This window comes from Homalodisca vitripennis, chromosome 1 (assembly GCF_021130785.1).
Source record: "Homalodisca vitripennis isolate AUS2020 chromosome 1, UT_GWSS_2.1, whole genome shotgun sequence".
NCBI lineage: Eukaryota > Metazoa > Arthropoda > Insecta > Hemiptera > Cicadellidae > Homalodisca > Homalodisca vitripennis.
In genome coordinates this window covers 162,946,145-163,018,233 of record NC_060207.1, presented here as the reverse complement: position 1 = coordinate 163,018,233, position 72,089 = coordinate 162,946,145, and positions in this window count along the sequence as shown.

Below are 72,089 nucleotides of genomic sequence, written 5' to 3'. Positions count from 1 at the left end.
CCGTTTTCAGTCAGGTTCTGATTCAGGTTCTGAGAGTTCCCGGCTTAAGGCTGCTTCCCCCTCTTGTTTCTAGGGTTTAATAATAACTGTATAAAAAATAGAGCTAAAAGTGGAATTGTAAACATTTTGAGTTCTTTGTGACATTTTCTGAACATATGCGGTGAAATGATTTAATTCAGTAACAGTTAAACTGAGGTGAAATATTCTCTTTATCATTCGCTAATACTATTTTACTGTACTGTATATGCACACTACATATTATTTCCTCCAGAATTATAGAAATATATTAGGTATAATTTAAGAATAAACTTATATTTAAATTCTAAAGTGTTTCTGTCCAGATTAATGTTGTTGTTAGATACACGCATAAGGAAGTTCCTTTATATATTCTTCAATCAGAATTTAACATACTTTTGTCGCTACATTGAATTATTAAGCATTCTTTGGGAACCTTTGTATGCGCCATTTTCCATTTAAATTTTATTACCAATTAGTTACCCATGACTTTATAACTGGTTACTAACATAAACATTATAACAAATACCAGGAATGCACAGTATAAGGAAGTGTTTATAAAACTGAAGTAATTTAGCACATATTATCTATGACATTGTGTAAAACAAGCAATAAAAGTAAATTCGTTCAGCAATAAAATCATTGTCATAAAAAAATAGTGATTAAACTGACTAGGCAGTTCCATATTTTATATATTTAATTTGTATGATATAACTCGAATGATATAAATAAATTTATGAAGTGAATATTTATGTACTTATTATTTTATACTACGCAGAATGTGTATGGGTACTAGTTATAGTGAATTAATGTATAATGTAGTTGTATAATGTTGACTAATCAACTAATGTAGTTGATATTCGTAATTCTGCTGAATACGAAATAATTCTGCTCCTAGCTTAATCTGAATATTGGAATACTTTAATGTTAACAAGATTAATATTTATTAACTTAAGATGGATATTGGTAGGCAATAATATCAAAATTTATAATTGGATTAGATATAACTATATCTAACCTTGAAGGGAACAGTAAAACGTAGGAATAATCATAAACAAAACTCAAATTCTAAATAGTAAAAAACATTGAAAGATCTTATCAAAAGCATTAACAGTTATTGTGCTTAGAATTTATTTTATAAAATAGTGAAATATTCAAAATCTTCAAAAGCATTATTTTAAAATTGATCAATTTTATCTAACTATTTAATTTCTTCAGTTATACTTCGGTATTTTATTTCTATTCGGTCTTTTAGAATCTAATGGCCTTGGGACTGCGGATGGTCGAGCGGTCTAAGACGTCTAATTTTAGTTCTGAGTTAGTTTGGCTCATGTTGAAGTCCTGTCTGTAACCGTAGCACTGTATATCAGTACCATCCACCTTGTACTGTATCGGCTCTCCCTCTTATTCTGTTTGTTAAGATGCTCGCACAGGATAGTAGTCAATGAGGACGGACAGAATAAGGCTTAAATAGTGATCAGCCTTTTTTATGAAAAAAGGAAATCAATTTTATAAACCTTTTTAAAAGTTCAGTGTTGCTTTACATTTCAGTAGTTTTATAATAAGAAATTAGTAGTTAGCACACCCATAACATACGGTAGTTTAATAACTATTAATAAATTGTCGTAGGTACCAATAAGTGTGTCAATTTCGTATTAAATTCCATATTATTTATCTTTGTTATTGTATGAGAACAAGCAAAGCCTATGACTCAAGGGGCTGACAAATTTATCTCTCAAGGCGTTATCGAGTTTTTTTACATTTTTCACAAGGATGACCATGATGGCATCGAGAAAGTTGCAGAATAAATACAAGTGTTAACAAACTGAGTATATGACTTCTGAACATGTGGCATTGTATCGCAATATGAAGGCAAAATACTATTAGCTATAGAAGTTTTTTTAACAACATAAGCTAAGCCTATTATATGACACGTGGTATGGCCTACCCCTACCATGTAATAGTTAAACATATTTTTGTATTATAAGACAATCTTAGGAAAAACAATTATTACAAATAATAATAACGTGGTAAGGTTACTGATGAAACTGAATCTGTAAATTGCTGACATTTCTATACTAATTATAAGCTCAGTATGATATTTTAACGTTAGGGCATTATTAGTTTTGAGTGAAAGAGAGTACAGTCCACATTGCTATTTATACATGTCCGTAACATAGCGTGTGTAGTATAACTTAAACTGAAAATTTGGGATTTGAGAATAAGACTGAATTTATTATTTCTGACGTAGTATACGAGTAATCATAACATAGAATTATAGTACCTACCTTTACCGTAATCCTACACAGATTCATACAATTTTGTTTAGAAGAATCCAAGAATTTTAAACATTTGTCAAATATCTAGTATAGATAAAAATGCATATTATTTAAATTTTGATAAAGAATATTAAAGCTGCACTTATTTGAACATAATGGACCAAAAATTAAAAACATGTATACAATTATGCTTTGAATAGCTGTTAAATTAAATTAAGTTAAACCTTATCAATTTGCCTTACTTACTATTACAATTTATTTAGAGTAGTCGAATCTGATTCAAAATTGAATAGCTGGTTGAGAATCAGCTTCTTTCTCTATTTTAATGTATATTTGATGGGAATTTTCACTATGTAAGCAACATTGTACTAACATTTGCGATTGAAATGTTTTCACATTAGCATCCATCGTTTTATTTATCACATATATTTTAAGACTTATCTATCGGTAAAACAGTACATGTTTAAGTGATTTATGTGTTGGATTTTACGCTGCTCTCTAGTGTGTTATTGTTGTGTAGTAGTGAGTAAGTTATAATTCAAAAATTTAATTTTACAGGGAGTAAATGGTCGTTAGGTAAGGTTTTACACAAGCTAAACTTCGCTGGAGGAAATCAGTTAATAAAAAATTATGGTTGCCTGTGAAGTCGGTTTTACGGGCGAAGATTTTACGTGAAAACGTCTTTTTCTCGGTAGAATATTTATTGATATGAATATTATTAAATTGCACAATAGGAACAAGGAATTGAATGAAAATAAGAATTGCACAAATTGTAACTATAGAAATATATTATGTTTACTAAAACATTGTACATAATTTGAAATTAATTAAAATTTGTTATTGTAAATGGTAAAGTTGAATAAAACATTTACTAAAATTGGAATTTGAAATTCTTGCTAAACACAGTTAAATTCTAATTCCGCGCGTGGTGATTGGTCGGTTTAGTTCGTTTGTTTGGTCGCACTGTTATGACAGGTTATAGGTTATAATTTGTTATTTTAAATGTTTGACTAGCAATACGCGCTGTTTCTTCTCAATCGACTGAATTACGATTGATTGCAGAGTGATTTAAACTAATAATTTACTTAACACTATCAACATTTGTCAATACGTAGTATGACATAATCTATAAACTCAGTTTCTCAACTTTTGTGTCAATCTAACAATTAATCATAGTTTACGATAATGAAATATCAGTGTACAATTATTTACCTTTATTGTTGTAGTTGTTGTAAATGACGAATCTAAGCACTCCACATTTTCACGAATAAACATAGTTATCTGATTTATCCCGTGCGGCGGACCCACAGTTATCTGCTTTATCCCGTGCGGATCCCGTGCGGCGGACCCACTGGACGGGCATCGTAACGTTACCGGGCGTTACACTTTTTCATGAGTGACTCCGAGCCGCAACCTAATTTAAGACGTTGTCACGTCAAAAAATACCAACAGCCCATTAACCATCGTAAAATATCATCACTGCACCCCTATAATGCCATTATTTGTGTAAATATTTACATAAAAAGGGACAAAATCAATCTTTTTTAAATTTCTATTATAATCTTAAAAATAGAAAGACTATCATACATAAAAGTATTTTTTTTACGTTCACCTGCCGAAATAAGATATGTGTCATCGTCCTTGTCAATAGGTTTCAATGACGATAAGTTAAATTTCATGGTTGGACGTGTACTAACTATCATACAACCGCAATTTTTCGTCTGAAAAATGAAGTTTCATGCAAATTTCAAATTACACACATCCAATCTTTCTCGAAATATCTTGCAACAGAATGCATTTACGTTATATTCATTAATATGTGTTACGTAGTCTTGTAAAAACAAGTTCCGGTAAGCTACGCTGCGCAGTACTACGTCGAAATGCGCTGAAATCAAATCTTGTAAACAACACTTAATTTAACATTCCACTACAACATTTTCTTTTTTTAGTGCAGTAATAAGGTACATGTCAAAATTTTACTTGTTACAAAATCGTTTGATTGAACTTAACCTGTTTTAAAATATTTTTAAGACGCTATTTTCTCGTCGTCATCATGGTAACCCATAAAACCAATGTAGAAATATTTGCTAACATTTAGTCAAATTCTACGTAATAACATGCACCATTATCACACTCACTATTACCTATATAACGATGAGGATACAATAAAAACGTTTAAATTAAAAAAGTCCATAGTTCAGTTCATAGAGATATCGTGTGGACAGACACATTAATACAGTAATAGGCAAAAATGAAACTTGTCAGCCCCTTGAATGACTGATTAGTAAATTATTTAGATAAATACAAATTATTTAATATACTTTTAAGTTTTTTAAACAGTAATAACATTTTTTTTATTTACTGACCACTTGTTTTAATGAGGTAACCTAGATTTTAAATTAATAAATTTGTAGTAAAATTTCTTTCTCCATATATTGCATACACATGTGGAATTTAAATCAGTAACATCTACTTAGTTGTCATTTCAAGTCAATCAGAAATATTCTAAATTTTCATTACTTATTAATTAATATTATAGTATAATTGAAGAAAATGGCAAGTAGTTTTCAATTTTTAAGTAAGTATAAGTCATGACAATATTTTTGGATACCTCAAATATGAAAGAGTCATAGAATAATATAACTATCATATAAAGTTTATTATCAAATCCATATAATATTTGTTTTAAGACTCTTACTTTTTATATGTAATTTTTAATATTTAGTTTACAGTGTATATGAATACATTAACCAGTTATCATACTGAGATTTGATTTGTAACAAATTTGTCTGATAGCAATAATATCCATGCAATTCAAAACCCTTTAATAATAATTTAGTAGGTTAACCTCTTACATTTTCAGGTAATTAGAAATCGTAACACCCAAATGGTGATTACACTATTTGCATGACAAAATAAAAAACTCAGTAAACGTGTTTCGTAGAAATGTTAAGTAAAGCTACCATATGGTCCAATAAACAATGACTGATTGGATTAAATATCAGAGAAAACTCAATTGGCAAAACGAACCTGTTTATATTTGTTTTGAGAAATAATGATCCCATTTGAGTGCATAATAATACATTCTGTGACAAAGCTAGCTGCAATGGTCACGTCACGTTAGCCAGAATTAATTAGTGGTGAATGGTTTAGATCCATTTGATGATATCATAAAACATGGAACTAAAGGTTTAGAATTTAAAGAATTATGGTTTAAAACTTAGTGACATAGTGACAATAGTATTAACACAGATCTTAGACAGTACACTTCTTAAATAATTTTTTCTTGTTTAAATATACCTTTCGTAGTATTTTAATACGCATATACGTATATTATTTCTTTTTGGTCTAAGAAAGGTGATAATTATACATACAATGACAACACTTTAACATATTTTTTTTTCATCAAGGCGCATTTAATATTGAAATGTGATAATTTTTAAGCTCAGTAAAATAAAACCATATTATTTATACAGCTCCGAATATGGTTAATTAATGCTATTATTGGGTATTTGTGTTTAACATTCCTTTTTGAAGTTACAATTTATAAACTATAAATAGTAAACTTTATATCGCATCTCGTTGTAGCATCTGTCCATAAAATAATTATAAATTAGCTTCAGTAATTGACTTTAGATACAAACTAAACAGCTCATCAAGTAACCACAGATACGATAAAAAGTGGAAGTAATGGCATTTCTGATTAATAATTTATTACATCATTGAAATCGTGAAACTTTTGATGTTTTTTTGTATAATCAGCTGAGTTTGTTAATATTCATTAGATTACCCTAGTTTTCTATATCTTCCCAATGAAACCCTCAAATTTTGGGTACACAATTCATTAAAAGGGCCGAATATATTACAACATAATTTTTAGAGATAAAACCATATAATGCTGGGTATAATAATAAGATTGATTTTTACCTGTGGATTAATGTTTTATTTCTGATTAAAAATATAAATTATTTTGTTGTTAACCCCACCTAAATATTTTGCTACTAAGGCTTAACTAAAAGAACCTGTTGTTATCTAATCACATCAGTGAAAATAATCAAGGAGATAATTTCATCTTTTTTTCAATTGCAGTTTTGGAACAACGCTATACCTAGGCGTTATAAAAAACTCTTGTATATGAAAACAACCATAAAATTACAAATAGCCATGTACAGCCAATAATGACCACATTTTTTGCGTAACATGGTTTCTTTTATTGAAAGTTTCACATTTGCCATTTCAGCTAAGTTAACACTCTACACAAAAGAATACAGAATTTTCACTCTCTTCCCTTCCTTAGTATGCTAATTTCCCTAGCTGTAATTGCATGAAAAGTACAAGTTGACTAAGTTTTGTATGTTAAAACCACATTTTAACTTTTCTTTTTCCAATACTTTAATCTTAATGGTCGCGTTTTTACCTAAATTTTGCCAGGAAAATATCATTTTAGCAGATGTTAGCGTCAAAGATTAAATAACTTAATTTTGGTTACCTCTTAAACTTAAACTTTATATTCATACTTTTTTGTATTCTTGGTGAAGTATTCTGTTATTCTACTAACTAAAATTATACTTACATTAAGAGTTTTAGCTTTATGTACATAAAGTCATTCGGTGTATATGTTTAGTCATATTTATTGTGATACATAATTTATTCCTTTATACCGATTTATTTCCCAGCCCAAGCAATTATTAAAACTGACTTTTCATCAGGTAAACACATTGTGGGCCATATGTTTCAAATAGGCAGACATTTAAAGCCTAACAGAAAAAACCTACATGGTAATTAAACCTACAAAAAAATTAAATATATATATTTATTTATCAATTTATTACATCAAATCTACCTCAACTTGAAGGCCTTTATATTCATAGATATAAGCTACAATACTTATAATATACTAGTAGGTAAAATACTTACAATAATAGTGTATATATATATATATATATATTATGCTCTATAATTTTTTATACTTTACATGTGTAATACATTAGGGCAAAACATATTTTATTGTATTCATAACATTCTTACATGTACTGCAATTTCTGCCTATTGTATATCTTTTGAAAGAAAGTAAAAGCTTTGATATTTATGAGTTGTTTTTAACTCTGGAATCACTTAATCTAAGAAAGAAATACTGATACTAAGAAATTCAAAATAATTATACGTAATTTTAAATGCTAACGGAGCTTTAAATTTAAATGCTTAACATACGGTCTTATGGCTTATAGTTTAGTTGCGACTTAATTAGCAAAGATATATTTGAGAGTGTTTTCTTTACTACTGGCTGTAACATGAACTAATTTTTATACAATGATTTTTTATATAAATATTTCTCTTCTTGTATAAAAATTTCAACGATAGACTACATAAATTATGAAGAATTGTTACTATACTATGTGCCGCTATTTTATTTTAACATTATTAGTTATTATTAAATGTTAAATATAACCATTATTTAAATAATATTCAAGGAATGCTTGCAAGGAATAAACACTTGATTTAGACTATGATATTCCTAAATAATACTCGATCATATCAAGTGACGCAGAAGGTAGTCTTCATGTACAAATGGCCTGGAGGTGGTGTTCAACGAAACACTTCGCTACAGCTCACTGACCCAGCCAGGCTTGACCTCCCTGATTTCTACTCTATAAGGCAAACAACTTAAGGGGTAATTGTGTGTTAAAAGATCCTGAGTTCGTTTACAAGAGGAACATCAAACGAAAATTACTTAATAGCAGCAATATTTCACAGCCAAACTTTTATAACATACAATGTTTTATGGTTTACAAAGAAATCATTTAAAGTATGAAACTACTATTTGTATGGTTAGGATTATCATTTGCTATACTATAACAATTTGAAAATGTAAAGGAATATAATTATTTATTTCTGGTAGTAAATACATTTTATACTTTTCATAAAATAAAATATTAATTGAATTTCTTATCGTTTAAAAAATAATTTTGTTATATAATCGATATTAAACAGAGAAACTGAATTTACTTATTCATAACATAATTGCTTTCAATTTTACTATCTGGAATAAAATATTTATTTTATATTTTTATTTTAGTTTTTGAAAGTTTTTAAAATTTTTATTGTTAAACCACTAAGATATTTACCTTCGTTTATCCATTAATAAAATTTTTATTCAGCGTTTTGGTCACTATATAAAAATCCGAATATTTAAAATAGTTATTGCAATAGGACACAAATATTCCTCAAATAGCAAAATTATATATAGTCTCAATCAATGTCGTTAATATTAATAAACATTAAATTAAGGATTCAAATAAGACACGTGTGTTTAGACTTTATTATATTAAGGTACATTATCTCCTAAACAATTGTAAGACGTTTTCCTATTTTTTTAAGTAGTTTAAAATGTTCCTAATAGTTTGTTTTTAGTTTGATCATTATCTCTACTATTTTCAAATATTTTTTAATTTGTCATTTTTGAGGCCAAGAATATTTTGGAATTGAATTTAAATGTTTTGCACTATCTATCTTTATTTTTAATAAAAACATATGTGTTAACTTTTGGCGAATAAAACCATTTTTTTATGCTTTGAAGTCATTCCAGTGAAATGATAATGTTCATTTACACTTTATTTGGTGAACTTATCCACTCTTTTCATTGCCTGTAATGCTTATATGCCCGTGCATCTACTGTAAAACTATATTTTTATTTCATATCAAAAGCTATTTGATAGTACAATACTCTGATTTGCTAGACCTTAATAAATATTCGCATTAGCTATTAATGCTGCTTGAGAGTCTGCATAAATAGTAAAAATTAGTATAATTGTCATAATTCAGTACAACTTAAATTAAATTAATTCAACATGCTCTTACAATATTAGGTTAAAATATTGTGTTGATGAACATATTAGGGATCACAATCCCTGTTTTTTCATTTAGAGCCGACTGTATAAACATGTGTACAAAATGTGTATGTTTACTCGTATGTTTATGTTTTCCCTTTTTTGATACCTCAAAACTATGGCATTCCTTATATATTTTCATTATCACCTATACTTGAATTACCAATAGGTTTTATCTTTGTCACTGATAAGGAGCAGGGGTTCTTTAAGTCACATTGATTTTCGTGTTCAGAGCTTTCAGCAATGCTAGGGCTCATCTGGGTCATACTTTTAAAGGCCTCTAGAAATAAAGGTTTATTTCTAATTTTCCAATATTGCATATTACATATTGCGTTTATATTGTACCAAATATATTTTTATACTAACAAAATTAGTTGTTGAATATGGTTAACTAATTTAGAATTTTCTTAAACTTCTAGACTATTTTTCGTTTTAATTATACAAACTTAATACATCTATACTTAAATACCTAGTTTTTTTATCGTTTTCCGAGCATTCATTGTGTTTTAACTCAAAATATTCTTTTTTCTGACATTCTGGCCACCCATACTACAGTCTACATATGTATAAAAGCATTTAATTTTGTTTTACAAATAATGAAAATAATATACTCTGTTAATAAGTTTAGAAACTGGTGATTTGTGTGAAGTACTCTTAGTGGCGGAACCAACTGACTAGATATTTGCGTTATTGGGTGGCATTGCGTTAGTAACGAAATATGAAAATAATGATTTATTCCTAACTTTTTATTCAAGCAAGGTACATGTAATAATTTCTTAGAAATTAAAACTGCCACGTTATCAAGTTATGTGGCAACTATTTAGAAAAAAATGTAATAAAAAATGCACAAAAACAAAATAGATAAATAGTCAATAGAGTTGTTGACAAACTGAGAGTCCAGTAGCATAATAACTAAACTATTTAGCTCAGTGGCGTCAGATACAAATTTAACAAATATACACTAGTATTAAGAAGGATAAATACAAATACAGATAGTAAAACATAGCGTAGTATTGGGACAATGTTATAATTAATGATTGTAATAATAACCAGACTATATTTAAAAAATATCAAAACTGATTGATTAGACATTTACGCTATCGCAACATTTCCTTAAGAAATTCCAAAGCTCAAGTAGCTAGATTTTAAGCTTTTTGCAAACCTTTGCCAAGTAATAATTTTAAGTTACTGGAGCAATTTATTAAAACACTTGAGTCCAGCATACTGGAAGCAATGCATGAAAATGGATTTATTAACCTTGCGTAATCTAAAAATTCCGTTGTCAAGAATTTCCAATGTTATGAGGAATATTTATGTTCCCCTATTGCCACTTCTTAAATAAAAACCGCAGTACTTTGTAAACGTGCAAATGTTGTGTGTAATGAACGCAAAACGTGGTATTATAAACATTCATGGAGAATTTAAATTTGGCGAGGCAATAATTCATCAAGTGATTGCATTTTTCTTACTATCTGAGAAATAGTTTTTAAGTAGTTTTTTCCGTATTTGCCTACGTATAACAAACAGTACAGAAGACCAGCTCTGATACATACAAGAAATTCTGAGAGAGGCAAAGTCACGTCCAGCGCAAAAATGTTGCACTTTACACATGCTACATTAGGGTCAAAAACAACTGTGAGATCATACTTATGTGAGATACATTTTCCTGTTTTGTTATCCATTCAGTTTAGGAGACATTTAATTATATTTAGTATATGTTAGAGTTTTCAAAAAGTTTAATAATAATACAAAAGTATGGGCATTATATTATGTTAGATTAAAATTAAACTTCTGTACTATATCATAAATTGCCAGTAGGATTTTAGTGACTCGAAGTATTAACTAATATTAAACTCAATCATATTTTCTAAATATCTCTCTAATAACGAGGAGGAGTTTATTTAATCTATGTCGCCTTTTTGTAACATATAAATAAATAAATCTAATAAATAAATAATCTATACGTAAATCTAATTTGATTGAAAAACGAAATTAACATTTAGCTTAGCGCGATGTGATATGAAATAATAGGAACGGTATGTTTATAACTTTAGTCAATACACTAAATTATGTAAAATTAGGAAACATATAACTTAAATTACGCCTACCTCCTAATCATAAAAATATCAACTAGGTAGGTTTCATAAACATTCATGGTATATCGAAGCCGTAAAAAGTATTAAAAAAATATACACATAAAATCTTCTATACTGACCAAACATTAAAACAATTCCGTTTATAGTTAAAATATAACATGATAAATATAATTGAATTTGTAATGTTTTTATATTTTTAAGCGCAGGGTTCTAAAAAAATATACATGATTTCTTACTAAATATCATGAATAATAAAAAATTTCGTTTTGAGGAAATCTCAATACTAAAATTAGGCTATGATAATGACCTTACTGTGAGTTATAAGCTACCTTGTATGATGAACTGAAAAGGGATGTTGAAACGCAAGAGGCAATTTCTCCAATATGGTGCAAAATATCACGAGAAATTGCTTCTTTTGTTCCAAGAGGACATATCTTCACAAAATAGTTCACTTTGGCTGATATTAATTCACCTCGAGTCCAATAATAGAGACCTAACTTCAATTCTACCAATTATATACAAGGTTATATTTTTGGCCGTCGTTTATTCTTATATAGTGTGACAAAGGGCCCAAAAACCTACATCCTGGGAACTTCTGAAATAAGGGCTACCACATGAGGGTTACATAGTTAGTTTCGATTATTGAGGTATTCGCATATCCACTCCTCAACTTTCGCCTTTGATCATTATGATTATGTCATACATCCAATAAAAAACTAATGCAATCACTAGGTTAATTTCTTACGCTCTATTTATATCACATTTTACCTGTGTAAAATTAAGAGTTTATACATATATTTATACTATATTCTATAAAAATATCCTAACTCTTTGATTTTACGACGAGCAATGTTAAACAATATTAGACTTTGCCAGTAGTACCTTTCTTCGTATAGTCTTTATGTATCCACCTGAGGAAGGCGATAGATTTTAGTCTTCGAAACGTTGTGTTATACCTTTTGTAACGTGTAACGATGGCGTATGTACCAAATCCTGTTATCTTTACAAACCTTAAATCGTCAATTACAAACATTATTCTCTATTATGGTTTCATAAAATGGTTTCTCAATTGCTTTACAACTGATTGAAATATAGCTTGAATAAAGCACAGTTTGTCGGACGTGACTGTTCTTCTAGCAAGTACATTTTTTTGAAAGTTTGTAGTTGACGATGAAAGGTTTGGCCTACCAATATACCGCGAGGACTATTTTTTTTCAAACGGAAGCTTATTGAGGCTTCATACATAAATTAGCAGACCAACCGATAAGTCAAACTTTGCTTGAGATTAGACCACATTCGGTAACAATAATAATAAAATAACCAACTACAACGCCTAAAAATATTATAACAACTAAACAAACCTCAACCATAAAAATTCGTACACACACACCATGACACTGCGTTATATTAACGAATCCCGTTTTTTGAATGCCAGTAATAACTTGAACAGGAACTACAAACACAAGAGATAAATCGTTTTTATAGCAGATATTAAAACATCTTGGAACGTCCAAGATTTTACTCAGGAAAAAACATTACTATAAATCCTACGTGTCGGTAGATTTTACCTGAGCCAAGTATATTAAATGTCGCCTTTTCCTCAATTTCATCGCCCACTTTAACTTTATGACCTTTTCATCCCTCCCATTGAATTTAACTACTGGAGTGAGCAAAAACATACATATTTTATATGCCGCCTTCTCCATGGATAATTTTATCTTTTATAAGAACCAGTATAATCTTGCTTTACCGATCTTCCTGCTTTTTCATGTTTACGTCTTGCTACTTAACGTAACTTAAATGTACACAAGCGAAAGAAGTACAAGCAGGGCAAGCATCTGGTTTTCTTATTAAATGTACAACAATATCATAGTTTTTTTCGTTAATATTGTATTATTAAAATATGATTTACTAGTAACCTCTCATGGATCTCCTGGTGGCTAATTGCTCTTGTGTTATGTTGATTGATTCATACTTTTCCATTACTTAACTATATTATTGTAATAATTCTAATTATATGACAATGAGTAAATATTCTAATGACGATGTTTTCTATCAGTTCAAATTATCATAATATATGATTGAAGCCTAAATTCATTAAATAAGTAATAAATTTACTGTAATACTTAAAGTCTAATTATAGTTATTTATTTGTGTTCTCATTACTTTTACTCAACAACTAAGTGTATTTAATTTTAAGGAGTATTCATAAAACTATCTTCTCTTGTTCTGAAATTTCAGTTTATTCTTTCGTTTGGCTAAGCAGATATAGTTTTTTTATAAAATTTATAGTTTTAAAAAAGTGTTCAAATCATGAAAAACTCTTTTATATTTACGGTATGTTAATAATATACACTAAAATACATGTTAAATATTATATATATATATATATAAATATATATATATATATATATATATATATATATATATATATATATACATACACTGTTCCTAAGTAAATATTATATTGCAAGTAAAATAGCCCCTCTTAGCCGGTTTCGGCGTTAAGAAAAACTGTTATGTTAATACCCTCTCGCATGGCCTTTGTATCGTAATAGTGGTAAAGGAACAGGCACAGCTCCCCCGAGTCTATGTGAAGCTCTCTTTGGTATTCACTGCTAATCTACACTGGAACTAAACACGTTTGTAAAATCCATTTTAAAAGCCCCGTAATGTCTATGTGGACTTAAAAACAAAGTTTAAAATGCAGTTTACTTATAACACGTCGATACCAAGTTTTGTAATTATACTTGTAAAATGTCAGCTGTAATTGTAATAGTACGACATGAATATAAAACCGTTTACACGTTACACATTGTAATTGGTATCCTAACTTAAGATAAATGATCTGTATAAAATACCGTTAGAAATTTATATTCATATAATACTTAAAACATTTAAATCGAGCTTGTGGCAAAACATATTGTACTGTTTCTGTCAGTGAAGGCAAATTAAAGTCTGATATTAATTAGATCATATACATACGAGTTGGGGTAATTATTACCTACCGGATTAATAAAAACAATGAGTCCATACAATAAAGTCGATTTAACTCATTTAATAAACGGCAACGTAAAAGACATATGCATTTAAAACCTTGTAAAATCCAGTTACTACCAAATAAACACCAATCTACCAAATGTACAAAATTGCTCTCAGCACGTTTCAATACTTATAATTCATGTCTTAAAACTACTAGCCTTATATTTAACATTTTGCTACCTTTTAACTAAAAATTATGATACTCTTTAGGAGTGTTAATATAATTCAATACATTTTTGTACAGTTTTCCAATATTATTTTAGCATTACAAAAAAATAAAATGTTTTACGTTGTAATACGAAAAATAACACATACACTTTTTTAATATTCTGTCTCAAGTTTTGTATTTATTTTTTACTTAACTTCATCTTCCAGAAAAAATGAGAATCCAACTCAATATTCTAGATTGAAGATTACAACAACCGGACGCTGTCAGAGAAAGGGTTTAGAGAACCAATCTTAATCTTTTAAATGTTAAAACTTTTAGCGTATCAGGTAATGTCCAAAATTCTTTGTAAATGTGTAAGGCATATCAATAATAAGAGTTTATTTTGAATATGAAATATTCCTAATAACTTTAAAAAAATAACAATTAGAGTAAAAAAATTATATTAATAAGAAATAAGCAAATCAAAAGACAATGGAGAATCAGCAATATATTGTGTGAGGAGGGTCAATAGTATTAGCTGGGTTAAAACCTGGATCAGTTAACAGCATCTGCACAAAGCTCTCAGGTCAGAGCGACCAGCGGCCATGGGGCTAAGTTATATTTTCCCTTTGTTGACGTTGTTGAAGTCCTTTGTCGTAGAAAATAGGGCTTTCAACTTCTCGCTCATTCCCAGCTGTTATTACAAACTTTCTAGTAGCAACAGCTAGTTAAGCGCCTTATAATTATTTTACTCAGGTGGTTCTCTTATTTTTATTTATTGCTTATTATTTATTTATTGGTTTTTAAAAAGTATTACCTTGAATTTCATTTTGTTTTGCTATAGTACAATTACGATTCACTAAAAGAGATTGTTTTTATAATTAGTACTTATATACTTACTTGATCAATACAAATATTTTTCAATTCAATGCAATAAGAGAAATTATATCTTGATTACTGAAATTAACCTGTGAACACTTAATTTTATAATTTAATTTAAAAACTATTTAAATGCTATATACATACAAGTAAAAAGTTTCGGCTGGTAGGCATTGAACGTGAAGAAAATTTGTTTTTTAATATAAGAAATTTTGATGATATTTTGAAAGTCAATTAGAATGAATGATTTTCCATAACATTCTATCAATAGCTTTCAGATTTGATTTACTTTATTATTAGACTTGGTTCACTACAATAATTGTCGCTGGGTTTGAACTTGCATTTCATTATACCTGTAGAGAAGTGATATGAAAAAGAAGTTAAATAAGACATGTATCATTTAAAGACAGCACGTTTCAATGAATCAATTACAGTTAGTGTATACAGAGCATTAGATTTCCTTTTAAGCAATCTAAGCACTAGAAAGCTAGGCGCGATTGACATCATATTTGAAAACGACTTTCTTGGAATTGTTGTTGAAACTGGTGTTGAGTTTGTAACGAGCTAGCATAAATTCCTCCTCATCACAATGTTTCGCAGTTACTGTTGCTACAGCCAGATGATAACAGGATTATCAGTATTGTATTAAATAAACGTCGCTACGTTGAAACTGTGAAATTATTTGTAAAGTATTTGTTCACAAACTAATAACTTATAAACTTTAAAAATAATTGAAACTTATAAATCCATTTTTGTTTGTTACAAATCATAACACTGGAATTTTAATCATTGTACGAGCAAGCAATCAAATTATTGGTTTAACCGTAACAAACTACTTCTAAAGGTTGTAAGATTTGTGCAAGAAAAATGTATTTTAAGTTTTTAAATTTGATATGTAAAAGTATGAATATATTAATAACCAAAAATGTTTAACGGAAATATGTACTTTAATTTTATTACAATAGATATTTATTAGCTTTTTAGTGTGTTAAAAATATTGTGTTTGCATTTGTAATTGCAGCTCCTTACCTTTGTATCTTTGTGATTTGTAGTGGTATAATAGTTTACAAATAACTAAACAGCTTTTAATGGTACATTTATATCAAATATAACCTAATACGAATTAATTCCACAGTTATAATTTTCTTAACACTTTATTTTAATGTAATACCTGTGACAGAGTTCCGTTGTGAAAATTTAAAATTGTCTTTAAAATCCATAAATGCCTCCATGGATGTACCTGTAGCTCGTATTTACTTTTTCAGTGAGAGAGAAAAATAAAAATGTGTACATGGTGGCGAAGTGTTTTATCAAGTTTATAACAGTAGCAAAGATCAGTTTGATTGTGTTTATAAATAAAGTAAAGTATTAACATCATTTTATACAAAATGCCTGTCTTAAACTAAGAATTAAATTTTGTATTGAAATCCTCACCATCAAAAAATAAAACCAAAAAACCGGAATAAACTTCATTTGGCAAAATTTTAAGATGATTTTAAAAATCATGTTCCTATTTTATGTTCATATGTCGGATCCTATAAGTAATATTTTGTCTATTAAAATAGATTAGTAGCAGAAATCGTTAAAATTTGTTTGAAAAATTAAATTATATTTTATTTTACATTTCTAAATCTTAACCTAAGTACCAACGCTTATACCTAATTTTCAAACCACCACCAATGCCCTGACTGGTGGGATGCTAGCAAGGACTTGAATTTTGTTGAAGAGAAGATTATATGTTTAAAATATCTATTAATTTTTAGTTTGACATGAAAACAATATATTTTAGCGGTATCATATATTAATATTTTTTGGAAAACAATTTTCGGCTATTACAATAGGTATTTACCACTTACAATACAAATAAGTGATGTTTTACTTTATTTATTAATTTTACATGGGAATATTCCATGACTCATTCGTTTCTCTTCTTAGGGATTATTACACTCCAGAGAATCAGCGAGCTGTTGAGCAGTAAGGTCATAAATAAGATATGCAGACACAAAAACATATCAGGACATCCAGTATGCATGAAGAGTCATTCCTTCATATCTTTCTAGTGGAAGCTGTAAGAAGCACACATAATTTACAACCAAATGGGAAATTTATACAGCTGATTGTTCAACTGGTGAGCTTATCACAACTCTGTGGTTCTCTGTCTTACTTGTTCCTTGGACATGTGTGACAAAATATACGTAAATTATTTTAAAGACCAGCAAGACATCACATCGTAGTAGATATTAAAACATCATATACTTATACTGTAATTATGGAGACAAAATTAATATTAGCATAATTAAATCGATTCTTGGAATAAATAAATGCAATACACGTGAAAGCCAAATATTTGGATATATTCCAAAATGGGAAAAACAGTTAGTATTACAACAGATTATGCACAGTTCTATTTTTTATTCAAAAATATAGTATATCTTAAAATTTGCATTTATATACATAGTCTATTAAGAAGGCTAAGATGGATGGATTTACGTAATCCTGTAAAAACGTTTGGCTTTTTGTTGGTAATCTGAATCACATTACAGAATCACAATAATCAAATAACTTAGAACGGGCAAAGTTACTTTTGAACAATGAGTATGTACATCTCGGTAGATTGTATACTCAATGTTCTGGAGTGAGATCGATTAAGTACTTAGAAACAATAGAAACACTTTATGATAAAGCCACTGTCTGTATTGTTCATATTAAGTGTAGGTCTTACATAATCAATACTTTATTTTGGTCCCGCCTTGTGACCAATTTCTTCATTCATACTACCAGTGTTTAGTTTGGACAGTTGGCAAAAACTATTTAAGAGCTGCTGGTGCAATATCAATAACTGTACTTATAAACGTTTTTTACCTAAAATATCAGATGCAATGGAAATTGTATTAGATAACACAAGAACTGAAAACATTTTTAGGTAACCATGACACAAATAAAAATAATCACTAACGTAAACATTCCATGACTAATTACATCTTTAAAGACGAAACAAGGAGTTATCTTCATCGTATTCAAGTTATTGTGTAAATACTATTGTTTATTTAAAACTTAGTGTGAAGCCTTACGCAACAAAAAAATATGTCTTAGCTGTTAGTAAAGATTGTTACTAATATTCTGTTTTTCATCCATCCCAAACAATTGATTGAGTTTTGCCTGATTCTTTTGATTCACTAAGGAGTTTTATTAATCAAATAAGTATTGATTAATAGAATATGACAGATTAAGGTAACGAAAATAATGTTTAATTAAATATTTTTTGAGAGTAATGTAGTATTTGTACATAGTTTATGCCGTAGCTCGAATCATTCGAAAATTTTGTTTAACAAATGCTTCAAAATAAAATTATTTGTCCGTTTGAATTGAGTATTTCATAATCTGAAGCAAAGTACAGATATCGTAATGTTCTGTCATGTGTATACGTTATTATATCATTTATATCATGTTATATTTAAATAAAACATTAAAATATCATGTACTTGTATGATTATATACGAGGAGAGGAAGTTTGAATAGAAGGGATCTACAGATATTTGAAAATTAGTATACGTTAAAAGGGAAGTAACTAATATTATGTTCACATAAAATATATTAAGAGAAAAAAGTCCAAATTAGAAATATTGTACCTATTTAAATTATTTATTTTAATTTTATTTATTTATTTTTTCAGTAATCAAGACAAAATAGGAAGGTTTGTAAAATGGTGTTTAAAATAAAAGTACAAATTAAACAGCATTTATTATGACGCCAATCTACTCATATGCAAACTGTGATATGTCGAACCAGTCAATTTGAGATTTATCACTGCAGTGCAGCATATATATAGAAAAAGTTTTCACCTTCACGTTACTTCTCTTTCAAAGATATTTTCGCATCGTTCAATTGCTTTTTACCTAGTGAGGACCTTTCTGCTCTTGTAAACTTAGTTTAAAAACTTGTTTCTCAATGGAATGTGTAGTAATATACAGAACAATATATATATATATATATATATATATATATATATATATATATATATATATACATATCTTCAATAAGATAGAAAAAATAGAAGAAAAAGAACATAAAAATTCTCTATATTTCGTCGTAAGACATTTTTCAATAGATATACAGTAGGTAAATAAGTAAATATATCAACAAAAAATAATAAACAAAAGAAAACGTTCATATGTTAATAAAACTAATTTTGAATTACGTACAAAGAGTAAATAATTTTGCGTAATACAAAGAATATAAAGTTAAATAAATTTGTAGTTAAATGTGTAATGTTATAAATTAAAATTGTAACGTGTAAATTTATACATATTGCTATCCGTACCTTAAATTTAGACCATCCGGATGTTTAGTTTGTAGCACCCTCTGATGAGCTAATTTTTAAATAATTTATTTTAAGTTTATGGGGGTTCTGAATTTTTGTTAATACTTTTTTAGACAAAAGCATTCATCGAATCTTTTGTTATGCTCCATTGCATGGGCCGAAATAGGATTTGATTTAATTTTAAGATTTGTATCGCTGCGATTTTTGTTCATTCTAATGTGCAATGGAGTTATGGTCTGACCAATGTAATCCTTCGGACAGTCTTTACATGACAATTTGGTAAATGACATTGCTGGATTCACAAGTCATTTTACCAACTATCGGATAATTTCTTTCGTTGTGCTGCTACAGAAATGTTTTGAACTTATTTATTAAATTACATGTTTTGCAGCGAGGCTTAAAACAGGGTTCACAGCCAAAAAGGTTTGTTTACAATTTTGAGTTAGCTCATCAGAAGGTAGTTTTGGTCTTTACTAATATGTTTTTCAAATTTTGAGGCTTTTTAAAAATTACTTTTAGGTGGATTAGTAAATACATTTTTGGTTACATTCATTCATACTACCAGTGTTTAGTTTGGACAGTTGGCAAAAACTATTTAAGAGCTGCTGGTGCAATATCCATAACTGTACTTATAAACGTTTTTACCTAAAATATCAGATGCAATGGAAATTGTATTAGATAACACAAGAACTGAAATATTTTTAGGAAACCATGTTACAAATAAAAATAATCACTATCGTAAACATTCCATGACTAATTACATCTTTAAAGACGAAACAAGGAGTTATCTTCTATATCGTATTCAAGTTATTGTGTAAATACTATTGCTTATTTAAAACTTAGTGTGAAGCCTTACGCACCAAAAAAAATACGTCTTAGTTGTTAGTAAAAATTGTTACTAATATTCTGTTTTTCATCCATCCCAAACAATTGATTGAGTTTTGCCCGATTCTTTTAATTCACTACGGAGTTTTATTAATCAAATAAGTATTGATTAATAGAATATGACAGATTAGGTTACGAAACTAATGTTGTATTAAACATGTTTTGAGAGTAATGAAGTATTTGTACATAGTTATGCCGTTGCTCGAATCATTCGAAAAATTTTGTTTAACAAATGCTTCTAAATAAAATTATTTGTCCGTTTGAATTGAATATTTCATAATCTGAAGCAAAGTATAGATATCGTAATGTGCTGTCATGTGTATACATTAATATATCATGTTATATTTAAATAAACATTAAATTATCATGTACTTGTATGATTATATACGAGGAGAGTAAACAATGAAGTTTGAATAGAAGGGATCTACAGATACTTGAAAATTAGTATACGTTAAGAGGGAAGTAACTAATATTATGTTCACATAAAATATATTAAGAGAAAAAAGTCCAAATTAGATATATTGTACCATTTTAAATTATTTATTTTAATTTTATTTATTTTTTCAGTAATGAAGACAAAATAGGAAGGTTTGTAAAATGGTGTTTACAAAAAAGTACAAATTAAACAGCATATTATTATGACGCCAATCTACTCATATGCAAACTGTGATATATCGAACCAGTCATTTTGAGATTTATCACTGCAGTGCAGCATAATATAGAAAAAGTTTTCACCTTCACGTGACTTCTCTTTCAAAGATATTTTCGCATCGTTCAATTGCTTTTTACCTAGTGAGGACCTGTCTGCTCTTGTAAACTTAGTTTAAACTTGTTTCTCAATGGAATGTGTAGTAATATACAGAACAATATATATATATATATATAAATATACGGTTTGTTGCTCCCTCCCCTTCTCCCTCTCCCACCCTTCTCTCTCTCTCTCTCTCTCTCTCTCTCTCTCTCTCTCTCTCTCTCTCTCTCTCTTCTCTCTCTCTCTCCCTCCCCCCCTCTCTCTCCCCCTCCCTCCCTCACTCTCTCTCCCTCCCTCCCTCCCTCCCTCTCTCTCTCTCTCTCTCTCTCTCTCTCTCTCTCTCTCTCTCTCTCTCTCTCTCTGGAATCTCTGAATATTGTTCATTAGTTAGCTTATTAGGGCATAACTGCTCTGATATACTATAGCAGCCATTTTGGCAGAAGTTTATTAATTGAATCATTACAGATTGATGTCTACCAGGTTAAGTATTCTTATCTCTCGGGGATCTTTTAGCACTGTTTAATTGCTTGTGACCTAATGAGCACATGAATGCTCTTAGGTGAGGACTCTAAATTAGTCATGTCTGCAGAGGTTTATCAATGGAATGTACAGTACTACATGTAACGTCGACTATATGGTTGCATTGACTTTCTCTGTTAGGAATTTCTTAATACCGTTTACTTGCTTTTTACCTGACAGGATATTACTGTATGCTGTAGCAGTCATTTCGGCAGAGATTGATCAGTGGAATGTTTAGTATAGATTAATGCCTACAATACAGAACAATGCCTTTCAGGTTGATATTTCCTATCACTCGGGAATCTCTTAGCATATTTTAATTGCTTGTTAGCTGATAAGGACATTACAGCTATTATCTATTGTACTAGTAAATTGAACAGAGATTTATCAATTGATTGTAACCGCACTATACAGAACACAGCATATCAGGTTGAAATTGCATGAAATTATACGTCACAATTCAAAATTGTACCAGTGAACATAAATATCTAAGTAATGTATTTATTTTAATTAAAGTGGAATTCAACAGACATATTATATGATTATGGCTGGCCATTGTTCTTCAGATCCCATGATAACCAGTAAGAGGTTACGCTATCTACACATTATTGCATTTTTTTATAACCATCACAGTTTCTCAAAGGACTTGTTTCATTATTATTAAGTGTTATTGATAAGTTTTATTTAATTTATTTTAAATATATTTCTAAATAATTATTCTCTGGTATGTCAAAACTTACACTAAACCTAAACTAAACATTTTGAATTTTCAAACACATAAAGACAAACTGGTATTCAAGTAAGGTAGCGCTTTGAAGACTTAGTTGAAGATCCCTAGATTCAGGCTATAGTGCAATGAGTTTGAATACTCGCATCGTTGCAGAGGTATTCTCTGATCATAACATTCCATTCATGCTAAGCATAGAAACATGCCTATAATATTTTGTTACTATAACTGGAAATACTAAATACCTATACTCTCCAGGATGTTTTTTACGTCTACTGAAAAAGAGAACAGGAAATGAAGTCTCATAAATAATCTTTGTATACGAAATTTTAATGACATAATGAACGTATTTTCTCACGTTCTTTTATCCTTTTCTGTTCAGGATTTAACATGAATTATATATGTTGTAGATGGAGCTTATATTGGTTACTGATAACTTACTAACATTAAAACATAAAACCAATATTTAATACTTTAATTTTTTTGTGAGGCCTTTCGATATCAAGGATATCTTCTTCAGACACATCAAAAAAGTCACAAAACTTTTGTATGTTTTAAGCTTTGATTTGAACTTTCCTGCTAAATGTTTGAAATTATGAATCATTAGTGCTACCTACACAAATTACCTTTCACATATTGCGAGAGTGAAACCATCCATACGTGACTCCTGTGATGCATACCTGAGTGTGTAATAAGCGTATCTCTCACGTACGAAACTCACGTTGAATTCAAAATTCTAGTAACACGTATAATATAGAAACATCTTCATGAATATATACTACGTCCGTTCAATACAGTATTTTATGCCTCTATTACATTTTCACATTTTTGCATTTAATTTTATGTACTGGGTTAAACAAAAGGCACACAAGTTCCTTATAATTAGTTATAACATAAATATGTTTGATATATTAGGAAAACAACAAAACGGAGTGTAACAAATACTTTCGTGTAGATTTTTGGTAATTATTGGAAACACGTATCCACATTAATTTTGTATTTTACCATCCTATAACAGGTCTTGCAGGGTGTGATATAATTAATATAAATGTAATAAAAATTAATTAATAACATTTTTCTAGAATAGATATATGATGGATTTATTTTATTTGACGTAATCATTAATCAAGCAATTTTCTCATATACTTGTCTGTTTAGTGTAATACACAAATTGTATAGTATATTGTAATAATTTTCATCCATTTTCTGCATTACGCAATATTTTTTGTGCTTTGATTTCAGTTTTCCTGTTAAATGTTTGAAATTATGAATCATTAGTGCTACCTACACAAATTACCTTTCACATATTGCGAGAGTGAAACCATCCATACGTGACTCCTGTGATGCATACCTGAGTGTGTAATAAGCGTATCTCTCACGTACGAAACTCACGTTAAATTCAAAATTCTAGTAACACGTATAATATAGAAACACCTTCATGAATATATATTACGTTCGTTCAATACAGTATTTTATGCCTCTATTACATATTCACCTTTTTGTATTTAATTTGATGTACTGGGTTGTAAAAATGGTGGTACGTAAGTTTACTATGATTATTTATTATATTTCTATATTTTAATAATAGAATATAATATCTTAAACATATTTGTTATATACGATTATTTAGTAGTGTGAATTCAAAATTACTCCATACCTTTTTACTACAACGTCGCCTGATACATCAAAATCCTTTTAACGTACATACACCTACATCAACCTCTATTTTGCCAGTGTGGGAATGAATGTATGCCATTCGTTAGGTATCGTAAGGTTACGTCACTAACGCTCAGCCAAAACTGTTGGATTGGCGTAACTATTGCATTACGATAAGTAACTTCTCTTACTTATCGTCAACATAATCTGTTTAAAAAAACATGAAAATGAAATTATTTAGGTACAAAATTGTTTCTTTATAGGTTAACTTCCTTACAGATGGAGTATTTTTTACATAGTGAATGACTTCCAGTCTCCATAAAACTTTTTAAGATGGCATAATTCACATTTAGGGAATATTTTATCTCGAGTATTTCGTAAAATAAATACAACATGACACTTTAATAAAATTTAAATTTAAATTAATTCGAATCAACATTTATGATAGTTATTTTTTAGTAACTTTTCAGATTTTAAGGTGGTAGCCAATAAAAGTAAGTTATAGACAATTGACTCCTTATAAGTAAAAATCTGACCAAACTGCTATAACAAAGAAATTATATTTTACAAAAATTTGTTCTTGTAAACTTTAATTATTATAGATTTTGAAATGTTCAAAAGCGTTGCATTTATACTAACATGCCTACATTGAAGGGTAATGTTCCAACAATTTCGTGTGAGTCAAACATTAAAACTAAAAATGCATTCTTAGTTTGACATATCGAGATGATAGCCTCATGTGGAATTTATTTTTCTTCCAAATGAGTCGGAGGGGATATTCGTATTACTGTCCTTTCCTCTCTCTTTATCTCTGTTTCTTTTTTATGACGTTCAGAAATTCTACTGACAAATATCTTGAGAATAATATCATATTAACTTATATCGTACTACACTGAAACAGCAAGTGTCATTATTTATCTTTACAGTCGTAGAGGTAGTTTTTTGTATAAACTCAGCATATATTTCCGTCACATGCTATGGGGTTTACAATGTGGTTAAAAACGTTTTTATATATTTTTATTCCAGATAGTCATTGAGATTTCAATTTTCTTGCTTAAGAAAACGACATGGTACTGGTACTACTTTAATATTCAACACTTGCGAAGAGTTGATGGAGTATTTACTATTTTATTAGACTGCATGAAGGATGGGAAAGGGGATTACACACCAATCAATCTTCGCCTCTGTCATGAACAGGCAAACTGTGTTATTATAATATGAGCAGAGCTGAGCATTGGAATATTTTTGCCATAACTAATGAAATTCTTCACTATATACCTCAATTCTTTGTAAGCCGATAATAATTAGTGGTTTGTCAAATTATTAGTTCGGGAAGATTCGCACTCACTCGGCGTTGACATTTAAATTCATTGATAAGCATAAATTATAATACTGATTCATAAAATACAATGTTATATCATGTTACTAAAATTTCATCCTATAATACGTAAATTTTTTTTATAAAAATTCCTATAGTTATAAAATCCTAAAATTCATTTAAGTAAAAAGTATTGTATACAACGAAAACGTTACTAAAAATAACTTCATTTCCCTCATATTTTAACGCAGGATATTTTCATCTGAATGGAAAGAACTTCAACTTAATTTCTAAGCTTTAGGGTTTTTATCCGTTTAAGAAACTAACCGAATATATATATATATATATATATATATATATATATATATATAAATATATATGTATATATATATATATATATATATATATATATATATATATATATATATATATGAAGTACATGTATATGTATGTATAACATTTTATCGAACTTCTCTTACTTATCATAAGTGTTTACTATAACATTAAAGGGATATTCCAATTACGTATCTATTATTCATTGGCGTAGGAAATCTGTAATCTATATCTCATACTCATTACAAAGGAAACAGCGACGGGTAACAGCTATTTTAATAAATAATTTGTCTTGATTTATTATGACTTATTATGATTTTATTCCAATAGAATTTCTTTTTCTTTGGAACCTACAACTACGACTACCGAAAAATCTAAAAAAAGTGTTAATACTTGAAAGGAGTGTAAAGTTAGATACGTAAAGCGTCACTGTTGTATCACTAGGGAGAATATTTATATCAATTTTGCTAACCATATTATCACTAGTTATTACGGTTTATGCACTAACGATGTCTTCTAAATCCAACATAGTAATTCTTATTGTTACTAAAGGTGGTAATAGATTAAATTAAGGATTGATAACAGAGTTCGCTGTTTGCTGTGGGATCTGGAGTCTAGCCAAGGACCAAAACATTGAGCCAATATTGTCAATAAAACTTTGTCAAAGGGGCCATGTTCAGAACGAAACATATTGTGGCAATGTGCAGCGGATAAGTATGAAATCGCTTTCTTATTTTTCAAAGTAAGTTGTTTTCCAAGTGTTTTATTGTACCTTATACGCTGTAACTTTATATTATTTTTACGATATTACTAGTAACGTGATGATAACTATAATATGTTTGACTGTTTAAAGCTGTATAAAGTACATGCGAGTATAAAGATGAAGTAATACATCGATTCATAAGAACAATTACTGGTGAGAAATGCTAGTGACATTTAAATAGGTATTCTAACAGTGGCATAAACCGTACTGATATCCAAGTTTTATTTGACATTTCTGCAACCAACTTGTAATTTGTATAGTTGCTGTTTTTATGTTTTGTAACCTACGAGTACCAAGTATCATGGTATATTGTGTAAACTTGATAATTGTTATAATTTAATTTTAGTATAATTTATTTTGGCAATTATTTTACACACTGTATGTGTTTAAAAAAAATTTTAATTGTTGTCAAATAAAATTAATTAAAAAAATAAAACATGTTGATTTTTTATAACCACAAGAATATGTTGTAATGTTGACTGCAAGTTTATAGCTTGGAAATACAAGTTTAAAATTACTTACTGTAGATATATTGGGCCGCATTGGAAACTTATTTACTACAACATTTACGAATTATTATAGTCTATTAGTCAAAAGCGATTTGCATGAAAAACACACAAACTTTTTTTCCTTGAAATCGATTGAGATACTTGTCTCAACAAAGAAATCATCATCAGGCATTTAAGTTTGCGAAAGTAAGATTATCGAAAGCTATTGAAAAATATAAAAGGAAAACATTTTTAATCCTATTTTTTCCATTTTGACTAAAACCCTTAAATAAAGTGACCGTCAAATACCTGAATAATAACTGTATCATACTCAGGAAATCAGACACATACAGATTGGAATTCGGATATTTAGGATCTTGTATAACACAATGGCTATCTGCAGCACATTTTTTAACGTACGGGTTAAAACGTGTAAAATAAAAAAATATATGGTCTGATTCATCGTATAAATTTAACGCTTTTAATCCTTCCATTTAACTTCCAGTGAAACTACTGAGATTAAAGATTACTGTCAATCATGTTGAGTGCTTACAATGCAAATTGTCTCTCGGTTCGTGCCCTACTACTAATAAAATAGCTATCGCACAATGAACTTGTGTGGTAAATATGTTCTATCACATCGATATAAGGGTTGAGCTACGCGAATAAGATTATAAGAAAATTAACAATTCAATGGCTTAAGTTTATATCAGTAATCTTAAATTAACGAGTCACGTGTGACTAGTAACAATATAGAGTGAAAGAGGAATTCTACTTTATCATTCACTTCCAGCTATCTGTGGTACATTTTACTGCCTCTACTCATCCCATTTGTTATAGTGTTTTCTCCCATTAAACCAAAAGGATATTAAAACAAGCGTTGCAGAACAGTAAAACAATTAATTAACCTAATGGTAACAATAAGATAAATTACTGTGTCAGTTTATAAAAAAGGAATGTAAAAACAGCTTAGTATATTGCATAAATCAGAATGTTTATTAAACTGATTTGTAACATAGAAGTAATTGACAAATAATACTAACATACATTCATTTCAAAATATAAAAGTAACATGTTCCAAATGTTTCAAAAGTTTAGTTTATAGTTTTATGTAGAATTGTGTACAATATCCTGCACATACAGTACACAAATATTATGTTACACATTATAAATCATCTCATTTCAGTTTACGATATGTACGATTAAAATTATTTTCTCCGAACCATGTTTAATGACATTGATTGGTTTGGTCATGAGGGTTTGAAATCAATCAAATTATGTTTAGTTCCAGATTTATTCTTGATAATAAATCATATTTCAGTCTGTTTGCAGTCTCGTCTCAATGCTTATTCTTAAACGAATTCTACTTGATAATAACTTTGTAATTTTATTAAGTTTTAATGGTTAAAAAAACATATTGAATTGAATTGGTTTATTTCCAAAAGTTTACATATCAATGGCCCGGCTAAGTACAGCACTTGTCAGCGAGGTCCAAATTAAACTATCTTAACTAAACCATATAATGTATTTTTTAAACTACGTATCAAAATTTGCACTTATTATTTTGTTAAAGTTTACAAGCAAAAATACCATCATACACTTTTGTTTTTTTCCTTTACATTTCAAATTATAAACACAGATAAAACCTGTCTCTTAACTCTTAAAATTAAATTCATGTTCCTAACTAACAAATTTCCACTGGTCATATAGTGTGATTGGATTGTATGATTTCGATACAGAAGCAGTCGATATCCTGCTCAATTCCAATCGGTTTGAGACAAGAATAAATACCCCCTCCCATCAGGCGTTCCTTGTTCCGCCACTACCAGTGTTTATTTCTGCAGTTGCAATGCACGTGCAAAGCTAGCATGAATTTTGCTCTAATTAATAAAGTTCATTTTAGTAGATTATCAATAAATAAATAAATGTGTTCATTTATTTCACCCATGTGTAACATTCACAGCATTCAAAATATATTTCAACGTGTCTGTTTGCCTATTTAGTCTGTGATATGTGTTTGTGTTATCCCTGTGCTAACCTAATTGTGTTTTGGTATTGTGTTGTTGTGTATGTGCTATTGTGCATGTGTTATTGTATTGTGTTTTGACGTATTTATATGTTGATGATAATTAATTTTTATAATCCTTCCAAAATGTAAGTTATATTATATTGCATATTGTCTAGTCATATGTAACGAATTTCCGTTCCCTATCCTCTATTACTGTTGTACAGTACGCGGTCACCAGCACAAACTGCAGCCCCTCCACTAGGCTCTCATACCAATGGCAAACCCTAGCAAACAGTTTATTGTTAGAATTAATACAATTCATGTTTTTATACTTAGTATTTGTTTACATTAATAAGTATAATAATTAAAATAACAAACTTTAACAAATACCACTTATATATTATTATCAACAAAAAAGCTAGGCTACGTTTTATAAATATATCTATAACAATTTCCTATCATCAATCCCATCATCACACCAAATATTTTAAACACAAATAACTGACAATTATTATGTTAGAACTTGCAGCAAAAATATATAATTTACTTTGTAACTGATTTTATCTATAACCAGATCCACCATAGATTGATGAAGCTTAATCAGGTTACATAGTAAATAATTAAAAATTAATAAGCTAGGCTATAACACAATAAATAACATATTTTAATAACTATATATATACTAGGCCTATATGTTTATCACATATACAACAATCTAGTCATATTTATTCATAACATTCAAAAGCACAACAAAACTATAAAAAATATAACAGGAACCACAATAACAAATCAATATACGCTATATGTTTCTCATAGTAATAACCAAAATCAACAACAGACCCCAACAATAACATAACTAAACTATAAAAAATAACAATATTATAGTATAAGTTAACATCCAGTTAATATAGACTACATATTTATCACAGCAACAATCATTATACAACAGTAAATGTCCACAACAACATTACAATAATAACATACTTACATACCTACATTAATAAAACATGCTCCTATATTAATAAATAAAATAAGTTAATAATATATAGAAATTTTTATAGAGGTCTGTATTCCAAATTTATCACTCTTCCATTAACTACCTGTAAACCAGGTTTTTAAACTTCGAATAATTATGTTAATTAAAAATTTAATTTGGTAGACTGTTAAATAGGCAAGGAACAATATATTTGGCCAATCTTTTACCAAAAGTATTTGTTATTCTATAAACTTTGAATTTTTCAATATTTCTTAAAGCTATATAAGTGTTCTTACTATTTGAAATTTTATATATATCATCTGCAAAGTAATATACAAGGATACTATACTTGTAGTAACCCTTTAGTTTCAAGCTATTGGCTTGTATATACAACTGTTTCTCTGTCATATCATTAGCTCTGCCATTCAACATCATATCCAGACTTTTTTTAAGGGTATTTATCTTATTTAGGTGGTTGCCTGCAGCTGTTCCATATGCAATTACTCCGCATCTAACAATTGACTCCACTAACGCATTGTATACTGAAATCTTGCTTTCAATACTCAATATATTTTTCAATCTGAAAAATACAGCAACACACGAGCAAATCTTTTTCTCGATTTTTTCAATGTGGTATTTCCATGTTACACCATTATCTATTGTTATCCCAAGATAATCATAGGCACATACTAATTTATATCTGTCACAATCACATGAAGTGAGGCATAAACGTGTGTATAGTTGCTCACGCATGCATGTGTGGTACTTTAAAACAGGCTTATTACCATCTTTTTTATTTCTTAAGTGAATATTCATCATAACAGTCTTTTTTGGGTTTATTTCAAGTTCCATATCATGTTACCATTAATTATTTATTTCATTAAAATCGTTTAGAAGCATTGCTTGGGCAGTTACCAAATTCATATGAGATGCTATCAGAAGGATGCCATCTGCATATGCCCACACCTTTACATAATTAGTTACCTTAAAATATTATTTATATAGATATTAAACAGTAATGGGCCAAGGGTACTACCTTGTGGTACACCACAGTTGCTTAGCTTATAATATATATATATATATATATATATATATATATATATATATATATATATGGTATAAGGTATCTGAAAAAAAACTGATTATCACCTTGCATAATATGAGAGAGAGAGAGAGATGAGTTGAGTTTGTGATGCGCAAATGTGATGACAATAGAGATTTTCTGACCAACATACTATTTTTTGAGAGGCAACTTTTTTCCTATGACCAACATACTGTTTCTGATAGCAACTTTTTGCCAAAATTGCGCGTTACTGGTGCAAGACCCCACATTGATTACTGAGTCCCATTCACAGCAACCACAAAAACTGAACGTATGGTGTGGAATTTTAGGTAACAAATTGTTGGACCCTTTTTTCATCAATGGAAATTTAAATGCCGAACTTTACTACAATATGCTCCAAAATGAAATAATCCCAGCTATTCAAATTGCATCAGGAGAATACTTTGATAATGTATGGTTTCAGCAGGATGGTGCTCCCACCCCATTATGGGAGACAGGTAAGAGAGTATTTGGATTTAAGGTTTCCTCATAAATGGATTGGCCGAAGAGGAGAAATCGAATGGGCCTCCAAGATCTCCGGATTTGTCACCAATCGATAATTTCCTATGGGGTCATTTAAAATCCAATGTTTATAGAAGAAAGCCTCATAATTTGGAAGACCTAAGAAACAGGATTATAGAGGAGATTGCTTTGATAACTGAAGAAATGTTAGGCAACTCTGTCGAATCATTTTACACAAGATTGGCTCATTGTCAAACCGTAGAAGGAACACAGTTCGAACAATTGCTTTGACACCAAATGCAGGTAAAACGTTTGTTGTAAGACTTTTCTAACAGCATACATTATTTTTTATTTGTAATAAGAAATCAATAACATAAGTAATTTCCATAATTGTACTGTAATAAAAACTGGTAAATTTGTGCTAATAGAACCAGCTTAAAATGAAATTTTTTTGTTTTATTTAATTGAACATTAGTGTAATTAGCTAAAAAAAATTAGTGTAACACATTTTGTGGCAAGAACCATGTTAAAATTACATTGTTGAAACATCAGTAAATTTTCAATACTAAAAATGCTCTATTTTCTGATAGAATAATTCCCTTTGAGATGCGGTTTGTGGCATTCAATTCAGTAAGCTATTACCTTTAAAATTATGTATCACAAGGTATAGGCTTCCATTAAGAATATTCACGATACCCTCGGCAGGACGTCCCCCGTTGGTGTGACATAACAAAACATTGTTCCAAAAAGTAGATGCCCAATCTCTATCACGATTGTAAGAGGTTTCAAATTTATATTTAAATTATTAAAGGATATATTTGGGTGTTTCCAGACATAATATACACCCTGTATATATATATATATATATATATATGGTATAAGGTATCTGAAAAAAACTGATTATCACCTTGCATAATATGAGACAGAGAGAGAGAGAGAGAGAGAGAGAGAGAGAGAGAGAGAGAGAGAGAGAGAGAGAGAGAGAGAGAGTGACTTTTAGGGTGGGGACTTTTTGTACTTTGCCACTAAATTATATATGCAACTTCCTCTATTCGTTTAAGGCCAAAAGTCAGAGAAATGTTGGCGGTTGACAACAATTAGGTTAGTATTTGTTATATAGTTTAAGTTTGAGAGAGAGGATTAGGGATAAAAACTACAACTCAATAATCGTGTGTTTTTATTAAGAGGTAAGTATTTAGGTCAATAAACAAACGGGTAGGTTAATATCCATTGAATGTGTGTATACTCGTATTTACCGAGTTTGACCAGTTAATTCTAATTTTACATCCGAATCTGTAATGTATTGCAATCTTCCCAGTTAATTTGGTTGTGGATGTTAATTAATTTTGCCGGTCCAGCAACACAATTAAGTAGTAAAATTGAGTATTGAGGTAAAATACGATTGCATTGTATATTGTGTGGAATATATTTGAGAACAAAAGTGATTACCTACTGATAAGGATCATCATGGGGAACTGCGTAGTAAAACAGTTTCATAACTACTCCAGCGTATTTGAAACATACTAAATACTGCAGTTTCTTAGTTATTCTACCTAACTTTAATTAAAAACTTTAATTTTCATTTTTGTACATTTTATATGATTTCTATTAACAGTACTAGATTATTGAATCTACACTAATGTCTTTCTCTAAGGGTTTAATTGAGCTAGCCAGGGTCAATGCTGACTTTGCAATTTAGTTATTTTAGGTAAAAATATTACGAGTATTAGGAAATATTGGGATACGTTTTTAAAAAACATACATGTAGTTTTAACCTTTAGATATTGTTTTGATAGAAATCAATATTTCATATGAAGAACTTGGCCTTTACAACATTGAAAAAAAGTGCCGAAATAATAATAGAGAAAGGAAAATAGGAGGAATCATTATTTTTTTACAGAAGGCATTTTAATGTCTTCAATTTAAATTAAATTTATAGCTTTAATGCTTGTAAATGTATACTATCCAAGTTCTCTTTAGTAACTAGCCCTTCACTTTACTTTTTATTTATAGATCTCCATGCGAAAATGTTAATACTTTTAAAATGAATTGGAAAACCTTTTACAGTTAGATATGATAAAAGGGGGGAAATCTGTTTATAGTAGGAGACGCAAATTTGGGTTATCTTACACGAGGTTACGAATCTGAATTATATTAAATATTTTACACATGTATGGTTTAGTCAAAACAATTGAAGAGCCAACTAGATTTCAATTTTTATAATAATAGATGGGTATGCATACGTTTGAACCATACTAATAATAGGCTAGATAACCAAGGTTAGAATGTACTTATATCCATTTTACGGTTGAAGATCAAATTACTGCCTATTTGTGTACAGGTATGGTAATTAAGTAGAGTCTTAAAGACATTACATCAAGTGTTAAAGATATTATAGATGCAAAGAAAGTATAGTCAATTTATACAACGTTGTAATCGGTGACCTATTCTTGACATTCAAGATCAAGTAGAAAATTATAAATTTATTGTTTAATCCTTCGAAAAGGTTTACAGTAAAACAAAAACCATACAAATTAATGACATTAAATCAGCAGACGTTTGGAACAATGCAGAAATAATAAAAAATTCTTAAAATAAAATTACGTTAGAAAGCAATTAAAACCAATAAAAATAATTTGGGAATATATTTCATAATTCAAGAAACAGACTAGTTTTTAAGATTTAAGTTGCAAAAAATATAATTTAAAATTTGTTTCTGATAATAGTGGAACCAAAAAAGAAACTTGGTATGTATGTATTCTTTTGTTAATATTTATTTGTTAATTTCATTTGCTTGAGTGTTGTTTTCTTTTGTTTTTCTAAGAAAGTTGGAGCCTCTACACAGGCAGTTCCTTGCCTTTTGAGGTCCTATTTTGTTTTCTTGAATTTTGTTTATTGATGTACCTTAGCTGTATTAAAATAAGAAAAGACATGTTCATATTTCTTTAACAAAAAGTTACATTGTTTTATTTTTATTTTCATGTCAATTGTGTCTACAACTAAGGAGCAATGTTTGTGTATGTGCTTAAGATATAAATGATGTTTATATAATTTTACTATTGTACATATTTTCAAGAAAATAAATAATTTTTCTATTCTATTCTATTTTTTTTGTTCAACAAATTTATAAAAAAAGAAAAATTTCAAGTATTTTACGTAATTTTAAAATGAACTTTGAAAGTTTTTAAAACATTAGTAGAATATATTGGTAAAGAGATGGTAGAGTAATCGTTTTATTTAACAGAAAACCTAAAAACTGGGATTTATTTAATAGCAAATCAAATGAGTATGAAACTGTTTTAATGTAATAATATTTAGATTGATCGAAACTAGTTAACCTAATGGTAACTTTTCTGCAGGTCCTGGTAGAATTTTAGGCATAAGGATGTAATCATAATATATGTTACTTAAATAATACGATGGTTCACTTAGTTAAAAGAATTTTAGACTCCAGCCTGAAAATTTGAAAATTACCTGTCTAATGCCCATTTTTAAAATGGAAATAAAAGTGAGGTTCTCTGTTATAGGCCAGTGGGATCTATTCCAGCGATAACGTTATAAAATATTATAACACTGTATTTAAGAACAACTTCAAAATTATCTTGCACATCATAACATAATTTGGATTTATTAGTAAGATATCAACAATGAATTTACTGGAAACTCTATCAAATTATATAAGTAAAGCTTTCCATAAGTAACTATTTGTTATGGAAGTTGCAACATACCTGTAATGGCTTTTCACTTAGTTAATTATAAAACGTTTGTACAGATGTTAAAGTATATTGGAATAAGAAATAAGTGTTTACATTTATTTTCAAATTACTTTGAAGGTAGAAAACTAGCAGTAGTCATTAGTGTTAGTGTTAGTTATACTCAAAATATTCAAACAGGGAAGCATAATATCACTTAAACTATGTAATATATATGTAAATGATCTTACCTAGTATGAAGTTAATAGCTCAATTTCGAAGTATGCAGATGATAATATACTTCATATAAATCATAAAGATTTGTCGATTTGCTATATATTTATGGATAAAGACTTTAATTTAAATGTCAAATAATTTTATTATTTTGTACAAAAATTAATTGAGAAAATAATAAAGATATTATATTTAGAAACCCAAGAGTCATCATTAGTGTTATTATTTGGGAACTGTTAATATATTGTCATAACAATTTTATTTTTAAAAGGTAACAACCAATATTAATACGAAAAACGTTGTTTTTAAAAATAGTGTAAAATATCTTGATTTAAATTTGAACTATAATATGTAGTTTAGTAAACACATTAAAGCACTCTTAATTAATGAGACATGTTTTATTCATATATCAGAAAATATGTTTATATTTTCCAGTTTCAACAAAATTAATTATTTCCTTTTTTGCAGAGTTACGTTTATTATTGAATCAATTTTTAATACTTGGATCTCCTGAATACATAATAAGCCCTTAAAGATATTGTTATAAAGATTCAATAAACCTTTTTTATGATGTGGAAATGAAAATGGCAGGTATAATGTGATTTTAGTCTTCAGGTGAATTTATTGATTTAAGGAGACATTATTTTAAGTATAATTTAAGAATTACAATTAAACTTTTGATTAAAATTGAAGACACAGAAAGTTTTTGATTCATCATTATAAAGGTAAATGTGGAAAGTTTATACCCGAGTTTAGAATACTAAACCTAATAAATTCGTTACCGGTAGAACTGCAACATCTTCAAAACTATTTTTCTATAGATAAAAGACGAGTTTCTTTTAGTTCAGTACGACAATTTAACAAAAATATTAAAAATAAATAATCATACGATTCAGCGAATCACAGTAATACACTCGTAAAGTGGCATTAATCAGCACTCATATAAACCAGTACTTTACTCCACCACCAGTTATAGAGAACTAAGTCACTTATCATTTCCTGTTAATTCCACAATAAAAAATGCATGAAAAAACAATATACAATACATAACAATATCATCCAATCCATCACATTAACTTCTCATTCGTTTGGAAATTTCATTACAGTTAAACAACTCGGTACTGATAACCCCATAGGCAACTTTCTCTCTCAAAGTACAGGCAGTCAAAGGTCACTCACAATGAGAACGCAACTGTCAATCTATAAAATTTAAAATGTTCTGTTATACTTCCAATAATTTTATAGGTTCTGTATATCAATCTACAAATAATTTTTTTCCATTTGCAAACAAAAATAAATTCTGTATTTTTATTTCAAAAAGGAATTTGTAATTTATAAATTATTCTACATTATTAGAATTTATTATTTTTCAATTATTATAGATGTATTTATATAAAATTACGTTCATGTAAAGTATATTCATTAAAAACAAAAAACTTTGTTTTAATAAATGTTCCTCCTTTGATTAGCAATACTAGTGTTGTATTTAAAGGTTTATTGAAGTTTAGTCACTGAGTTTCTGTTAATAAGTGATTTGAAATTAAATTTGAGAGAGTAAAAAGATTTCATTTTTGTATGTACAGTATATCTATAATTTTTAAGCATTTCTGTTTAAACTGTGTAAAATTCTTTATCCTGGACAATATGAAGTTTGTTCTGTTTTGGGGCTATATTTTCCATATCGCTACGTAAAAGCATAAAGCGCTTGCATTTAGTTTATGTATAAATATGTTTACAAACATAATTTCAAATTATTCTTATATTAACTCCACGTTTGTGCAATGAAATTGATATAATTGTAAATATTTTTCTAGTACTGTATCAAAATTACTGACTTCCTTAAAGCTATAATGTGTAACTATTATACTAACATGCCAACATTGAGGGTTATTGTCCCATCAGTGTGTGCGAATCAAAATTAATAGTGCGAAGTACAGGTAGTGTGCAATCCATATTCTGGCAATATTTTTTAAACCAGTAGGATACTTTGAGCTTAATATGAGAATTCTTTAAATTATAACATAATAATAAAAATATAATACTTGTGAGGCAATAGAAATGAATTTGATGTTTCAGATATAACTACTACAAAACTTATACTGCTAGTAAAATATAGAATAAAAGCATAAAACATACTTACATTATCTTCGATTGAAACTTGTAGTTAAAACAGTGGCTTGTTTAAGTATTCTGAAATAATTGTATGATAATAAAGAAAGCTATTTACATTCATAAATTGTGTGCTAGAGGATATTAAGTATTTTTGTGTTAAAGTCATAAAATAATACAAATTTATAATTTCTTTGTTTATAATATCAACCTAAGTGTTTTTGTTACTTATATTAGGTAATTCCTAAGTAGTGATATTCGTAATTATTTAATATGCACTATCATATGACATGAATCCCAATTTTTATAATGAGATCTAATGCGTATAAAGTGAAGGATACTTAAGTTAGGATCAAACATAAATAGCTATGGATATTAGCATTTTATTCCTATAGATGACTGCTTTCAATTCTCTGGTATAAAAATATGAGGGTCAAGGGGCAAAACCTGTCATGGTATCAATGTTTTGAGTAAAATTCCACAAAAGACTGAAGATTCTGTAAATAATGAAAGACTCGGGGTGAGCGCACACCGTTACTTACACAAAGCCATTAGAGGCTACAACCATTAGCACATTTTCCTCATTTCGCACGCTGCAATAACAGTTCCCTTCGTCAGTGGTATATAAAAATCCAACTTTATAAATAAATAGTTATAAATAGTTAACACAAATTTAAAGTCATAATCTTTCTAAACGCATACAATGTTCATTAAACAATTTAAATTTCGCTTTCAGGGCTTTTTGATCTAGCAGTGATATTATCTTATGAATAATTAACAGCATTAAAGATCAATAATTATCATAAAACTGTTATTTGCTGCTTCAACTGTATCCGATATTAAAGTATAAAACTGTAGTGTTTAAAATAAAAAAATGCTCCTTAGACTGTGGAACATTGTACTTTTGATATAAACTAAGTTTATTTTTATGTCTACTTATTACGTTTTTTTTTAAATTTTGTTATCCATCTGATTGCAAAATATGCAAAAAACCTGATTATATAGATTTAGTTACATAATGCGGCTTTTTATGTTGTAATTTAAGGAGAGGCCGACCCCCTTTTTAGTGTAATTCTGCCCATCCTCATGGGCCACTGGAAGTGTAAGGATGATATCACACAGAATAAGGAGCAAATGCAATACAGTACAAGGGTGATAGTGATGTTACAAAAATATTAACGACCAGAAAATGTTTAGTTTATGTTCATTTATAATTTATAGCCCGCCACACAATAACAGAGAGTTTAGAAGCTGCAAAAACAAGCGATCCGCATTATCGCTAAGTTGAAATTTAGAGAGACGTGCAAGGAAGCCTTCAAAAATTTGCAACTGCTGACGCTGCCCAGTCTCTACATCTTGGAAACAACTCTGTTTTGTATGTCTAAATGTGCCATGACGAATGGCCGAGACATACATATGTATGAGACTAGAGGCAGAGATAACTACCGAACTGGTAGACACAGAACGGTGGTTTATGAACGCTTGCCTTCACAGGCAGGTGTTCAATTCGTCAATAAGTTACCAGATTCAATTAAAAACACTTCAACACTCAAAGTGTTAAAAACTCGTTTGAAACGCTGTTTAGTGTCAAAAACATTTTATAATGTTGACGAGTTTTTTGCTTATGATTGGGAGACCACCAATTAAAAAGACTGACAAAATTCGTCGCTGGAAGTGGGAATAATTGGTGAATGAATGGATGTGGGTACGTTTGCAAAATTGTATGTTTGAATGAGATTTCTTGTGGTGTGTTTGACAAAAATTTTAGCCAGTAAAAAGTAAAAATATGACATTTGCCATGCGTTGTATAATGTTCCGGCAATAAAAAAACTGATTTGATTTGATTTTATTTTGATTTAGAATGAACCATTCATTTACGCTTTCGATCTGGAATGTGATATACTTTGATGAAGCTTTCCTACGGAGTAGAACATTTTTAGTTGATTTTCATGTCTAATTTACAGTCTGTCACACAATACCAGAGAGTTTTGAGTGCGTCATGTGCTGCGGTTTCCCTCTGGAACGTAGTCCTTAAGTGAAAGCTTTACTATTGATAATAATTTTATCGGGATACTATATTTTGTAATATTTTATTCATACAGTAGGTATCATGTCGGCTACATAATTTTCTATCTACATATGTAGGCCGTTCACCTCAATATTCTTCGTAGTTTGTGGGTATAAGTGAGTTCCTACAAATATAATTGTGGTTGGCATTTGGTGCAGAACTCGTAAACAATCCAAATACGTAAGTTAAATCAATAAAAGTTTAAATAACAAAAATAAGAAAATCTGGTAGCACAGTATGAAAAAGGTTTAGTTTATACTATAATTCACTATCCCCGGGGGAGTGCTGCCAGAGTTCAGGTGATTCTTGAGGCTGAAAAGCCCCAGAGGCCAGGCAGGAGGTCTTAAAGGCTGAGAGCTCCAAAAGGGCAACAGCGGTAGATGGTAGAATCTGGTAATGCAAGTAGCTGAAAGGACTGGAGCTTTTTGGGAGACATGAACCTCCAGAGTCAGAACAATATTGGAAAGAAAGGCCAACAGACTACAAGGGTAATTTAACGATACGTATAACATGTGGGTTAGGAAGGGAAAAGATAAACATAGCTAGATGAGGTCATTACCATCTATTTTAGAACTAACAGTATGATAGCTTGTCCCGTTTCAAGAGTTCCATGGGTGGGAGCTCTGGTTTCCTCCAGGATAGGCTTCATTCCATACTGGCTGGTCCGTATTTTGGCACGTGCTGTTGTGTGCTCTGGCAGAGAGTGCTGAGGTTTGAGGGGTGGCAAAAATTTTTATTTAATTTTTAGTATTCATAACAAAGTATTTACAAAACACTAAAATAATTTAAACACGTTTCTTACATTATTCATGTTTTGTGACATTACAAGGTTGTTTGAACAAAAGGACGCACGATAACTCCCATTGGTTTGTGTATATCAACAGATATTGCTCTAGAAAGAAGTCACCGCCTGCCGTTCTTCTACACTCGGATCAAAAACTATAGATACCCGAGTTTTAACATAATAATAGTTTGAACAATGAAATAACTAGTAAAACTATATAATGACGGATATTTTAATTTTAATTTATAATTATATTCCCATTAAAATTTCTCCTGTTTATTTCTCCGTCTAGATAAATTATGTAAACTGTTTATAAACAATAGCTACTTATTATTTTGGTAACAACGAAAATCATACCATTATTGTCGTTTTTTAATCAAAGTTAAAATTTGAAAACTCGTATCTCGGAAACTTGCGACCGTATTGAGATCACATTTTTAAATAGTTAAAAGTTAATGAAAGCGATTGAAAAATTTTGAACTGTTCAAAATAGTTATCTTCTTAACTTTTATTGCTAACCGGGCGGTTCCAAAATTCTTGGAATCTTATGTATGTAATTATTTAAATAAATTTTAAATGTTTAAATTTTTACACCAGTTTCATTGAACATATTTACATAAATTGCCGCGGCCGACGTCTGCTGCTTGGAATGCGCAAATTGTCAAACTGCCGAAGTTGGTGGCCATGCTCGCGCCTTGGGTGCAAAAAGAAGAAGACCTGTTATTTTAATATGTGTGACCACTTCCTACGAGGGCTTTGGTCCTGAATGGTAAGTTTAAATATGATTAATTCCTAAGAAGCCGCTTTCAAATATTTATAACAGGTCTTTTTGTGCGGCAGTACTGTGCATTTAACTGTTTACTAACATAACAAGTGTCAGTTTTGATGAAGTAATTTACGATTGTTCCCTTAAGCTAGCCTTAACAAGCCTTAGAAAAGCCAAACGTACTTTTAAAACTCAATGAGAAAACTATTAAATCCCGTAAGTTATTCTTTATTATTCCATGTAGTTATTTTTATTGTGAAAATATACAGGCCATGTTTAAAAATTCCAGATTTTTATTTATATATTGAATTATTGCTTACTTTAAAACTAACAAGATTGGGTTATTTAAGAAATGTTATTATATATTATAAAGAACCATGAAATAATAATAAGTAAATCATAGGTTTATCACTTATGTGTAAGGTGTAAGTTAGTCTAAGTGTTGGTGTACCGGGCTGTCTAGTGGTTTATGGGAAGTGATGGATAGTTGGTGGGAGCGGGTGGCGGTATACGACAGAGGGCAAAGGTGAGCAAAACGAAATAATATGGTCATGAACATGGGTAATGTCTTTGGGCACAGTATAGCTCATAACTTGGGCAGTAATGCACTTGAATCCGGAAATGTTAACACTGTTTTTCAAACCGAGAGGAATAGCACACTAAACAGTTCGTCACCCAATAACTCGGTCTTAACATTGGCACAGTTAGTTCACATTGTCATAAAAGGATGTGAGGAGACGATGGCATAGATTTGGGTAACATCTTCAATTAAGTTTAACGTTTGAAAAGAGATGATGACCACCAGGACACAGGAGACGAACTCGCCATAAGAGAAAATCGCGGCACAAGATAGGATTTGTGAACTTCAGACCGATTTACGAGAGAACATAAAATATCATAAAACCACGGCGTCTTTAGAATCAGTTAAATAATTCTAAAACCAGGAAACCGGCATGATGCCTAATGAGTGTGGAGGAGTGGAATTTCGCACAACTGGAGGATCATATACTCTCAAGTGTCTTGAACTACAGGGATACCAATCCAGAATTAGAAAAAGCGGCCGCAAATCACGGTTCATCGCGCTTCAAAGTGGCATTATCGGTAGGCCCAATGAGGAACTAGCTCATATAATTGTCGGTCTAGCGACTTTACCTGGCCAGTAAGATACAAAGCAACTATTATGTAGTAAAACATGCAATATTAATGGACACAATTTATCTTATCAAAGTAAATGTAGTATTGTAAATATTATAGATATACCACGAATAATTTTAATTCGTAAACACACTTAATAACTTCTAATGTGCTTTTAAACAAATCCGGGAAAACCTATTTCACTGTAGTATATTTAGTAAACATCATTACCGGGCTCAAGAATGTTAACTGAGTGTTTAGTCTTAGTAAATTATTTACCCAGGAACATTTACCCAACACAACATTACCACAGACCACTGTCGGCTCCAATTCTCTCCAGTCCATTTACCGCTTAAACTATAGTTCATTATTTAGAAAATATACAATCTAGAGATTAGGTTCTCTGTTATAGTAAACAAACAATACAATTAACAGTTTTAACTGTTTTTAGAATCTTTTTTTATGTTTGCATTTTGTTATATAGTTTTTTTTATTTAGTTATAAATTACTTATTAGTCGTATATTATACGTTTGACGCCCATTATTCTGAAATACAGTTGCGTACTCCGAAACGCTCAAGAAATAAATGAATTTTATTGTTTTCGATTACTTATTTAAATTAACTTTGTTCAAAATAGTTGAACAGGCTTTCTTCTTAATATTATTAAAACTTACCGCTTTAGAGGTTCATCTTACGTCTACTTAGGAACCTAAAAAAGGCAAAGTATGCCACGGGCCGGGACCTACCAGAGAACGGGGGCTGTCGATGGGGGGTCGTGAGGTCCTAGAGACTGAGAACTCATAACAGGCAGGAAGTGCATTGATAGAGGGGGGTTAGGCCGAGGCAGGGAGGTTCTAGAGGATGTGAACCTCAAGAGACCAGAAGGTTTTAGAGGCTAAGTATAAAGCTAGTGTCTTGGAGGCCCAGAGATGTTAGGGGAACTCCCAGGCTCTGAGAACGATATTGCATCGTAGCTTCCCGATATCTATACTCGGTGATAACAGAATTAGGGGGCACCCAGAGGCCGTAAAGTACAGTTAGTCAAGAATAAGCATAATTTAAATGCTGCACCATATGAGGGGGTTGTTTTAGTTTCGTTTTAAGAGGATACACTACAAACACGTGAAACTTCATCTTTTTAGGACATCAGGAAGTTGAAGTACAATAATATATATTTTAGTGGTTACAAGATATTTAAGTCCCTATGGGTGGTTTATCTTTATAAAAACGTTGTTGTATTTTATCTCTCTAGAACATGGGGTGGACAAAAATATTATATCTTCTGGACATGAAAACCCTATTTCAAACCCAATTTTCATCGAACAAATTTTATTTTTTATACAGAGGTTACAAATCCAACCTGTGTCTTTCTAAAATATCAGGGAGTTGAAAGAAAATAATACAGTTATTGGAGATTTTGCAACCCCAATATCAAGCTGATGAATTCATGATGTCAATGCAAAAGTCATATGTTTTTCTTTTCCAAGCCCTAAGGCATACTTATGCTAATTCTTACTCTCTGTGATATTGGAAAACTATGGAAAATGTGATGAGTGAGTGACAAACATTTACACGTTTTAGCCTTTTTTATATAAAAAAATTATACCCAGATATATACAGGTATGAAGAAAAATTTGTTCGGGAAGATTCGAATGTTAAATCTAGATAGTAATTTTTAAATGTAATCAATCTTTCAGTTCTAGCATATGATTATTTAGCGTAGGTATGGGCATCAGTACAAAAATAGAGGCATGTAGAAAACATCACTGCAAGTTTCAAAGTAATTAATGATATACGTTAAGCAATATAACAAATGAATTACTCTACAAACTCAAGCAAAAATGTTAACTTTGAAAAATAGGTTTATTTTTGTAACATTTTAACAATAAATTTTAATATTTTATTATATTATGTTATTTTTAGTACATGTAAATGAGTAAAATAAACAAACAAAATTTGACATTTTAAATGAAAAGAAATGTAAAGTATGCACATTGTGAAAAAACACAATTACATGCGTAAAGCAACAAATATTATACTTTACAGTAAAGAATTTAGGCAATTTAATTTTGCGGGCTTGGTTAAATAAGCAATGGAGATCACAATGGCTTATCACATTTGTATATATGAATTAAGAAAGTAATGTGATAACAAAAAACAAAGTGTTTCGTCACATTTAGTTTTATACACAAAGATATAACAACACAACTCTGTAACAAAAACAATTCAACCGATTGTAACATAAAACAGCCCCATCGCCACAACAGTTTCAGTGCTGCTCACGTACTAACTGTTTGCATGAATTGTGATTTACTCTTCACAGAAGCGCTTTTCAAACTGAAACGCATGAGCATCATTTCTACAGACTCGTCTTCTAATTGAAATAGGACGTTTATTAATTTCGCAAATTCAATTCAACGTTGAAGTTATAATGCTTTTATTTAGATACCAACAATAAAATCTATTCATTAAGGAAAAGTACACCCAATTTTACCCTTTTCGTTGTGGTATTTCGCGACTAGCATAGAAAGCTATTATTAAAACTAAGTTGATAAATCATATTGAACAATTTTTTGTGATCGTATATTATGACATGACTGTATTAATTAATACATTCTTGAAAATATAACTTCATTCGTAGTTTGTAAGCAAGTATTACACTAGTAATAAACTTCATATGACTACACTAAAAAAAATTCCTAGCAAACTATTAAAAGGCTTAAAAAGAAATCGGATTCTACTTAAAACATCTTATAGGTATAACTCAATACATAAAACCGAGGGTTGATGGTAAGAGAACGATACAAACCCGCCAGACAAATTTAGTCTCAATCACAACAAACTTGTATTAGAATTAGTTTCTTCATTTGAACTCATTTATTGTATTCATGCCGTGTAGCTGCAAATATAACATTATACTTCCTTCACAGACTACAGATTCGAAAATCGAACTAAGAAAATTATATAAATAGAAATTGTGTATTTAGTAAATACATCTATTAATACAAAAAGTCCTACATATCCTGACCATGGGTAAGAGGCGCAACTCTTATATTTTGAATTTAGCTCTTTTTTCCCTTACCATTTTACGGTTAATCCAACTTCTCTAATGTTAATATGGATTCAGCAGGTCGTTGACTAAAAGAATCAGGTTTTTGAAGATACGTTTAAAAAGTCATTTAAAAACAATGTTACGAACATAAAGCTGAAAACCAATACAAATATTGTAAAACTACAGTAACAGCTTCTTATTATTTATTAATATAATAAATTACTATAACTTAACAGCTTCTTATTATTTATTAATATAATTACTATAACTTTCCAACATATTTACGTCAATATAAATAATAGGGTTTATTCTCATTATTTATTAATTAATAATTATTTAGTTTTTATATTATTACTTCACAAATCTACAAACGTTCACCCTTGAATCCGTTTCGTATTACTACTGTACCGGTAACTATAAATATACGATTTGTGACGTTTATTATTAGTCAATAGTCAAAACTATTAAGACTTTAAACTACTTCAATAATAATTAATACGTGCCGTCACAAGAGTGTTAGGTACTGTAATCATTGACTAACAAATCCAACGGTTACGTGTATAAAAATACTGGTCAAACCATTGGCAGTCCGCTTCAGCAAAATCATTGAAATGTTTCCAACATGAATGCTTCGTGGGGAGATTTCAACATAAAAATCTTTACTTTCATATGTATAACATAAAATGATAGTGTTTAGAGTAGTAACTATTTATGGGTCTACAACGAGGCAATGATTACTTGTAATCTATACGGTCTATCTATCTGATCAGTTAGAGTGATTGAGTGTTAGGAAATTATTATTTATACAGAATGTTTTTACCATTCAAACAGTAACACCATGTTATAATTATTATACTTAGAAAATAAAAACAATCCACGGTATTACAAGAGGAGGAGACGGTTACAATTTACAATTTGATTGAAATAGCAATAAATATACAATACTTTAATTTCATGTAATCTTATAACTATGAAGTGAATTAGCATGCTTTACACAATAACATAAAAAAGTGTTAACAACATTGCTATGTAGAACAACGCATAAAAAGCAATACAATAAGTGACAAAGAAACTGAATCAATAAAAGGATTGCAGTGCGTTAATTTCCGTAATAATTAACATAAAATAATTTCTTTATAACAATATGAGCATTATTCAAATATGATAAAAAACAGTAACAACATAACCAACAATAACAAGAATTAGAAGTCAATTAACTGTAGTGACTATGAAAGCTATTATATTGGAAAAACTTGCATACATTTTAATAAAAGGTTTAAAGAACATATAAAAGCTATGAGTACAAATAAAAAGTATACAATGAAATACAATTTCGCTGAAAATTTAGTAAAATTTAGTAAATTTACCCAAATTTGAAAAGAACATGGAACTTTTAGAAACGGTATCGAAACGAAAGGAGAAACATTTAACACCATTGAAGAATTACATATCTATATAATTTACAACAAGGATCCCCATAATATTCTAAATATCAATATGAAAAATAAAATAAATCCCAATTTCTAAATAACTAAAATATTAAATACAGAAACAAATTAAAATTACAACTGTATCATGTAACTTTACCACCTGTTTAAATGGTCCACATGTGTATATTTAGTTGTTTATTATTTCCCTTGGATGTGATTATAGGTAAACTGAATATATCGGAATATCGAAACGCGTTCGTTCCGAAAAATAAATGTGTTTAAAAAATGGATTTGGTTGATTACTATACCAATATAAACATAACCCTACAATGTTGAGTTAATAACATAATACAAGCAAATTATATTGTCATAACGTAACCACGAATAGACTCGTGTAGAGCACTATTAAATTAAACAATTAGAAAAACAAAAGTTATGACCAATATAAATTTTAATGTGACAATAATAAAATTAAAATTCAGTATTCATTTTAAGAAAATAGATATACATTATTGTTGAAGACATTGCGTTTGCTGTGTTAACATTGGTCATGCATTAATCATGCTATTCGGATATACAAAGCAGATTATTAAGGAATAACAGTATTAAACAACCACACATGATAAACTGAAAATCTCATCAATCAAACAGTGACCACAATCATTGCGGTATTGTGGTAATAGGCTACGCATTCATCCATGTAATGTTTTGAATAGGACATCATTTTGCCTTATCATATTTTCATATTACCATTAATGAAAGTAAATAGCCCTTGCACACAATGTAAATGTACTCTAAATATTAAATGTCTATTTACCAGCATATTGATTTGATAATCAATTAAATCCCATTGTTTAATGCTGACTCTGGTAGGTGAGGTATTAATGTATCAGCTAATGGTCCCAGGAGCCCACAACTTTTGAAAACATGTTTTCGAACGATAGCAAATAATCACCTAGTTAAAGCTAAAATAATTTTATAAAAAATTTCAAACTGTTAGGCGTAAAAAACATTAATTTTGTATTTTCTATGTGCATAAAATTCCCCACATGAACTTTCACTGCACTTCTCCTCCGTACATGTCAGAAGCCATCCTTTCATATTCTTATATATGATATTTTATGTAAAGGTGCATAAGAATTCTCAGTAAAATCTTTCAGACTTTAGAGGTCATATATAAGTCAATTCCACTTTATATATCATATCTGGTCCAAAGACATACCTTTAAAACAATCATAAAACCAAACGTGGTTATCCTGCTACAATCACTTCCCACATCTCCACTCAGCCGGAACTAGTCCATTCAATCGAATTGGTTTATCATTTGTTAGTTCCAGCAACATTATCTGCTTCATGTTCGTGCTTTCGTTATTTCACAGACTAAATTTGCGTTTTCATAAACTTCATACTCATAATTTTCATCTTTCTGAACCATTTTTCTATGAATACCTCTTTTGGCCAAATACGAATGTATATTTTCAATGGGTTCTAAGACACATGTGATATGTTTTTTGGTTATTTATGATAGTTAATATCACATACCAATATTTATGCAACATTCCGTGTATTTTATTAAATAGCACTCAACATCTCAGTAACACGTGAACTTTGTATAGAAATTTAGAGGCAGTCAAAGTTTATTGGTTTATTAGTTAAAATACTGCTGTAATAAATAGGGCCCTATGATATTCTTGAATTTGAATTACCCATTTTTAAGTGTTCATGATTAAAGACGACCAGAGGTTAACAAAATAGTTTGTAACCTTTTTTTCAAGTTTTGCAATTCAAATTCAAATCTATTACATTTTTAATGCTACATTGGAGTATGTTATTTTGCCCTAAGAAACAATATATATTGTTATAGTAACCTAAATCTAATTTTGTAATGAGGTTGGATTCAAAATAGTACAGTTTTAAAAATGGTATTTTGAATCCAATATATATTTGACTGTGGTATATTGAATCCAGTATATATAAATATATATATATATTATATATATATTTATTATATATATTATTATTATTATTATATATATAAATATTATATATATATATATATATATTTATATATATACACATTCATTAAATTTATATAAATGGCAATAGCCGAATTTTATTTATTTCAATAAACATTGAATCGCAAAAAAGTACTTGCTCCGCCGGGACTCGAACCCGGATCTCTCAATTGCCGGGTGAATGTGCTATCATTACACCACAGAGCCCTCACTTTTTACGATTCAATTATTTTGTATTTGGCCGTTTCTTTCACATATGTGTTTAAATAACCAAACTAACATATGATCGGAAGACCAAATACCTGTCAAATGACTTCTATTTTACGATTTAACTTTACGAAATCGCAATAAACTTTTTGCGATTCAATGTTTATTGAAATATATATATATGTATGTATATATATATATAAATATATACATATATATATACTAGCAGACCCGACAGACGTTGTCCTGTACACGTTATAAGAATTTAATTATAGTTAATTAAAATTACAGTATAGTATCGGAACTGGCCAACAGAATTTAATTTATCTAAAATACTAAATAAGTATTCCCTATAGGTCTGAAGTACAATAAGTGGCCCACCATCACAATCGAATTATTGATATATCTGAATAGCCTATCTAAAGTACTAAAATGACAATCCAAATTAGATTATAGTTATTTAAAGGGAAAAGTATATTAAGCGGCCACCATCTCAATCGAATTGGTATTTCTGAATAGCCTATCTAAACTACTAACATGATGATCCGAATTAGATTATAGTTATTTAAAGGCTGAAGTATATATATATATATATCTAATATACTAAATAAGTATTCCCTATAGGTCTGAAGTACAATAAGTGGCCACCATCACATTCAAAACTACTACTAAACTACTAAAATGACGATCCAAATTATAGTTATTTAAAGGGTGAAGTATAATAAGCAGCCACCATCTCAATCGAATTATTGATATTTCTGATTAGCCTATCTAAACTACTGAATTTCATTATAGATTTTTAAATTTACAGTATAGTAACAGAACTGGCCAACAGAATTTAATTTAAAACCAATTCCTACATTATTAACAATCCTACGTTATTCCTACGTTATTGACACATGTGATTCTCTATTAATTTAATATTACAATTAGCACTCACACAATAATTACACGATGATACAAAACAACACACAAATTTGATAGCAGCACAAACTGTCGGGAAAACCTGGAATTAAAATAGAAAAACATTTGAAACTGCGATCGTAGCGCATTCTGCTGGATCCAATTTAAAACATACCAAGATAAAAAACAATTTATTTATAAACCTAAAATTAACTGATCAATCACTGCACACTTAATATTTACCAATTTCAGTTAAAAGTGTATTTTACTAAAACTTCCAATTTTATATCTGGATAACCTCTATTGATATTCCTGAATAGCCTAATCTAAACTACCGAATTTCATTATAGTTATTTAAAATTACAGTATAGTATCAGAACTGGCCAACAGAATTTAATTTAAAACCAATTCCTACACTATTAACAATAGTTATTCACACATGTGATTTGTATGCTACTTAATTTGAACTTATCTGACCAATTTTGACTGCAGATTAAAAATGTAAATTACAACAAATTATTTGAAATCCATTAGTTTAAAACTTGATTATCTAAAATGTCAACAATAGTTATTCACACATAGAAACACAACCTTTTGATTTGTATGCTACTTAGGTTATTTGAGGTAATGCGACCAATAATCTCTATTAATGTACTATTACAATTTTAGCACTCACACAATAATTACACAATGTTTTATTTTTTATTTTCTTCCTTTTGCCTGTTGGCTGGCCTTTATAAACTTATAACGCGGCCACGTAGTACACTTTTTATAACTTTATTCTATTATATTTTAATGTTATTTGCCGTATTTACTTTTGAAACATGAACCTTACAAAACAACACACACACATTGATAGCAGCACAAACTGTCGGGAAAACCTGGAATTAAAATAGAAAAACATTTGAAACTCCGATCGTAGCGCATTCTTCCAAGATCAACACTTAATAATTTACTAAGAATTTCACTTAAAAGCTAAAACTTCCAATTTTATATCTGGATAATCTCTATCCTCCAAAGTGAGTACAGAATATATTGAAATAAGAAGTGGTGTTATTTTTATATGTTTATGCTTACTCTATGCTTTCAAGACTATAATTGATTAAACGTATGGCTGTGTTGTAATATTATAATGTTTACATAGAACAACTGGTGAAAATTTAACTTTGCAATCTGCATTAGACTACTGATCAAGCACTTCATAATAACGTAATGTAAATGTAAACAAATGTTTCTGCCTCTTTGGTGAACTTCAGCTGAAAATATTCACAGCTGTTAAGTATCAGTTCACTTTGTATTACGTGTCGTAGCACAGCCTGTCGGATCCAATATAAAACACTCCAACATCAACAATTTATAATTAAAAATTTAATTAAATTTGACCGAATAAATAACTATAATGAAATTCAGTATTTTGGATAGGCTATTCAGAAATATCAATAATTCGATTGTGATGGAGGCCACTTATTATACTTCAGCCCTATTGGAAAACCATCTTATTTGTTTATGTGCACTCCTGAAGGATTAACAAAAAATATTGTACATTCAATAGCATTACGATAAATTAAGTTGTAAATTTAAAAAATATACTTGTTATAAAATTAGTAATTTAAAATTACAGTATAATGTCGGAACTGGCCAACAGAATTTAATTTAACCCTCCAGGTGCTGACATCGCGTAGCGCGATGTTAGCGTACCTGTTTCCAGTGCTGACCTCGCGGAGCGCGATGTCAGAAACGCGATCTCTTTAAACCACGCTAGTGGCTATATATTACGGAATATCACGAACTATTTTATATAGTATTAAACTAGAAGAAATGCGGAACTCGTTATACTCTATGGAGCACGTCTTTGCTCAAAGACCGGCGCTATACGACAGCTGTTTCTAAGCGTATGTTTATTTCCAAGTCATACGGTTCGGTCGTTCTGTTTATTGCTGTTCCGTCGTTGTTTGCATCATACCTTTGGTGTTGTAGTTGACTATTACTGTTTTATATTGTGTTTTATTGTAAAAATGAGTGAATTAAGTAGGTCTAGTGCAATAAGGAATGTGAAAGGTGTTACAATGTAGTACACAATGTTTCAAATATCACTGATTTTTTACGTGTTACAATTTATCGTTTTTTGCTCTGAGTGAATTCTGTCAATATGTAAACCCATAAGATGTATATACTTTTGGGTTCATTATTAAATTACCTACAACTTGTATATCTTGGATTTTTATTTTCATAACTTTGGTGAAATGATATCTAAGCTCAAAGTGAAAAAAATAAAAACTTTTTTTTTTTTTTGTCAAGATTTACATTCAGCAATATTTTTACCATGTAAAGGTAAGTCATATAAGTATTATTATCATATTCTGTGATCTTTCCTGAAAATAATGATATATAATATATGTAGTATTTACATTAAGGTAACAGTATATAAAAAAAAACTTTCTAAACGCTTGCAAACATACTGAAAAATGCCCAGCACTTAAGGCAGTTCTAACCAGCACTTGGAGGGTTAAAACCAATTCCTACACTATTAACAATAAGTAGTTATTCACACATGTGATTTGTATGCTACTTAATTTGAACTTATGTGACCAATTCTGACTGCAGATTAAAAAATGTAAATTACAACAAATTATTTTAAATCCAATTAGTTTAAAACTTGATTATCTAAACTGTTAACAATATTCACACATAGAAACACAACCTTTTGATTTGTATGCTACTTAGGTTATTTGAGGTATGCGACCAATATACTCACTTCAATGTGCAAAATGAGTTCAATAACTTTAATAAATAAGTATAGTTTTTTATGCACTTTAAACATCTTTAATCTCTATTAATGTATTATAACAATTAGCACTCACACAATAATTACAGAATGTTACAAAAAACACACAAATTTGATAGCAGCACAAAATGTCGGGAAAACCTGGAATTAAAATAGAAAAACATTATGGCTGTGTTGTAATATTAGGCCTATAATGTTTACGTAGAACAATTGGTGAAACTTCATCTTTGCAATCTGCATTACACTACTGATCAAGCACTTTACAAATTTAAAATATTAACTTTCTAAATTTTAAATGTGAACAAATGTTTCTGCCTCTTTGATGAACTTCAGCTGAAAATATTCACAGCTGTTAAGTATCAGTTCACTTTGTATTACGTGTCGTTCGTGGCGCAGTCTGGCGGATCCAATGTCAAACACTCCACCATCAACAACAATTTATTATTAAAAAATTAATTAAATAAACTATTAAAACTTGACCGAATTATGAATCTAAACCATTCTCGGATCCAACTGAAGACACACAAAAAGTTTCATTAAAATCGGTCCACCCGTTTAGGAGGAGTTTAGGACCATACACACACAAGAAATATATACTGATAGGGAGAGAAAAGAAGAGACCTGGATTCTGGCCTATCTGAAATTTGCAGGCGTTACTACTAGTATGTTGCCGCGCCCTGTTTCGTAATTCCATTATTGTTTCACTGTTCCATTGCTAGGATAAACAATTCGCAGGGTTGGCTGTGGGGCGAAGCGCCTGAAATTACCGGGCGGCAACACACTAGTACACAGCTGTGCGCCGGCACGGGCCAGGTCTCTTCTTTTCTCTCGCCAACAGTAAATAAAGATATATATACATATACTCTTACAATGTGTATATCTTTCTATACATGTATATAATTGTATGTATATCTATTTTTTTAAAGCTTTGCTCGCTCCGTGGCAATACTTAGGGATCTCGATAATTTCATTACGACATACTCGTAGTGCCGCAAACCACACTTAATGAATTTTATTCTTTACAAAATAGCGACCCTAGGAATAAGATTAATATGCATCCAAGTACTTCGAGTTTAAATTTATTGAATTTGTAAATATATTGAAACCTTTAATATTGCGTTTTGGACTGTAAAAGCAACACCCTTAAAATAATTTACCAACCGAAATAAAAAAATTTAGTTTTATTCATCATACAAAATTCTTTTACAATTAATTATAATCATACTTTTTATTGCGTGACACATTTTTAATATTACCCCGCATACGTCTACTAATAAAATAAAAAATACATAATATATATTAAATGATATTTGTTAAGTTATACATGCAATGCAATACAATTCTTTTATGTATCAGAATCGGGGGTTTCGTGGATCCTGTTAATTTCAACAAAATTATCCTAGCCAATTATGAACTCATAAGTCTAGTAAAACGGTTTTGAAAAAAAGGAATTTTACGAAATAATAATACTTACAATACTCAAGGTTTTCTATTTTCTGATACTATGATTCCGGAAACAATTATACAGAATGGCTTTCGTGTATTGATTTAATGTTTACCTTATTTTATCAGCAACTATTTTGTAACGTCCAAGCTTATGAAGTGTGCTGTGTATTATAAGTAAGTGTTATATTAGTAAACACCTATAAGATGATAATCATATTGAAATACGCTTCCATTAAAGATTTAAAAAACACTCACAAGGGCTGTCCTACTAATATGGGCTTGCTGTAGTAAAAGTTGAGCAATTTAGTTATTTTACTGTCTATGATTTAAAAATATTAAGATCCTGACACATATTTTTCACAACCTGTATATATACATCTTTCTCAATGTAATAGCTTATTTTTAGAATATCTTTGTCACTGATGAAGTCAAATTTGTATTATTTTCATTTTAAATCACTATACTTGTATTTATGCTAATTAAAAATTGCTTCAAGCTTATAAGTGTATAGAAAAAATTCTTTAAGGAATTATATTGCATTATTAGAATATTTGACAAAAAGCCCACTGTCATAACATGGCTACAACGTCTTAAATAGCTCAATAATACGTTTTAAAAATCATGAAAGAATTTAAACATACAGGATGAGTTCGAGTAAATGCAAAGCTTGTCCTGAATAAAGGACCTCCGATTCCTTTCTAACCTTTCTGAGAACTAAGCGATTTTCCTTGTAATCTTCCTTTCTTTGTGCTTTTTAAATATTTGCTCCCAGTTAATTGAGCTAAAAATCCTAATTAAACTATCTTTGGTTAGTTACTTAGGAGTTTTAATTATTGTTACCAATAAATCTAGGTACTGCGTTCTATCAGAAAGAATTCTATCAGAAATTATTTGCCTAACCTTGCGTGCTCTGTAACATAATTTGTGTAAAAGATATTTGCAATAGACTATCTCTATGTCACCTTTAAGAGAATTTATTTATAATGTATTACCTTCAATTTCTACGTTTCTTTCTTTTTGTTTTTTAAATTCGTTAAAAATAACAGTTTATAGTATAGATCATATTTGATGTACAAATTAAATAGAATATTTTCAAATCTAATCTCTTTTAGGGATATTTAATTCACAGTGCTTTAATTTCACAATTTACAGTTGGTGCTGTGGAATAAGTAGATTTGTTAAATTTTATTTCTACTAAATCATATACTGGGTTATTGTTGGTTTTCTTTGGAAAAACCCAGATTCAGGTAATGAACCTCCTCTCTGGCAAGAGTGTCTTGACCAGCAGATATTTTGCTCTCCCTTATCAACACTGTCAGATTCCGCGTTATTATTATTGTATTTAAACCTCGAACCCACATTAGCACAGTATATCTCCCTTGCTGTATAAGGACTTCTACAAATACTAACCATACCGACGAATATCATAGAAATATATGTTAATAACATAATAACTGATAAATCAACACTAACTTGAGTGAAACATTGGTGAAATAGTAATAGCGACTCAATGTAGGTAAATGCTCAATCATACAAATATCATCACAGGAAGTTGTTCAGACCCAGAAGTAGTAGTGCCTACTTGGCTTTCGGTGATTAGTACTTGCTTATCTGTATCAAGATAAAAAATCTCAGATTTTTGCCAGATAAAGATCCTATCCTATCTGAAAATGCCACCAGTATCATCAAAATTACCCTGAGAGGTTTTTACAGAATTAGATGCTCTATCAGAAGGCAGCAAACGTGGTGCTAATGCAGACGACTTAACTGTTTCTTCATATCTCAAAATCAACTTTCATAAAATTTCACTCCCAAAACTCTCTAAATCTTCCGAATCTTTTTACGTTTAACTCACAAACCCTCAACAGCTAGTTCGCTCTGCGCTAAGTCTCTAGGGGTTCATTCTAAAATGGGATTTCCACATAAATATGTTAGCTAAACATCACAACTCATCAACAACAACAACAACAACACATGCACATATATACCCATGCACACCCATGCATGCCTTAACTCATGTTGTAGGTGTTGAGGCGCCTATCAACATTTGCATCTAAGGAGACCCTCAGACTGAATTAAAATGGCTTGTTTAGTCAAAGATTAGTTACTGTATTATTGTCTGTGGCTTCTGAGGTGCAAATTTCCTTGACAGAATTCGTCAGGTACTTGTACCGGTGGGACAGTTGTAAAGAGTCTCACCCACACTTTCACCAGCCTGCTTTTTAACCACACAGATAGTTGTCTTTCAAAATATACATATGCTTTCAGTTTTTGGACAAAAATATAATACAAGACAAAATAGTGGATATACTGTATACTGACTGTTTTTAACTAAACAATGCGTTTCCTTTTTTTGGACCTAAATTGTTAAATTCCCTACCAAATAGCTTTAAGATATCTGACAATTTTGAATCTCTCAAAAACACTTAAAACGCTAATTGGTAGAGATAGCTTTCTATAGCCTTCAGAAGGACTTTAATGAGCTAAAGACCTTAGGTCGGCGGGTCTGAATCTCCTTTTCTACGGACGGGCTTTCGCAGATAGTTTATATAATATTAGATATATGCTGTTATTTATTTATTTATATTTCCACTGCTATAAATATGATGATTATTGCCCATTGATCAATAGTATTTGGGACTTACTCAAGTAGCCTAAAGACTCAAGAAAAAAACACATAATAGACCGGCAGTGAAGGCGTTAAATCCAAATAAGCTAGCCCCTTACATCTGTATTTTAAAATCTCTTCGTGAAATATAACCGATGGAAAAGCTATTGAACCATTAGGAAGTACGAGGCAATGGCACAAGTAATTATCCTAATGGCCGTATGTATAACTAAGCATGCAAATGATTTGAGTTCACTATTGAATAAAAACACAAGCACTAAATACTGCATAAGGTACATTTATAAACAAATTCCTATAAATTTCTGTTTATTTCTTAAATTAATCGCTGTGGTAGATCATGCTTACTTTCAATAATTCACGAATAATCTGTAAGTTTGATCTACATACAAATGCAAATTTCATTGATCAATTGTACAATTATTTGGTTCTTTATTTAATAAATTTAGTTCGGCTCAATGTATTTTAAGAAACTTAAAGATCTCTAAGGATGTCTGTGGATAAGTTGCACTGGATAAGTTCATTTTATTAAAATGTCCCCCTTTAGATTTTTACGATCCAACATTTGTAAAGAAAGGAAAAATTATAAACATTACTAAGATTGAACAGAAAATAGAAAAACATTTTGTTACGAAAAAACTGTTATGCGGCTGTTCTCCTTCATTAAATTGATCTCAGAAATGTTAAGTGCGTAACGACCTCCAGGCTGGATGATGTGTGGAGTGGTATCAGCCTAGCACTGGCTCAAGTCTGGCACGGTCAGTTAGCTGCAGTGAAGTGTTCAGCAAAAGCGGCTTCTAGGCCACTTATACATGAGGACCACCTAACTTGTCTCTTGATTATGAAATTCGAGTATTATTATAATACCCAAGGGAAAATCACTTTGAATCCTTAGCTCTGAGATAGGACTTTAAGTATATCACACGTTAAACGAAGGACTCAACTTGAGTAATTATGAACATGATAATAGTAAACAGAATTTGAGATACATGATTACTTCATAGAACACTTAGATAACTACATTTTATTGGCAAAATAACATGTGGCAAGCGTTTTAAGGCCTTCTATCGATCCATCTAGTCCGGAAGCACGAGGGTACTTCATTGTACCTTTAAATGTACTAGTTGTTAAAAATAACGCTTATAGGATCAATGGAGAGATAAAATTGTACAACATTTTAAACACAACGGGGCTCCAGTAAACATATCAAAATAGTGCCAAGGAGCTCCCCGCAGCTTGAGTTGCAAATGTTAAATAAAAACTGGATTAAAGCAAATGTGTCACTCATCAGTGTTCCGTATCCACTTAGTATGTGTGAAATGGAATCAAATGTTTTTAATTTGCTGTTTTATAGCTACAAATCCTAAATATATTCGTGCCTGATGAACATACCCTTAAAACTATTTTAAAACTGTAAGTTATATCACTTAGGCGATGACCTGAAGTGGCAGGTTTATCTAAGGCAGAACAAGAGAACCGTCAGATTTCATGGTTTACAGAAAAACCAAAATAGAAGTGGATGCAACTAATATAGATACCCAGCAGGGACCACTGGCTGGTTTATACCTACCAGTTGAACCCACCACTGGACACAGCAAAAACCGATGTGTCAATTAAATCTGGGCAACCTTATGGATGTCCAGGAGTGGCACATCACTAACCGCAAATGTCGAGATTATGGGGTTCATGGGCAATTCGATATGTCTAGTCTACTGTGGGAGATGACAGTTGGAGTGGGGTTTGTTCCCTTACCTCAGAGATTCTTGCTAGCCTCAACAAGGGTGTGCCACCCCATACCTACTTTGACTGGAGAGGCTGGTTCAGAGCTGGCCTCTCCTTCTCTTGGGGAGACCTGATTTTGAGATGTAGTACCCTACTTCTTCCTCATTGATCTCGATAGGAGGCGGCTCCTATTCCTTAACCTTACTCATCCTGAATATCCTGTCACTCCGGAAACAGCGCAAATGTTCTTACAGAACTGAGTGCAATATATAAGCTTCTTCTCCTAAGAACTAATCTAGATGGGTTTAAATTTTAGCCACCACACAAACAAATAGCCGCAGTCTAAACCTACTAAGAAAAACCAGCATAATAACACCTTAGATATTCTCATATGAGCCAATCGTCTTTAGGTATCTTAATGAACATAAAGATTGAAAGTTACTATTGAGAAATTAAATCTAGACTTTAAAAAAGAACATTTCATAGAATAATATAAACCCCTGGTTATTTAAGTAATATTGCAAGGAATACATTACAACTCCAACTAGGAAATGCTACTCAAAAATAAATTTTTAATGAACAATGTATTTTCGATGTTGAAATAATTGCTTCTTCTAATAGCTTATACAAAAGCTATGGACACTAATTTATTAGGTATGTTTTACATTGTTTTCTTTCTCTTATATGCTGTTCTATAAACGAATAGAAAGTGTAGGAGATGCATACTAAACATTTTATATCAGTTCATTTTGGTTGCATGTGCAGTATATTTATGTTCTAAAACCGTTAGATATCTAATTTATAATACACCTGTACTTTGTGTTTAAATAGTGATAAACTTACATAATTTTAGTTTAGAATAAATATATGCCAATTGATTGTTTAAATTTCAACGAAAAATTCCCTTTGAAACACGCTTAATGTACGTTTTTATAATAATCTCAGGTAGTTGAAATTAGAATAATAGAATCTTATTCAGTTAATATCAATATAAGACTAAGTTGAATTTGTGAATGTTTTTTTTATTGAATTTTTAAGCAACATGCTTAAATATCTATATATAATGTAAGAATATCGTAAGGTATTTTTGAAAATCCGTGACATAAATGTGAAAACTAAAAAATGAAATGGCTAAGTTTAACAGTGATTATGTTCTTTGCCCATAATTCCAAAAGTAATATGACATTTTAATGAAATTAAATATATATATATATATTTCTGAAATTTTATTATTGTATTGATTTGCTTGCATAAATTATATTATTAAAGAATTATTCCGGCCACTTAATAAATGTAATACTTTAAACTCATATGTACCATAAACGGTAACAAATAAACTAATGGAATCGTATAACAGCATGAGATATGTCGTGTACTGGTAACATACTTACCCGGTAAGAGAGAAAACTGGGTTCGAGTGCCGTCGGGTTAAGTACATTGTTCTATTTATTATTTGCTGAAATTAAATATGAATATTCCTGTTTCTACAATTTAACTGTAAATAATTTCCCGACTCTATGTGAATTCAAACACTTGCGTGATAAATTCTAAAACGTTTATTCCTTGTTTATGATAAAATCAAAGAGATCTAATACCATTCGTCACAAATTGGCTTTGCTTAGGATCACGTAAACATTATTTCTGGCTTTATACCATAATACATGCATTGGAATGTGTATACCATTTCCTTTCAAATCAAATTTAATTTTACTGTTGCTGCCAATGAAAATATTTACTGATATTAAATCAAAACGTGCGTTGTTATTTGCTGGTCTTGGTAAATGCGTTCCTTAAAATTTTTATATTAAATAATTTATTCGTTTTATATAACTTTATAAAAATTTTTAGTTTAATATATATGTTACTATTCTTTTTATTTTGAAATAACATTCGATTACAGACCTACTTAAATCTGACTTAATAACGATTTAGGTATTTCGATAGGTTTCTATTAGAGTTAGGTAAAAATTTTAAATATACTTCACCATGAGCCGAACAGAGAAGTTACTGAAACGAACGAATTGACTAACTTGTTCACCAATGAATGGAATTTTTACCTAGATATAATTATCAGCTCCATTTTGAATGTGAGAAATATGTAGTAAAACACATATAAATTGTTAAGGTACTTAAATGGAACTGATATTCTGTTGTACAGACTTAGCTATCACGTTTGAATTGTACAATATCGTCTCATTATAGCTTAACTGAACAGATATTAAATAGAAAAAACAGTAACATATTTTCGAGAATTCTATTTATGTTTTATGTATGTTTGTGACACTATTATCTTAAGAAGCAAAAGTTATGAATATTTAAAGACTGTAACTTTTATACAATAGTTTTTTATCTAGTTAGGTGCACATTTGTTAATCTACCTGAGAACCTAGGTGTAGTTATTTTTAAAAATAAGTGTTTATGTTAAAAAATTAAATTAAACTAGGAGGAAGAATTTCATATTAAAAATCTCGAATCTATAATAATCAAGAGGCAGTTTTATTTATTAAAGTTTGTGCTAAATGAGATCCACGGAGAGAGCAAGCTGTATATTGAATGGGACCGACGTATTTTGTGTGAAAACATTCTTAGTGAAACGTGATCCAACAATAGCTTGAGTTCTTTTATACCTGAGATCGGAAGTTCATGTGTTTTATTATTTAAAGCTAGGAGTTTTAATAGGATTTTGGTGACAGCAAAAAATTATTTATACTCGAAAACGTGAGTAATCTGTTATTTAGCAATAACTTGACGTTTTACGTAAAGTTCTATTTTTACTATTAATTTTCAGCACTTTTTACCTAATCGTTATATTGTTTGGAAATATATAAAATATATATATATATCTGAGAGTTCAGCGCGGCACTATTCGGCAACCGCGTTCTCAAGGGGCATCGTTACCCGGAGAGACACTTCTACTAAAACTGGGAACAAATGGGTGAGCGACCGCAACCAGACCATGTAATCTCCAACGGTACCGGCTATATAACAGACTGATCGGGCGTCTAAAGGGGACAGACGGGACTACGCGATGAGTCCACCAATGGGAGAAGGCGTAGTTACATCAGACTATGAATGTCACTGATCAGCTTACCAGTTATTGGTTTTGTCCTGAACTATTTGAAAGATAGTAAGGAGTATTATACCGACTATTAAAATCTAAACTCCTCTGTAAACAAACCAAACTATTTAACTAAACTGTACATTGAATATGTTATACAATGCACTTAACAAGGTTTTCAATAGTATATGACCCTAATTTAAGCAATGCATTCCAAGAATATAATCCTTCGTACTTGAACAACGTTATTATCCGGGATAGTAAAATAGCCTCAGGATAAAGTGTATACTGAAACCTTTGAGCAATACAAATCAATTTACTTCCGTATTTAATGTATAATGAGTTAATTTACACAGTTAAGTATATAATTTATATAACTACGAAATTACCTATTCACTTTCCAATTCATTGTGTTCAGTGAATACAAAATAAACAAAAGGAAACGACAAAATATTTGGCCCAGTTCAATAAAATCAAACATTGTACTAAAAAATTAACAATGGAGTATGAGAAAACTAAAATAAATGTATTGCAAAACATGAAATACCTCTCCCTATTACAAAGTAGATTAGCTTACAAAATGAATTGGTATCAAATAAAATAATACCCTATATAAAATGTAAGAAATATTCCCAATAGAATAACCAAGTTTTAATAATTTAAAAAACGTTTATCGTAAGTAACATCTAGAACCAATACTTTTCTTTAATATCCCTTTAGAGATTCAAATGCGGCCTATTTTGTGAAAACTAATTTTCAATTTTCACTTAAGTTGTATTAAATTGCTTTCTTTCAAGAAGTTTAATATTGAATATTTATATATTCGTACAACCTTTATTGAACAATTTTTTCAATCAACTTCCGTTTTAGTTTGACTGGCAATTAAATTAGTAGCACTAAAAGTATTGTTCAGGCCTCTCAACGCATCTAAAGTAACATATAAAACTAACAGTTCCCCAAGACCTTGCATGAATTATGTTTTCGCAGTCTAGCATGAATCAGTAAGAAAAGATATTTTAAAAGGCATCCTATGAATTCTGAAGTCTGTCGTAAGTACATAGAAATATCACTTAACCCAGAATCCCCATTTGTCTGACATAAAAAAGCCATATAATATGATGATGTACTTGTCTTGAAGAACAAAATATACCTTAAATGAAATGTAAAATGTAACATTTGTGAGGTATGAGGTAACATATAAAAATTATACAAATACTAAACAAAAATTATCTTAATGTTCTATTTTATAAAGTTACTGAGTGTACTCTCAAGATTAGAAATGTAAATTTATTAAAATTAATAGTACTAGCATTATGAAATTCTGCAAGTAATTAATACTACTAAAATTTGTTGATGTTACAGTCGTATAGGTTTCTTGAAATTGCAAATAGTTTCATATATGGATATTTATCAAGGATAAATATGTGTTTGAATAAGTACTTACACGGTCTAGTGAAATCACTTATGATGCAAGACACACACACACACACACACACACACACACACACACATATATATATATATATATATATATATATATATATATATATAGCTCTCGGTCATACATCCTGTTCAAAGAACGTTGACTTCTGATATATTTCCAGTGCCATTGTAAGGTTTTCCATCATGTATCGGTGCAGAAAATATACATAAATACAGAGGTCAGAGGATTAAATTAAAGTAAAAACACTTGGAAACATCCTATAATTTCCAGTATAGTGGGGAAATTTATGCAACATTTGTAAATTATCGTTTATAAGGTTGTGAAGTTGGAGACGTCTTGTTGTTTTTCGGTCTATCATATGGGAATGAAATAATCGTTGAAGAACGTAAGTTTTAGTTTCTCTGTTAAGCTATTATTTAAACCCTATATCAAAATGTAATGAAAGCGCGCCATTTTGGAGTACCTTTTGTGTAAAATTCACAGATTTATTCATTGGAATTGGTTTTGTAAAGACGTTTAAACAACATTTATAATTTATTAAAGGATTTAAATTCTTCACTGGTGCAATACGCATTCAAAGGTAAATATTAACCTTTTCTTTGCTATCTGCTTCAATACAGATCGAACACTGTTTTAAAATTTAAATTGTAACTAAATTTTCGGTCTCTTTGACGAATTTTAACTGAACGGGTCAACAACTGTCAGTAAAATTTGGATTATAAAACATAATTATTACCATATTTTCTTAATTATAATACATTCCTGGTAAAGTTTTTTTTTATTTTTTCCTTCATATAATAATTCCTTGGATTTCAAAGAATATTTATGAAAAAGAATTAGCTAATTCTCCTAATCGTTTTTGACATTAGCGGATAGCATCACATATGCGATTAATTTGTACGTATAACAAGTACCAAAGTGACTGTTATACAAGTGACATCCGTGACATTTATTTCAGAAATTGATCAGATATTATTAGCAAAATTAATTTATCAAATACAATCAGCTTTTTGCAGAATACATTTTAAAAGTTTAGGAATGCTCATATATTATTCAATGATACTAGACCACGAGACTCAAAGCTCACATATGATAGAAAATTTATATCTCATTGGGCCTAAAAGATAGGACGTATATGAGCTATTTGTCAAATCTCTGTTATTCTAGAAATAATATAATCCAGGAAATGATTTCATACCTGAAGTTGTACACTCTATGTTAACTAACAATATTTCTTTTACGTACATGTTTTAATGGAATTATAAGTGTTTCCTAATTAAAATTAAAACTATTTATTATCTTTATACAGTATATTTATCTTTATACGACAATATACAAATCAAAATGTAGTAATATTACGTTTTATACATGCAAACTATACCAATGGGAGAAACCTTGTTTAGATAAACATAATTTATTAAATATTTATTACATCAGTTACTTAAATTAAGAAGTAAAAGGTGTAAATTTGTTTAGCAGAATAAATACTAAAACTTTTATTATATTATATTTCGATTTAAAAATACAACGCTGCAAAAACGTATAAAACGTATAAAAACTCATTTATAAGTTCCTTTTATACTTATCAAAGTCAGAAACGTCGTTTTATAGAGCTCTTCAAATAGAAGACGACAAGAGTTAGGACCTTACACGTATTAAAACGCATATACTTGATATTGATGCTTTGTGCGACAAATTTTTGTTTAAATGCATTCTTACAAACAAGATCGTATTTCATTGCTCCGTTTTATCACAAATAAAAATTCTTCGTATGTCGATCTGCATTTCATAGTTTATTTATTTTGCTTACAACTTAGTTGAGCCGCATTCACAATTCCTGAGCAGTATTTGCAAATTAAAGTCTTATGAAAAGAAATTCTTACTACTAAAATTTTGAATATGTAATATACCAATAGATTTACAAGATTGTATTTCATGTTTAAACGTTCCGTTTGTCTGCTTGTACTTATCAGTCGTTTACTTTAATGTAACGTAGAACATAATTATAACCCTAAACCGTTTTAAATATTATTCTATATTACACCTGTTCTAGGTAAATTTATTCGTAAAAATACTAGTTAAGGCATTATATGACCTACGTATACGTTAAATACTTAAAAAACAATTAATTTAATTATATACCAAATTCAACCGTAAGCTACGTTTTATAATTATTTTCCCTTTTGGGAGAAAGGGAGAGAGAATATATGTTATAGTAGTTTTTAATATTAGAAATGAATTTAATTTTAAATTTTACTTTAAATACATACAAAAATTAATTTATTGGTATAACAATTCCTACAGTAGTGTAGTTTTTATGTACATTTTCAACTTTTAGAGAAAGAGAGAGAGAGAGTTTGTGTTAAAGTAGTTTTTACAATTGGACACGAATTTAATTTTAAACCCTCATAAGAATGTACATATGCATACAGTAGTTCAATAGTCTAGTAAGAAATTGTTAATGTAAACTAAGTGTTTGGATATTTGTGAGAGAAAATTCCAATGTTAATATGAATAATGCAAGAAATTTAAAACATGGTATGTGAATGTTGAGTCGAGATCCAGTTCTCTTGTCTCTTAGTGCAGCGTCTGTAATCTGACTCTGTTACACACTTGATTCCTGGAATCTGGAGTCACGTTCGCTTGAATAGATCCAAGACAATTCGACGACGAAGAAACTCAAAACAAACTCTTTACATAATTTAAATCTCAGAAATACCCAAAAATACAAAATATAAAAATATAGGGTAATCTAGATGAAGATGCGTTATCATTGTCTAATATGGTTCACAATTGAGTGCACTACGATGGTTCTGACATGATCTATAACCATGGTGGAACAACCGGGGTTTCTAGACTAACCGTAGATATAAACACATTATATTCACATTCAATTATCCCTTACCACCTTAGACACGTTGTTTGTAAAATATATTATCATATGTATACATATAAAGGGTGTCAATTAAGTCTGGAACCTCTTTTTTAATTTTTAAACCACAATATAAAAAAATACCAAAGTTCACACGTGCTTACTGGTGATAGTAACGCACATATCTGCCCAATTACCGACCAGATAATCCCTTTGGAGGACGGTCCACAAGGAGTCAGACAAAATTCTTAAATAGCAGCATAGGTCAAGTTTGGTATCAAATTAAAGATCTTACTTAGCAGAGTGCAATGCCGCAAACCGGACTTAAAAAGGTGGATTCATTCAGTAGTTATACGTATTTGAATTTTAAAACAATTGAACAATGTAAATTATTAAGTATTACAAGTAAACGCCAATTTTTAAGTACCTGTGATCAAAGTAAGTGTTCAAAATGTTCCCCTACCATCGTCTGGCAATGTCCTAGGCGATTGTAAAAGCCATCCACTGCATTTTGAAGGTAGTCACGAGGAATATCTTGAGCTTCTTGGACTATGAGATTTCTTAGGTGCGCCAAATCTCGAGGCTTAGTACGATAAACTTTATCTTTGAGATATAAAAAAAAATCCAGCGGAGATAAATCAGGGGAACGAGCAGGCCACTCTACTGCACCACGTCTTCCAATCCATCTGTGAAGGAATATTGTATCCAAGTATTCTCTAACAAGGAGAGCAAAGTGTGGTAGCGCGCCATCTTGGTGGAAATAACTTCTTTGAAATTGTCGACCAAGAGCAGCTTGTAGTGCAGGAATTATCTCATTTTGGGGCATTGCTAGATACGAGTCGCCATTTAAATTACCATTGATAAATAATGGGCCCATAATTTGATTTCCTATAATACCTTAAGGTTGATTGCCCAAACGTTAAGTTTCTGTGGATGCTGTGTATGACTCAATCTGCCACTTTCACATTCTAACAGTAGTTGTGTTATTGGTAATAATTATTGATTCCTGGCTTCGATTACTACATTGTCAGATGATGGGTGGGGAACATTTTGAACACTTACTTTGATCACAGGTACTTAAAAATTGGTGTTTACTTGTAATACTTAATAATTTACATTGTTCAATTGTTTTAAAATTCAAACACCTATAACTACTGAACGAATCTACCTTTTGAAGTCCGGTTTGCGGCATTGTACTCCGCTAAGTAAGACCTTTAATTTGATATCAAAACTTCACCTATGCTGCTATTTAAGAATTTTGTCTGACTCCTTGTGGACCGTCCCCCAAAGGGATTATCCGGTCGGTAATTGGGCAGATGTGTGCATTACTATCACCAGTAAGCACGTGTGAATTTTGGTATTTCTTTCTATTATGGTTCAAAAATTAAAAAAGAGGTTCCAGACTTAATTGACACCCTGTATATTCAATCCAGTTAAATTTAATTTTATTCCGTGGAGTAGTGTTGAATTTGGTAAATAATTGTGCCTATCAGTGTGAATATAACATATTAGTTTTAATTGTACTTTTGTTGTAGAATTAACTTTTGTTAGTAGTATTGTTTTAAATTTCCTTAATAATAATAAAATGATTTTAAAGATAATTCTATTGGCGTTGATGTTCGATAGGGTTATGCGTGTTTCCATTACAGTCGTGGGGGAAGTTTCTAGAGGTTATTTTGCTTTTCCTTCAACAATAGTCTTCTGAATTTAAAAAATTATAATTATTTTTGCATAACTTTCAACAATATATATATATATATATATATATATATATATATATATACATATTAATATTAATATTTCATTTCACTGAAATGATTCTGAAAACAAATCAGTCAGAAACAATTGTAGTAAATTTCGGCCTTCGTCAGCATGATCGAGTGGTATTTATAGATGACGACCTTCTCGAAGAAAATAACTCCACACAGTTTTTGGGAATGATTCTAGACAAAGGACTGACCTGGAGCGATCATGTTGACAGGGTCTGTGCTAGAGCTACCTCAGGTATATATGCTCTGCGGAATCTAGCAACATTTTTTTCCCCAGAAGTTTTAAAAATGGCCTACTATGGCCTAATCCATGCTCATTTTGCGTATGGGATAAGACTTTGGGGAAGTTGTGCAAAAAACAAAATGGAGCGCGTCTTTAGACTCTAGAAAAAAGCTGTCAGAATCATTAAAAATTTAAATTATAGAGTCGTGTAGGGAATCTTTCGGGGAGTTGAGATTGCTGACTTTGCCTTGCCTCTATATTTTTGAGAAGATCATGTACTGCAGATCAAGGTGCACCTTCATTCGTGGCCGGAACGTTCATCAATATGAAACTAGAGGCAGAGACAACTTTCGCACGCATCAACACAGATTGACATTAGCGCAAAATCTACCGCAAGAAGTTGGTGTCAGATTAATCAACAGGCTCCCTGAAGAAATCAAAATTTCCAATAATCAAAATCAATTTAAAACGCGTCTCAAACTCCTTTTGGAGTCCAAGGCTTTCTACTCTGTTGATAAATTCATGTCAAGCCGCTGGGATATTTGAGATTGCTGGATCTGAGGTCAATGCGATTGTGACCTGAATGATTGTAAGAATTGTGAGTATGAGGTTGTGTGAATGTGTGGATGAACTCGTGTAAATAGACTTAAATTGTTGACGATTGCGATACGAAGTAAAAATTGTTAAAAGAATGCAATAAAGAGATTATTATTATTATTATTAAATAGTCAGAAAATGATAGTCTTTCATATTGCATATTTAGAACGTTTTAAAGCAATAGCCTGTAGTATACAGTATCATAAATATTTTTGTGGGGACTAATTCTATTCGATTTAAAGTATGTTTGGCATACAAAGAATTACGCATTGCTTGAATAAGTTAGTTAGCTAGTATCAACCAGTAAAATGTATTTAAGTTGCACTTGATTACGCTTTTTCTTAACTGGCAAGTAATTGTCAACAATTAAATAAAGTCTCTTATATTAAAAAAATATATTTGTTTACAACAATTTATATCTTATAGAGTGAACACAAAGATTTCTTAAAATAACATTCAAACATTGACATTCATCACACCATTAGTTTTAAGCAAAAAACATGTATTCCTTGAAATTAATGTAACTAACATTTTCAGTTCTATATACATTTTAAATTACATCCTTTTTGATATATACCTTTTTTAGTAATACGCCCGGAAGTATTAATAAATGGACATTCATTTTAAGGCGATCTTATTTTTAAAGTATTAAAAAGGAAGGAGAATGGCTTAAGCTAGAAGACTCATTTTTCAATATCAAAACTGGTTGCTAATCTCAGTTGGAGTATTTTCTTAAAAAATCCTTTTTAAGATACATTTAAAGTGATATTAAAAACAGATACAACTTTCCCTCACCCGTATTTTCATTCAGAATTTAACTTAAAAAGTATCTATGAATCATAAAACATGAAAAGACTAGCATTCATTACATTGTATTATAACTACACGAAATCCGACCTGAAAATATCACAGGTATTCTTTTGAATATTTTCTCTTATTGTTTATTCGTAAATATATTAGGAAAATTCATGCTTGTTACTGCAGGACAGTTCGATGTAATTATGTAGTATGTATTAAACCTGTTTTGGTTCCCTCAGGGGCTAATATCTTCAAAACTCTTAGTAATAGCTAAACAAAATAATAATTTTTTAAAGTATATACATAACTCAGCCCATTCACAAGATATCATTCCAAGTTTCGTACTTTGCTACTCTACAAAACTCTTATACTGTATATGTATAAATAAATTTATTCAATGAAATATAAAAGGACTGATGGAATGTAACTACAAATTTACTAACCTATTCACTAAATATCGGATTTTAAACTGTTATATTATTGAACTTAGTCCGCTTATAAATTTTTTCTACAGCATGATTTTTCTCGTTCCCATCATAGTAACCTATAAGACTAGTATTAAAATGTTCGCTGAGACTCCGATAAATCCCATAGATATACATTTAAAATCATCGAATTAAACGTTCGTCTTATGGAAATTACTTTATTGTCGTTTTTGTGATATCGCGGGATTAAATTTTAAATGTTTATACTCATATGGTTTGTTTTAACTACTTGAGTAAGTAAATAGGGTAAAAAGCAAATAAAATAAATAGAAAAGTCTGTTACTAATTAAATTTGCCTTTAATTGTTCCTTACATATTATTGAATGTGTATAATAAATAAGGAAATGATGAAATAAACACCGCGGAATTGCGATGGTTGGCAGTTCACCCAGGCAGTTACCACCCGTTATTGAGTTGCACTAATTTGACTTTGATGGAGGCTATTAGTTCACTATTACTGAGATTGTAACATACTGTAATGTAATAAAGTCGCTTTGTGATCTTTGTGTCGCTTCACTGTCAGTCTTATGGTACAGACGAACCTGTTTTTTAAATGTTTTTTTAAAATGATTTACACAGTCTAATATAAACATATTAAATATTAAAGTATTAATCTTTTACCATTTACAAAGGTATTAATAAAATTGTAGTATGCAGAATCATTGGTTATTAAAATGATTATATTTTAGATTTGTTACGTATAGGCCTTTTTATGTTTGTATTTCCAATCTTCGCTTGGAATCTATTATCTGAAAGACAAAGAACTGTTAGTCTACAATGCATACCAAGAGCTGTCCTCTGGGAACTGTTATTAAGGATAATAAACTGGATAAAATATAATATGGATATAGAATATGAATTAATTAAAATTAGCTGTGCTACAGCAAGGAGACCGGCCTCCTCTGTAACAGCGTGTGATTAATCTAACTGCAAAATCAACTATGGTACGAAATAATAATTACCTTCATCAGTATATATCCCCCTTTCAATTAGTAGTTAAAATGTGTAATACAATCTCTCCCAAAGTTCTTGAAAGGTTTATACAGTTCATAAATATTGTATGGTACAAATTATTTATGTTAAATTTTTAATTTTGGTAAGTTTGTGCATTAAAAGAAAGTTCACTTCTCATACGAAGGTACGAACATAATTACTTGATCAGTATTACAAGGAAATCACTACTACGTCGATTGAAATACACCACACCTGAAGTAGCTTATTTTCGATTGAAATGGACTTTTGATCAAGGAAGACTCTCCAGATACATTAATAGTGTTAAGTACTGACTTATTTATTAATTTTGCAGCTCTAGAAATATTGACCAATATTTTACTGCTTGGTATGGAATATAATTGATGTTACTGCTATATATTAAAGTAATAAGCCATTTTGGGAACTGCTAAATGACCTTTTGTAACTGATCCCATACCCAAAGACTGTTTCGTAAACGTCCATAATAGTTTTATTTAACTAATTGAACTACTTGGCTTCTAATGAGAATGCTGATCATATCTCCCTTGAGCAGACGGGATGTGAGATGCAAACGTAATGAGAACACTACACTTTGAGATATCACCCAATGCGCTATATAAGCTGAATATCTCAAACTATACATCAAAGGCAATCTCAGGAACTGACTGTGATACAACTTATACAATTCGTAACGTTCAATGAAAGAAATCCTATAATCCTGTTACATTTTCTAAATAACACGAATAAAATATATCCTAAATTTAATTTCTATTCAAAACAATATACTAGATCCAATATTTGTAATAGTGCTATTTAATATCAGTTCCGAGTTTAGTGAATGATCGTAATTGTTAGTAACTGTGAAATAATTTATAGATATCACTTAAAAATCATTTAACTTAAACAAAGATCGCCAGTAGTACTGGATTTTCATTACTTTGCGAGTCAAAATATACTCGTACTTATTGCACGCCTTCTCAGTATTCAGCAAACCACCTCAGCAAAGTCAGTTATATAAACCAAGTTACAGAGCTTACAGTGGCTACTAGGAACTCAGGTTATTATATTACATGAGCACAAATCTCCGAGAGCATCACTTACAAGCAGCGACTTGACAATAAATATATAAAAGTATTTCCCCTTTGGCGTATTTCTGTTGCTTGGAAGATGGTTTGAAAGGGTATATACCACTGAATCACTTACTTTATGTTCTAAAAAACTATCAAGATGAGTAAAATGGAA